The sequence below is a fragment of the Pelecanus crispus genome, chromosome 1 (assembly GCF_030463565.1).
Source record: "Pelecanus crispus isolate bPelCri1 chromosome 1, bPelCri1.pri, whole genome shotgun sequence".
Taxonomy (NCBI): Eukaryota; Metazoa; Chordata; class Aves; order Pelecaniformes; family Pelecanidae; genus Pelecanus; species Pelecanus crispus.
This window is the reverse complement of record NC_134643.1, coordinates 127,290,562-127,362,650: the sequence shown is the minus strand read 5'-3', so window position 1 is coordinate 127,362,650 and position 72,089 is coordinate 127,290,562. Positions and strand designations below refer to the sequence as shown.

The 72,089-nt window shown below is 42.9% G+C and overlaps 2 protein-coding genes across 8 annotated transcripts in view; one reads left to right on the top strand and one right to left on the bottom strand.

Moving 5' to 3' along the window:
- LOC104037011 (cystathionine beta-synthase) overlaps positions 1 to 7,082 on the top strand; it is a 24,700-nt gene extending 17,618 nt beyond the window's left edge. The window contains exons 11-16 of the mRNA XM_009490807.2: positions 791 to 896; positions 1,488 to 1,559; positions 2,829 to 2,963; positions 3,522 to 3,630; positions 4,372 to 4,456; positions 6,988 to 7,082. Coding sequence (XP_009489082.2) covers positions 791 to 896; positions 1,488 to 1,559; positions 2,829 to 2,963; positions 3,522 to 3,630; positions 4,372 to 4,456; positions 6,988 to 7,082 — 602 coding nt within the window. The remainder of the gene's footprint in view (positions 1 to 790; positions 897 to 1,487; positions 1,560 to 2,828; positions 2,964 to 3,521; positions 3,631 to 4,371; positions 4,457 to 6,987) is intronic.
- Positions 7,083 to 19,953: 12,871 nt separating this feature from the next.
- PKNOX1 (PBX/knotted 1 homeobox 1) lies at positions 19,954 to 70,950 on the bottom strand. 7 transcript variants are annotated; one of them, XM_075727882.1, is made up of 13 exons: positions 70,889 to 70,950; positions 58,713 to 58,796; positions 55,660 to 55,800; positions 53,958 to 54,059; positions 51,101 to 51,228; positions 49,785 to 49,956; positions 36,017 to 36,187; positions 34,481 to 34,580; positions 33,309 to 33,406; positions 31,225 to 31,353; positions 30,133 to 30,209; positions 28,363 to 28,535; positions 19,954 to 27,360 (listed from the first exon to the last, which is right to left on the bottom strand). In XM_075727882.1, the coding sequence occupies exons 4-13, from the start codon at positions 54,006 to 54,008 to the stop codon at positions 27,149 to 27,151; spliced, it is 1,311 nt and encodes a 436-aa protein (XP_075583997.1). In that variant the 5' UTR covers positions 54,009 to 54,059; positions 55,660 to 55,800; positions 58,713 to 58,796; positions 70,889 to 70,950; the 3' UTR covers positions 19,954 to 27,148. The 7 variants fall into 7 exon arrangements, with proteins under 7 accessions (XP_075583997.1, XP_075583996.1, XP_075583998.1 ...); XM_075727881.1 differs by lacking the exon at positions 55,660 to 55,800; XM_075727883.1 differs by lacking the exons at positions 55,660 to 55,800; positions 70,889 to 70,950 and adding an exon at positions 60,869 to 61,006.
- Between the last annotated feature and the right edge of the window lie 1,139 nt (positions 70,951 to 72,089).

The window sequence follows — 72,089 nt, the reverse complement described above, 5'->3', positions numbered from 1 at the left end:
CATGTTCCCTGAACTGCATTTTTCAGGGCCTTTCCCCATTTGTTTGAAAAATGTGACCCAGTGCTAATTAACCTGCTGTAAAATACGTGCTGCCTTGAATGCAGTGTGTAATTGGCACACAGATAGTGGAATGTGTTCGACTTCAGTACTCGAACTACCGGTGGAAGAATTGCCTCTGTAAAGCAGGGACCTGCTTTCCCTACGTGCAGCAAACCACATGCGTGCACACAGACACACGGAGTGCTTAAGTCTTCCCATCACGTTGGCCTGGTATTCCAAGCATGAATGTAATGTTTATGCTTTTTTCAGTTTTTACAATGCATTTAAAGCTAATCTTTGATAGTCAAATATGTCAGCCAGAAGCTCTAGATTTGGCATGGTCTTCTCCTTACCCAAAGGAAGGGTGGGTAGCGGTGGTATGAATGGCCCTGTACTGAACCTTTCCGCCCTTGGCCTTGCCCTCAGAGTCATGACAAGAAGAGGTTCATGAAGTTCATAAGGTGACTCCTACGTTGCCTCATAAGCCCATTGTGAAGAGCCACCATATGAACACATCCCTTCAGTCCCTACCTCTTCCTGACCCTAAAACCTAGGGGTGGGGCCGATTTTCCTCCCACTCCCAGTGTCTTGAGCTGCCCTGGTGTGTATGAGGTGCCACCTCTGCTACTGCTTGGTCTCAGTGCCCCTGCTAGCATTAGACAGGGCAGCACTGTGCCCTGCACACCAGGACTGTGGCCCTACACCCTGGGCAGCCCCAACGCTCGTCTCTCTCTTCTCGGTGCGCATCCAGGTGGCAGCTCAGGCAGCGCCATGTCCGTCGCCGTGCGGGCTGCCAAGGACCTGAAGGAAGGTCAGCGCTGCGTCGTCATCCTGCCCGACTCTGTCAGGAACTACATGTGAGTTTCTCACTTCCTCGCCTGCTTTCTGGCAGCGGGGTGGGAGCTCCCATAGCCTTCTCCCCACCCTCTCTGCACATGGCCCAGGTTGGGGCCATGGGGCCCTTCAGTGACACAAGCTTAGTTAGCACTGCTGAACCCAGGTGGTGCGAGTTGCTGGAGAGCCACCCCAATAAGTCTGATAGCATGGCACTCAGAGTGAGCCCAGAGCTGGGAGTCTCCCTCAAGCAACTCACAGGAAAAAAAAAAACCAAACCAGAGAGAAATAGCGTACTACCGTGGCAAGCACCAGGGGCTGGGTGTTGGGACACTTGGGTTTTATTTCCTCTTGTCACTGACTTACTGCACGGAGCAGGAATCAGTCAAGCTACAGTTTTTGAACTTGCATGCCTAAAGTTAGGAAGGCAAATAGCTGGCATGCTTCTAAGAGTTACTGAGCACCCACAGCTCCCGTTGACCTTAAAAGGGGCTAAGAGCAGCCAGCTGCAAAAATCATGGGAGCCCCGGGGCAGTGCTGCGGTCTAGTGCATGAAACAAAGCACGACTTCTTCTGGAAGGCTCACAGACTGACTCTTTGTTGGTGATTTCTAGGTCCAAATTTTTGAATGATAAGTGGATGATAAAACATGGTTTCCTAAATGACATCCAGGAGCACAAGCCTTGGTAAGACAACTTCCGCTGGTATAAACAGTGCTAAGGGAATCAGCTTTCTGAGTCTGGAAATTATTATCTTCAAAGGAAATATCTTTTAGTATTTAGAAAAAATGCAATTAAGTCCAGATCCCTCTGGGAAAGCTGTAATGTCAGCTCCTCTCTTTTGAGTGGTTAGATATTAGTTCTCCAATCAAACTCTATAAAGAAGCCATTTCTGTCTTGAAGCTGCCAATCCCCTCCCATGTGGCAGTCGTTGTCCAAGCCACCTAAACCTTGCCGAGCAGAATGGCCAAGGTGGACATCTAACTCCCCTCAAACGTCCTTTCTCTACTCCGCAGCTGATGTTCAAAGGAACATCGGGCTGGCGGGCAGGTGGGTCCCTCCTGTAGCAAGCACCCTTTCAAACAGCTCTGGAGGTCTTTACAGGCAGGGAACAATAAATTTTCACTTTCCAGAGCTGCGGGCCAGAAAAGATGACCAACTCAGCTGTCTCTTGCACAAGCTGTCTCTTGCACGCCATTGGGAAAGAGCCCCCTCAGAGCAGGGAATCACAAACTGCTGATGTCAGTTGACATGTGGCTGGGCAAATTCTGGTTGTTTAGAAAGCACCGAATCTCACTTTAAAGACAGCAGGTATTATTGATGTCATCTGTTCATTTGGGTTACTATAACCAAAGGTTATTGCAAAATATTTCCTAAAAACTTAGTACATTTCCAAGGCCTCTCATGCCTGGTTAGAATTGCTCTTGGCCCTTCCAGCCTTTAGCATTGTCCTGTCTTTTCTGCAAGGACAAAGGGCTGAGATGAATTGGGAGTTGCCTGTGGTCCCCAACAAACAAGCATAGCTTGTCCCTCGTAAGCCACATGAGCATCTCTGCCAGACTCTCTCCTGGAGGAGCTGCAAATGCTGCATTTTGAGGACCAAGGATACAAACCAAAGAAGTAAAACTGGTAGGCCTCCACTCCTGAGCTTGAAGTGAAGCCCTCAGTAGCTTCCTTGGATTCGGGGCAGCTCAGCACCTTGCCAACTGCTGGCCTCAGCCCTGCCTCTGGAGTTGTATGAACACCGGGCATAGGGAAAGCTTGGCTTCAACAAGACCTGGCCATGGTGGACTTGTAGCATTACTGCTTTGGGGATAGGAGTGGGGTGAGCTTTGCAGGCAGGCAGATTATCTCCACATGATTGGTCTCATCTCCACTGGCATTGCCTCCCTGAGCAAGGCCCACCACCGCACAGCAGAGAGTAACAGCTTGGTGCTGCCATTTGTCTTTCAACAGGTGGTGGAACATCAAGGTACAGAAACTGAATCTCTCAGCCCCTCTCATTCTCCTCCCAGAAGTCAGCTGTCAAAAGGCAATTGAGATCCTCCAGGAGAAGGGATACGACCAAGCTCCTGTTGTTGCTGAATCGGGGTAACTATTTTTACTCATTACAGAGATGGCCATTCACATAGGAAAAGCAGCCATGATGAAGCTAAAGTCCCATTTACCGATCCAGTGATGGGGCTCTCGTGTTGGATTCTGTGATGCATATTTTTAAAATATCATCTGCCTCCTTGTGAAGATTCATCATGAAAACTGACTGTAAATGACCTAGTTAAAGTCAAAGCCAAATCCAGTGCCCACCAGACTCAGCAGAGGCTGGATCAGTGCACTGCCAAGGGGAGGCCAGAGGAGGGGTGAGGGCTGGGTGAGAAACCCACACAAAAACGCAGCTGGAGAGCTCTCAAGTTTTCCTTCTCCTAGCTGCTAATCCTGGACTGCAATAGCAGACTTTAACTACTGTTAAACCAACAGCTTGGTGAGGACAAGGATCTTCTTGTCCTGCTCAGATGGGGAGAAAGCTGGTGCCTCCCACTGACAGCAGCAGAAATTTAGTCACTGACTTCAAGGGGAGCAGTTCAGCCCCTACAGAAAACGTGTGCCCTACCTCAGGTCTGACCCTTTGGAAAACTCCCTGTTCCCTTACAGACTTATTTTGGGAATGGTGACCCTCAGCAACACCCTCACCTCGGTGCTGGCTGGAAACGCACAGTTCTCAGACCCCGTTACGAAGGTCATCTACGACCAGTTCTCAAAGGTACCACTAAGGCTGTGGCTGGTGTCACCCACTGTCCAGGGACAGGGAGAGGTGCACCACCACCCTGAGGTGTGAGAGGAGCTGGGAGAGGAGGACAATGAAAAGACAGAGAGGTGAAGGTAGAGAGAGGTGGGGAGGGCGATGGAGACAACATGGAGATGAGAGTAAGGACAGGCACCTGCAAAAATGCTGCTGAGCCTGTGGGGTTCAGACACGGGAGCTTTCATGCCAGGAGCAAAGCATGTGAATGTCCACCCCCAATCTTATGTTATCAGAGGATTTCGTCCAGCTGGGGGATCAGCACCTTCTGAAATCAGAGCCCAGCCATTGCCAGGGCTCAACAGGGCTGGGGCAACAGGCACGGGCTCTGATGTGACACAGGGCAGGTCCTGTGGGTGTGCAGGGAAGGGATGTCTGGGTCAGATGGCCATCAGTGGTCCAGAGATGGAGTGAGGTAAATGGATGGTGTTTTAGGGGAGCTGGAGCCATGACCTCATGCTGGCCCATGGAGGCCCTTTGGGCTGGGGGGAGACAGCACTGTATTTCAGCTACAGCAAAGCCAGGTTTGCAGGTTACCCGCATCCCCTCCCATCTTCCCAAAACAGTGCAGGTGGGTGAGGCACACCTGATCCTGGTCCAGGTGGGTGCCACCCTGCCCACTCACGGCTACAGTCAGAGGGTCCGCACCACTGGCCTTTAAATGTGAAGTGAAACGTAAAACGTCTCTTTTGTCCTGTTTAGGTTGGCCTGGAGGACACCCTTGGGAAGCTTTCCTGCATCCTGGAGAACGACCATTTTGCTATCATTGTACACGAGCAAATGCAGTGTAGGTATCTGCAGAAGCACTGTACAGGCTTTGCACAACTGTTTGAGAGGGGAGAGGGAAATTCTCAAACTGAGCTTGGTAGATATCAACGCAGGTGCCCCACATGGGCAGCCCCTGAGCCTTTGCAGGAAGGATTTCTGCCCCCTGGCTCTGCAAAGCCCTGGAACTGCCAACTACTCATCCATTTCCTTTCCTGACACCACAGGGATGAAGGGAGGGCAGGAAAGCCTTAACCACATGAGCCTGGGACCAGCACACTACTGGGTGTGTGTCCTGCAGGAGCAGTTCGCAGATCCTGGACATGGGAGCTGTGCTGTCCCCCCATGCAGGGGTGACGCTGAAGCACCCATCAGCTCCATCCCCTCCCATCATCTCATGGTTTCCCACGGAAACCCACTTTTGGGGATGGGAAGGTATTCATTATGGGATTTCATTTAGTCCCCTCTGACAGCCAAGGTGGACTGTAGGCAGCAGCATGGGGCACAGTGCCTTCGCTGCACTACACAGCTGTAGGCTCAGGCTTCTAGTACTCGTTTAGTCTCTTGACCTTGAATTCAAATCACTGCCTTCCTGGTTGGGGGCAGCAGAGGAAACAAGGGGGAAGTTAGGGATCTCCATAGACTTGGTAGCCCAAAGGCAAGGTCGAAAGGAGCATTTTGGGCACATTAGATAAAGCTTAGGTGGAATTCAGGCATGTAAGTGCAAGGGAACAAACTACACAGTCTGCATCCCACTGCTTAAAGACCTTCTGCTGTGCATGCCCCAGAGGCTGTGCCATCTTCTCTGAACACCACTGTTCCCACTTGCCACTCCTGGAGATGCAGCCAAGAGACGCCCTTGTGCCTGTGTGCCCCGAGGGGACTGGGTAAATTGATCCGCTAAGGGGCCTCTTGCACTGGGTGCTATCAGACACCTACCCTGGACGTCCAGGGTAAGTTGAGAAAGCCGAAAACAAATGTGTTGGCCTGTGAGCAAGTCCTGGCGGCAGGGGCGCATGAGTTGGGAGTCAGGAGGCACAACGCATACTGATGTGTGCAGCCTGAGGCATCTGTGCATGAGCCTTATCTGGACCATGGCTGGGTGTAGGGTTGCTCTCCCAGTTCGGGAGCACCATTAGACTAGTCCAATACATCAGCCGCACCAGCAGCTTTGCTTTATTCTCAAGCCACTGTACAGCCACCCCTTCACCGGTGAAGCAAACCTGCTCAGTAGAGTCACGTGCAGTAGGACCACGTTAGCGTGAGGGCTGCTGACACAGTGATGGCAGCAGGGATCACACCTTGTTGCTCCTTTGACCAAAACAGGTATGGTGGCAGCTGCTGTTCTACAAATCTCACCTAAGACACCTTTCCAGTAAAATTATACCGTAAAACTTCTAGAAGCACAAATGTGGCCTTATCTCAGGGGAGCTGCTTTGTTTAAAATGTTAGCAACACAAAAAAAGCAGTCAGGAGACCCATGTTTAGGTCTTCTAAATTAGAGCTGAAGGGTGTAATTCTGCTGATTTGATGGGATTACACATTGAACATGCAAAGCATTCCTGTGGTGAGCAACACGCAATATTGCGCTGTATTGACTGCCAGCAAAGGGCTGCCTGCTGAACTCGGCAACCTCCGAAACCCACCGTGTGCAAACACCCCAACCCCTCTGCTTGTATCTCTGTGGCCTGCTGCCCCGAAGCCCCATCAGCTCTAAAGCTGACTTGCAAGTCCAGCCATGTTCCCACGAAACGCTGTAAACAAAAGTCTCTCGGTCGAAACTGCCTTTGATGCACAGTTCCAATTCTCTCACCAAAAATAACACTAGGCAGAATTTCCTTTCTCAGCTATGTAGTCATAAAACAACGAAAATCTATTTTGTATCACATTTCAATATAAATTAAATGGCATCTGCAAATTAAATGGTACACACCAAAAAATATCAGCCAGCTGTGTGCAGTGCCTCTTGCTCTGGTTTTTAAACAACACCCGTTTTCTTTTCCAGAGCTGCTGTTTTAATGCTGTCACAGTTACCCCTTATTTATTACTTTCTTCCCACACAGACCTTCAGAGCTTGCATTTTATCTCGTGTTTGGACTCTGGTGGCTAGTTTTATTTTTATTTAAGAAAACATTTATCAGATAGTTAAAGCAATTGGTGCAATGCTGTTTTATTAATGGTGGCATAGGACCTTATGAGAACAGAGCAGAAAATGTCTCACTGCTGCCCTTAAAGAGTCTCATTAGTTTGGCCTGAAAAGTTTTGTGGTGATAGAAGCGGGACTGGAGCAGAGGTTGGGTAAAAACAACTGGGAAATTAAGTTTCCTGCTCTGGTAAAGGGTGCATTATTTGCAGCTAAAACCTCCCTGACGTGATCCCAGTAACCTGACCGAGGCTGCATCAGTCATTTGTGTTGAGGCAGAGCAGAGACAGCTGCTGTCCCCATCAACATTTTCTCTTAATAAATGAACAGCAGCCTCTGGACAGCTGTGGGGTTTTTTTTTTCCTTCTTTTTTTTTTTTCCTGCTAAACTGGAATTTTCTGTGCTTACAGTCAATGGAAATGGCAGTTCCTTCATGAAGCAGATGGTGTTCGGTGTGGTCACAGCGATGGACCTCCTCACCTTTGTCAGCAGAAATGAGAAGTAGCAGCACAGCAGCTTGGCTGCCCCCACCTCCGCTCCTCCGGCAGGGCCAGCTGCTCCCCCGGAGCCTGAACCACCCGGCCAAGGGTGCTTTCTGGTCTAATCCAGCTGATAGTTTCTCAAAATGACTAGGTGAAAATTGTAATGTAATAACCATTTGTCCACTAAATGCCAACCAGAATATCACTAAAGAGAAGATAACTAAAGAAATTGCGTTTAATAGCCATGTGTGGTTACACCGAGCTTCCCAGGGCTGGAGAGGTAACGTGGCAGGTAGGGACGGGAAGGGGGTGGCAGTTACTGCCCAGATTTTAGCAGGTGGGGGTTTTGGTGAGTGTGCTAGCGGCGGGTACCTATGCACTGCCGGTGTCAGAGCTGCGCGAGTCGCCCTGGTCCCACCGGGGCTGCAGCCTGTCTCCGCCATGAGAAGCCCCAGCCTTCTTGAGGTCTGGGGGCGAGCCACATCACAGCTGCACCCTCCTGTGCCTCTCCACCCCTTGCAGGGAGGGCTGCAGGCACCCCCCAGGAGACCCTCCTTCTCACCCCCAGCTCCGTTTGGGGGCCAAGGAGGCGGCTTCTTCCTCCCCTCCCCAGGGGCGAGCGGGAGAGGCAGGGCCCCAGGGGAGCGATGAGGATGGGAGTGGGTGGGACGTGGCACCCTGGTATACGAAAAGCGGGGAGCTGGGCAGGCGCGGGCAGGAGGGATTGGAAGGGACAGCAGAGGGCTGTGGCGGGCAGGGGGGACGAGGTGCTGGGCTGGTGGGGAACGATTGCTCCTGTAGCAGCAACTGGCCTTTAGAAAGCACCTTCCTCACGTCTGGGGGAGCTGGTGGCACCAAGTGTCTCCCGTATGGTCCCACAGGAGGGGGCAGTGAACCAAACCCATCCAAGAAGACTAATTCTCGTTATATAGTAACTGGGAGAGGGGATACGGCTGCATCCCCGTGTCCTGTAACAGCCATCTCATGAATCTGCGTCCTGAGAGCTCGTTATCAAGGGGTAGAGGTGAAGGAGAGGCTGATCTTAATTTTCCTCTCAGGGTATTATGTTCCAGGAACTGATAGTGCAGGTCAGAAGACCTGTGTGCCATGGCTGCAAAAAAACATAAATGAAAGCAAATGTGAAAGGAGGGCTGTGGGACCCAACTGAAGCACCGCTGAAGCCCGGTTTGGGGCACTTGGTCCCAAAACACGTAAGAGCTCTGCAGTCTTTCCATATGTCTCGGGAGCTGCTCCAAGGGGAAAACAACCAAGTCTGATTTTGCCTAGTCCATACCTTCAATCTAATCTAGTTTGTGCGAGACTTTTACTAAATTATAGAATGCTGAAGTATTTATATTTAGGAAGAGTGTCTCCAGTGTCTTTTGTTTCCTGAGTGACACGTGCTTGAAGAAGATCTTCTGCAAGTTTTTGCTTGAGTAATAACCCTATTTGTCCAGAAAAAGTAAAAACTGATCAGATCAACCTCATTGTATTGTATTTATTTTAGCAACTCGGTTGCAAATTGAAGGATATTAGTCCTTGCATGTATTCCAAACTCAACATGAGTAAGTGTTAAAATACCCCATAACTCCATGAAAGGCAGAACTGAGTCTGACTCTGGACCACTTTGAAGCTTGGGACATGCCAGGCCTTTCCTGATGACCCTAATTGTAATATGTCCTCCTGTGCAGCAGGCCTGGCTGCAAGAGAAGGAGGGGAGAGCTGCCTCCACCCGACATCTCTCTTTGCAGGGAGCTCCCCTTCAGTGGGGGCTGAGACCCTCCCCTCCAACCCCCAGATCCTCCACCTCCTATGTGAGTACCCCAGTGGGACGGTTCTTGTCCCAAAAGCAGCTCATGAGTTTTAAGGTCAGGTGTGAGATGACTCCTTGGGCTGCTCCAGAGACATGGGCACCTTCGAGGGGGTGACCTGCCTGTGCCTGCAGACCGCTGCCACCCTGCCCCAGAACAAGCCCCTCTAAGTGCACATGGAAATAAGTCCCTGCACGCTGGGCAGGTCTCTCCCAGGGGGTTAGGGAAGCTTTAAGGTGCCTGGGTCGCACCTGAGAGCTTTGCAGCAGGAATGAGAGCTCCAGGCTGCTGCTGCATGTGCGTATGTGTGCAAAGAGCTTAAGACAGCTTTACTTTTGATCTAGCAGTAGCAAGGCTGTGGGGGACAAGCAATGCTAATGGGCGGTCCTCTCAAAAATTGCGTATGTTTATGCAGAAGATGTTCCGTTACTGTGAGTTTGAACAGAAACAAATACAATATTTGATGCGTTTGAACTGAATGTTTGCTTGCAGAGCAGGCTGCTGCCCGGCACGCTGAGCGTGCAGCATGTGGGGCTGTGCGCCCACCCGGGCATGCGAAATGTGGCAGCTCTGAAAAAACCACCAGCTGAAAACCCACCTGACGGGCTAACAGGACATAATGACAGCCCAGACAGTCCCCGCGGCCCTCAGGGCTTAGCCCAAACCCCAGCGCTGCCAGCAGCAGCAGCAGCAGCAGAGCAGCGCTGCGGGGCAGTGGCTGCCAGCTGCAGGCAGGCTATGGGACGGACCCCTGCGCTTCAGTGGAGGTGAAGTAACTGCTGAATAGTAACCACGAATATTTACAACGGCTGCTGTATGTTAACTATGAGTGTGGGAACTAATAAAGTTGGGCACAAGCTCCGGATGTTTCAGGATTGCTCCACCGGGGCTGGAGCCAGCCTCACTGAAGCACTCCCAAGGCCCCTGTCCCTGCTCCCAGCAGGCACATCTGATGGTGGCATTGCCCTGGCAGGGATGGCATCGTTGCATCTGTTGTAGTTTGCCATAGACCGTGACCCTGAGGATGCAAACACGCCCCACATCATGCACCAGGGCAGAGCTCTGCCCCACCGGCACCCCGGGGTGCTGGGATGGGCGTATGGGGTGGTAAGAGGGACTGGCTGCTGCTATCCTGCCCGCTGCATCTCTGCAGTGGAAAAGGCCGCAGCAAGCAGGGGAGGAGGTTTCATTTGCCTTGCCAGCAGAAATCCCCACAGGACCTGTAAAGACGCGCCCGTACACAGTGTTGGTGGCAGCAGCGGGACCAAGAGCGGAGCGTTGCACCCGCCGTCCCTTCTCCCCACGTCTCCAGGGCCGCCCCTCGGCAGTGACAACCCCTTCGAGATAACTGGTCTTTCAAGTTCGTTTCCCTTCCCTGGCCACTGAGGCCCTATCAATATTCTCATATCTGGTGAGAGACGGCTGCCCAACTGTGCTTGCCACAGCTCAGTGCTCTCGGGCTCTGCAGGGCACGGGGGTCCCACACGTCTGCCACAGGAATGGGGATTTTCAGGCTTAAGGAGCTGTGAGAGGGCAGTGGGAGGAGGGTGAGGGCCGGGCAGCATCCCGTCCCACTGCCCTGGGCACGGCACCCAGCTCCGCTGCCGGAGACAGACCCTGGTCCTGCAGCACCAGCGCACGCTCTTCCAACACCTCCTGCTCCGAGGGGTGTGCATGGGGGGGTGTGCACGTTCCTGAAACCCTTGCTGCTCTCCACAGTCCCATCTGCTGCAAGACATACCTGCTCTTCATCCCATTGCTCTCCAATGTTGGGGGGCACCTTTCCAACAAGTTCATCAGTATGTCAGGCTAAGACGTTTTCACAGCAGGGAGCAAATGGCCCCGGGGGAGCTCGGGCTGCCCGCCCCAGTCAGGGCACACGGGTTATGCCCGCACGTGAAACCCATGCAAACCTTCTCCGCTGGGGCACGTGGCCTTGGCTCCCTGAAGCTTAATCCAGAGGAAAACAGCCACGCAGGGCCTAAAGTGCTTTAAACGGTGTGTGTCAAGCGTGCGGCGTGGGAGGGCTGCCCTGTCCCGGGAAGCTGTGGGGAGACAGGGATAAAACAGGTGCCCCAAGAAGGTGCATGCCCACCTCCGGCTCCCGAGCGGGAGCATTGCAGCTCCGGAGCTGGCTACCCTCCACCTCTGCTGCCTTGCTAGAACTTTTAAATCATTTTGCTTTTCCTCTGGACACCAGCATCTGTGCCCCTGGCAGCCTGCGCAGCGCAGGGGGGATGCTGACTCTTCAGAAATCCTGGTTGAAGTGTGCAAAGAGGGGCGTGGGAAAAGATGACAGACCTGCAGACGGCTGGGAGATGCCGGATTAGTCTGCGGTCAGACAGACTAAACCAACACCACTAGCAAGATAAACATCTTGCTGACCCTGCCCAGCCACCTTTTGTGTTACAGAGGCTTCCCCGCCTCCCCCCGTCTCCCCCCACCAGTGTTTCGTCATGGAGCCACCAAGGGCGGCACATAAATAGAGGGCCCAGGCGGGCTGCAGGGCGAAGACCTGCGACGCCGCTCAGGGTCCTGCACCGCACCCCAGCACCCGTCCTGCCTGGCCGGCCACCCTGCAGGTAACCAGCCACCCTGCAGGTAACCAGCGCCGCGGCTGCGGCCAAGACCCGCAGGGACCTGGCGTGGGGCAGGAGGGGAGCGCCTCGGCCAACCCACAGCCTGGGTTTCCAAAACTAAGGGGGAGGATGAACGTTTTCACCAGGAAAAGTGGCCTGGCTTGAGCAGGAGGCTGTTATCGCTGCGGCTGCCCGATGACAAACTTGTGGGTTTGCTGGAAATCGGCTCTGTTGACGAAGCCCGATTTCATTGCTAGGTGGGATCAGAGGTTTCGGCAGTGAATGGGACTGCCGGGGTTAGACAGAGGTTTGGGTGAGCAAAACTTTTGACTTAATGGCATCTGAGAGCAGTGCCCTTGTCTGTCTGTGTGTGAAGCCCAGATGACCCAGGCGGCTGAAGGCGGGAGCAGCTGGCAGGGAGCTCTTGGCGTGGGGCTGCAGAAGGGAGGTCCCTGCCGAGCGGCAACCTTTCCACGGGGAGTGGGTCTGGGCTCCGTGCTGCTCGGCACAGCCATCAGCTGGGAACGATGATAAAGTAACCAGTAGATTAAAATGTGCAAAAGAAAGGAAGGGGCAGAACAGTAACTTACAGCAAAGATGAAGCAGTTACCCATAACTTAAACAAGCAAGAGTTTGCTTTAAAAACAGGAAAGCTTTAAAGTGGTTCTTTTTTCAAACTGAAGATAGATGGGGTTCACGCTTTCAAGTTTTTTCTTTATAGCTATGTGATTTTGAAATATTTTTGTTTAAAGAAATGTTAAGAAGTAACTGCAAGTAGTTGCCCATCTGCAAAAGTAGGAAACCGGGGCTATGAAATGCACAGCATGAAGGTAATGATATAATTGTAATGAAAGGTGGCATTGCGGCAACTGGAGAAGAGACCCAACCTGCAAGGACCCAGTGCAGGAGGGCAGCAAGCGTATTTAATACAGCAGCACATAAGGTCGCTCAGACAGGGGGAAGGGATCCAAAAGTGCGGGCTGCATTTAAGGGAATGTTGGGTCTTGAAAAGCTGGCGGTCTGAAAAAAGAGTCCTCAGCCTTAAAACGGAGAAGGGAGTCAGCATGAGCTGCCATCCTAGGAGGTGTAAGTGGAGGAGGAGGGAGCAGGCACAGGGAAGGGATTTCATGCCCATGAACGGCTCTCTGCTTGAAAATGGGCTGGCTGAAAAACTGAAGGCGGCAAAAAGCAGTCACACAGGAGTGCCCAACATCGGGAACATCTTCCTTATGAAGCAAAGGCTTCACAAGCTGAAACAAGGACGAGGTGCCCCCCTTGGCTTCCTGCAAGGGAGCGAGGTGGCTGGAAAAGGCAGGCAGCGACCTGCCAGGTAGCGAGCGGCACAGCGTGAGGGGCTGGGAGCGGACACCCAGACCCGGCCCGTGGAGACGCAGGGTCCCAGCTGCAGCGGCAGCCGCAGGATGAGCCACCGAAGCAGACGGTGCTTCTTTGAACTCTTCATGCATCCATGCCCGAACACCTCCCAGGAACAATTAGTCACTGAAATGTAAATTATTAGCATCAGTAGAGGGGAGAACAAGTGCCATTTGCTGGCCAGGGCAACCGTGCCAAAGCTCAGTGTGTGCTGCGATGTGGACTTTGCTAACTCGGTGCCCACGTTGCAGCTGTCTGAACACCTGGTGGGTGGAGGACATCTCGGTCGAGCCAGGATGAGCTTTCGAGCACAAGACTTTTTGTTTTGCAGCAAACCAGCCTGGTCCCAGCAAGCTGCAGATGACCAAAAGTACGGCTAACGGGCATGTCAGGGGGAGGCGGCTGCGTCCCACTCACTTTAAACCTCAGGGGTGGGGTCCAGACCTTGGGGGTTTGGAGTGCCCATGCCCAGCGTGACGCCTGCGCGTGTCTCCCCCTTTCTCTCCCCAGAGGCATGGCTCTCGCCAGCGCCCTTTGCCTGCCGCTCGCCTGCCTCCTGCTCTGCGGTGCGGCCCCGAAACCCATGTGCGACCCCAGCGCCTGCACACCGTGCTCCGAGAGGGACGTGGAGGAGCCGACCACCGCCACCGCCGGGAACTGCTGCCCGCCCTGTCCCCCACCCTGCACCTGCCCCCCCTACCTGGAGAGCGACTGTGAGATGCAAGGCTTCGCCAGCGGCCGCGTCCCCGCCGGCCGCTCCTTCTACATCGACTTTGCCCGCAAGCTGTGCACCTGCCGCCCCGGCGGGGACATCGCCTGCGCCCCACTGTGCCCCCGCCTGCCCCCCACCTGCCAGGCCGTGGGCAGCCCCGTGGCCGACGGCTGCCCCCGCTGCGTCTGCTACGACGAGGAGGAGATGGCCGTGCCCGCCGGCACCGTCACCGCCCGGGGCGCCCAGATTTGCACCTGCCCGCCCCAGGGGGGCCGGCTGCAGTGCAGCGGTGGCGAGAGCAAGGAGTGAACCTGTCCTCTCTGCCAGCCGAGGGCAGGGGGGCAGGGGAGCCTCTCTGGCAGCAGAAGGCTTTCTGCACCTTGGGGCATCCTCGTTGAAAAGCATGAAATGCTTCAGTCTGTCCTAGAGGACTTGGCGATGGATAGGGCTGCGCTGCAGAGCGCTGGAGAGATGCCGCATGGGATGTCATTTATAGGCCAGGGCAAAGCGTCTGTAGCGGGTGAGCTTGCTTTGTTGTAAGGTTTGTTCTGTGGCGGTGGGCTGCGAGAGGTTAGACTGCTGCCTGCATGCAACGGCGACAGTGCAGTTATTTATTTATTTGTAACACGATTGGGCTTTTGTACGTGTTTATGTTTATATAGTCCATTTATATAACTCGCTGGATAAACTTCCTCCCGGGAGCCAGGTTTTCGCTTCCTGTAATTCCATCAGATTCGAAGTGGTGGGACCAAAATCAGAAGATTGGCTGATGTTCCGCTCTCCAGGCTTTTTTTTGAGGTAGGAGGAGTAGGTGGGTTACCACATGGCTATGTTCGTAGGAAGAGGCAAGGCCATCTCGTGCATCCATCCTCCGGAGCAAAGCCACGAAGACCCACGTAAAGGAAGTTGGCAGTCGAGGGTCAATCCTTCACAGCCACCTCGACGAAGCAGTTACCCAGGGCTGACCCTGTTGTCAGCCCCCACTGTGTGCTGTTTCGGCAGGAATACCCCAAATTTTGTGTCGGTGACTGCGTCCTCCTCACTCATGCTCTCCCTTTACCGCTGCTGGAGACAGACATACGATATGGCAGAACCGCATCTTCTGAATGCTTTGACATATATAGATATATACATACATACATATATATGTAGGGAGACTGTAATAAAAAACAGGGCTTCATCACATTAACAAGCATTAATTTTGTTCTTTCAAGAGGATGAATAAAATCAATTTTACCAATAAATCTTTTGAAAACTTTACTGATGAGCGCACATACGCTTTCCTCATGCATTAGCTGGCGCTACTCGGGCCAGGCAAGCCTCTCTCCGGCCACCTTGGCCCCGGGCATACCTGGAAACTTAAAGGTGATCCCTGGCTTCTTTTCATATTCCTCTTTACTGCTCTGTTTGACTGCAAAAAACCAGTGAGCAGGTGCGATTCAGGTGAAAGCTAGAAAAAAGTTGGGGGAAGCAGGTGAATTTGCTTTTCAAGATGAAACGAGGGTCCCCGTCAATTGGCACCGTCAGGCTGACTCTGCCCGGGGGTCTGGTGAGCCTTGGCCAGAGACGCGAGAGCTCAGCACGTCTGCAAAACCGCTGCACCTCCAGGCTGGGCCCGGGGAGTAAGGGCATGCGAGTGGCCGCACTGTCCCCCCCCACGCAGCCACCCCACCGACGGCTCTCGGCTGGTAGCTGCAGGGTGGGAGCGGGCTGGGACCCCCAACCCGGAGTTTTCCCGAGGCTGGAGGGCTGCCGGGGACTAACAGGGCCACGCTGGTTCGGGGCCTTGCACCGAGCAGTTTGAGCGCACATGAAGGGGACAAGCTAGGGACGTGTTTTGTGTGGGGCTGGGGCAGCCGGGCTACCTCCCCACCCCAGTCCTGCACGGGCTGCTGCGGGGACTGGGAAGCAAGGGAGCGGGAGAGAAGGACGCCTTTAATGCGGAAAACATCCCCCCTGGGTGCCCAACCCGCGCCCGGCAGTTCCCCATCCCGTCCCTGCTGGCGGGACGACCTTTGTGGCCATCACCCAGCCCGCAGAGCCGACGTGCTCAGCAGTTTTGCCTTCTGCCTGTGTGATTTGCAGAAAACTGCAGTAAACCTGAGGGCCGGTCTGGGCGAGGAAGAGAGCTCGTGCAAACCGAGACGTGACGTGGCCTCGCAGAAGCCACCGCGCGCTCCCGCTCAACGTGGAAAAACCACAGGAGGCACCCAGTCGAGTCATCTGCGGGCAGTCAGCAATTTCTGCAGCGCTTGCTTTGCAGTTCAGAGTCGAGAAGCTTGTCGCTTACCACAAGTAAAACAAGGTTAGGAAACAACACCTCTTACTTTCCCTTGGTTTCCTGAGGTAGGTGTTATTACAGAAGGTAGACGGCGACTCCAGATGTAAACCGACATTGAGCCCGTGATAGCGAACACTCAGCTCTTCCACCACGGATGTTATTGCAGCTGAGCCGCGGGGAGGGGGTCAGAAATCGCCCTCCCCGAGCAGCGAGGGTGCCCACGCCTCCGTGTGCTCCGGGTCCAGCCGGCTGCCAGGGCTCCCCAGCTCTGGCACAAGCTGAGCCCCCGGCCTCATGCACCTCCCTGCCCTGTTCCCAGAGGATGTGTTCCTGGCACGGGGAAAGGGGTTTTACCCAGCGTCCCTTCCCCCTCCGCTCTTCTCCATTTGGTTGAAAAAAAAAAATCTCTTAGTTTTTAATAAGGTTAAAGCTCATTGTCAGCCTACAGATCAGACACCAGCGTGGACGAAGCAGGGAGAAAGCGGCTCCCGTCTGATCTGGTGTGGGGTAGTGGAAAACAGCACCTACACCAACCTACACCAACCATACTTGATATGTGAGCAACCTGTGCTGCTGCTGAAGCCAGCAGCGCAAGAAATTCCTTCAGTTACAGGTTTTAATTACATGCTCTCCAGGTACTTCCAAATAGCTGAATAAATTCACATCCTGTACGTGCTTGCAAGGTGTGAGCACTTCAGTCCACCGAGTTAGCTCTCTTTTGCATCTGCCCAGCGTTTAAGGAAATCAGGATGGGTTTGCAAGCGCAGCGATCGGTTTTGCAAGCGTAGCGATTGTTCGGAGGGAGTCACGAGTGATTTGGGCAGACTCCTTGTCGCCTGGGGAGGGTGGTGGTCAGCTGAGGCTGTTTATTCTTTGTCACGCATCTTATCTGTCCCACCGCTTCTCCCCCTTGCGTGACTGATAACCTTTAAACAGGAAAGAATGACCGACAGACAGCAATCCCCGAATAACATTGGTTTTGTGTGAATGCTCTTTATACAGGGTCAGCACAGCAACCATGAGGCGTTTTTCTTCAAACGTCTGTGCAAAAAAGTCCCCGCCGGCTCCTTCGCAAGCCGCCCGCTGGAGGTGGTGAACAGTTTCTTTGCTCTGCCACCATCTCTGATTTGAGGATAGCTTGCATCTCCTCTGCCTGGATGTCTGGCAGGATCTCTGTCTACATTTCATCACACTGAAATAAGTAGCTGCATTATGTTACTTTTTCCATGAACGGCACCAGCACAGGGAGAAGAGAAAAAAACCCTGTTCAAAGACGATGAGCTGTTCAGTTGTCAGAATTTATTCACTTAAGTTTAACGTCTCGTTTTTTAGCATGCTTTATTTGAACGGGTGTTGTCCTGGACTCTCCAATATTAATCACACATGTGCTTGTCTACATTTTGGACACAACATCGCTGGTATTGTTATTTGGATTTTTCCAGGTAAGATCTTCCCCATGGTCTGGGCACTGGCATAGTTTTGTGGCTACCCGTTTGCACGGTCACTGTAACTTTGCATCACAGCCAGGCACGTGTTTGCAGGTAAGGAGCCCTACATGTTTCTTCAGTGCAAAGCAGTATACAAACTCTTGTGCATCCCTAAACTAGTCCTGAAAAATTGAGTCAAAAGCTGAAATTTGCAACTCCTGAAAAGAACTCATTTTACCTATAGCACCATCAAGTCTGGGGGGGTTGTTTTCTTCAGTGTCCCATAACTTTGTAAAAGATCTTTACTGCTGCTTCATTAGTTGTGGAACTGACAGGGCCTTTCTTCACTGTATGATTGATTTAATCATTGATTTAAATAGAACCACGTTTCGGGCATCAGTCCTTTTAACATGCCCTCTCAGTTCCTGCCTCCTGAGGCTGTAAAGTATTAGGGTAAAAATTTCCTGAGTGAAAGCCCATTAGGAGGTGTCCTTTCAGCACAGTTACACCCAGTGCCAAGGAGTTAAAAGTGTTTGCCCAAGTCCTTCTCCTTTCCCAACACCCTGCCAGAAAAAGTGAATTCCTTCTGGGTGGCTCACCAAACAGCTTTAGCAACCCTGCCGCCCCGCTCCCCCAGCCTGCGCCTGTAAAGCCCAGCTTTAGGGGGACGGCTGTCTGGCTGGCTGTCTCGGTATCATGCTCTTAAATTATCAGAAATCCTGATCCTGTGGCAGGTTCTGCACTCGCAATTTCTGATCGGGATGAGAGCAGCATGAGAGAGGTTTCCTAGAAGATCCCCTAATTTCACTAAACCGTACCCACTCAGTGTTGGTAATGGACTGGCTACATCCCCCAGAAATACTTTTTCTTTTAACTTTGGAGGCACAGACAGAGGTAAAATTTGACACTATCTTTTGAATGTGTTCCTTATAGGAAATTTTAGGCATATACAGCTGCCCTGACGTGCCTGCTGGTGTGACAATGATGCAACATGCTAACCAGCAAACGGCACAAGGATGAGAACTGAACTCGCACATGCAGATGTGACTGCGTCAACATAAAAAGAAAAAATTTTATGAAGTAAAAGTTGACCTACACCAGGACACTGAGCTGAAGCAGGTTTTTTAAATGCAACTTCTCCCCACATCCCTTTGGTTCAATATCACAGTGAAAAATCATGGAGGTATTTTAGAAGAAACTGCAAACAATATTGCATGGTAATAAGAGAAGTCCTGACTGACAGTTTGGATTCTCTTAGCCAAAATTACAGGACAGCAAGCACGGGGCTGCACAAGAAGAGGTATTTTCTGGTCAGGAGTTTCACGGCAAACTCAATATATCCACACTGGATGCAGTATATATTTTGCTTCTGAAATTTAAAACAGAAATGGATTTTTCTGACCACTTATTAAGTGTAATTTCTTTAAATTAAGGATTTGCATGATTTAATAGGGAGGGTTTTTGCATGTTTCCCTAAGATGTGCATATTTTGTGATGCAGAGTATTAAAATATGCATTTCTATGCCCAAGACCTTTTACTGGAGCAAACACAAACATTATAAAAAAAAAAAAGCATGTACGTGAAAAAAATGACACACATTCATTTGGGAAAACAACGTACAAATTATTTTAGGCCTAAAGTGATTTAGCTTTAACGTTGTGCATCTAAGCTAGGACAGCTTTATTTTTAGTTGCCATTCTAACACGGCATTCATAGCAGCATCCACAACTCAGTTCTGTAAAGTTGTTGGACTTTTTCCAGCAAAGCTGGCTTTGAATCTTGGGAGTGATTTGCGGAGTCATTATTCAACACTATTCACAGTTGAAAAAGCTCAAGAGACACAGAAAAAGTCTAGGGCATGTAATCAAGGAGTAATTGTTGCCAGCTTTCAAAGAAAGGAAGGGGGGGAGGAAGAAAGGAGAAAAAAAAAAAAAACCAAACAGGAATACAAAAATGGTTGTTTGAAAGCAGAATGAAGAATCTTGGAGGAAAATTATTATTTCTGTAGCTGCTTGAAGTGTCACTGCATTTACAAGTGAGTCAGGTCCCCAGCATCTGAAAAGCTGAAAAGGCAGGGTGGGTATTACCTAACAAATGCCAACCCAGTTCCTCAAAATCTCTGGGTTTCATTTGATGCTGCTGCTGAAAGTTTTCAAGAGCTTTCAGGTCTCAATCCAGCTATAGTACTGAGTTAAGAAAGTTAATCAGAATCAGCTGTGCAAAATAGTCCTTTTGTGTATCAAAACCCAACCCAACCAACCACCCTCTTGCTCCAATATAAAAATACAGTGAGACACCAGTAACAGAAGTATTCTCTCTCCTTCTCCCCTTCCTGGCCTTAATTTGGATATATACTCCTAAGTATCTTAGAAAAATCAGTACCGGTGCAGTAATTGATTTTGCCTATGTAATCACACATACAGTCAAGTCCCCTTGTCTCTTCTGTGTGTTAGCCTCTGCTGAAAGTAAGCAGTCTGAATCCTGAAAGACCCAACAAGGTTAGAAACTGAGCCACAAAGAAATGCATAGTAAACATAATTTGATGAACATTTAGACCTTAAGGAGAGTCTCTGCCGTTTGTAGCTCATAGTGAAAGGTTGAGGGGGGTGACGACAGCAAAAATGGCATACAAGTTAATCACTAGTTTGTTAAGTATGATCTGCATAGTTTTCATGACTATTAAAAATCTAAGTTTAGAAATGCTTGGATCTTAACAAAAATGTCTCTAAATTAAATTTTATTACTGCATTCACATTTAGTATATCATCAATTTATATTTAGGATTCAGTGAACAAAAAGCGTGCTAGAAAAAATGGTCACGAGTTGGTCTAACAGCCTAATTCTGACTCGTGCTAGTAGTGACACAAAAGTCCAAAGACCAAGAGAGATGATAAATATACATAGGAGATATTCCCTGATTACTTCATAAACTCTAGATGCACGAGGAAGACAAACCAAACCCGACCTATGAAGGTGACATTGCTTTCAGATTTTAGCAGGGTATCTAAACGGTGCTTTATAATTTCATTTTGTTTTTTTAAATACACCACAGGCTTAATCATGCATGGCTTGCACACCCTGAACTTGCATGAATTTAAGTACAGATTTTGAATAAATAATGCAGTACCTAGTATGCGTCCCAGCCCTATCTGATACTTTTTGCCAAATCCTCATTTTACACTATTATTTTCCCTCATTTTAGCATTGAGGATATTGCTCTGTTTTTTTACAAAGAGGGGTATTTAGAGACAGCTCTAAGCTGCATACTAAAGGATTACTGTTTTGTAAACAGGTTCTCCACAAGGCAAACAGGCTCATTAGTTCCTTATGACTATGCTTCTAACTCCCGTAATGCCTTCTTGAAGAAGGGGATTCTTCTTTCAGAGGAATTTGAAACCAACGGACTAGGAATACACTATACTGGACATAATTTAGGTGAAATAATCTGCTTTACAGGGTTTTTTTTTTTTTTTTTTTGGTTGTTTGGTCAGTTGGCTTTTTATTCTCTTTAGATTAAGGAAAAAATTGCTCCCTGGCAGCAGTGGAGTTAAAACTATTTCCAGCAGTTATTCTCAGGAGTTATTCTCAGGCACTCTTTTAATGTCAAAGAAATGATCAAATACTCCTGTGTCTAGAACACATACTACTCGGTTAATCACAGATTAAGCCTTTAAAAACAAAATATGGTTCAAAATCCTTGGGGACATGTTCTGGCGTAAGTAAAAAGCTGTAAAAATTTGGCACGGCATCATGAGGCTGTACCAGCTCTAGCCAGCACAGTTGCACATGGGACCCCTTGAGCCAGGTGTACTGGGCTCGGGGCTGTACTGGGATCACACTTGGATGTCACCAAGCCAGATGCTGGCAAAGCGAGAATAGGAATAAATAATGCTTCGGTGCTAAGCAGAAGTACATCTTATCTTCAGAGCACCCACGTCTGCCTCTGTCTTTGCCGAGCAAGGCTCAGAGACACTGGATGAAATGAGTTTGAGTTTCTTGCTGGAGAGGAATTGCCATCTTGTAATAAAAAGGCTGCTCATTTCCTGAAGATTTCTGATCTAGTAGAACATGGTAATTTTACAAGTGCATTACAGTCTATCTGGTTGAACAAGTTAACACATGGGACTTACACAAGGGAAAGTCTTTTCAAATAAGTCGCTACTATATATGCTTGGAACCATTATTGAAAGTTTGACGTCCATGCCATTTTAATTAACAATTTCAAAACAACAACAACAAAACCCCAAAGTCACACACATTACGGACTATTTACCTGCTAATTCTTTCTTTCATCGAAGCTGCTCCTGCATTACAAAAGCGTAATAAAAATCCCCATACTGGTAAGAACTAGTAAACATTTTTCTTCATTTGCATAAACAAGAAAACCCAAACAAATAAAAAGGCCGAGGATTGTCCCTGGCCAAGAACTGGTTAACTAGTTTGAAACTATACTCAAGATTTCTTGAAAACATACTTGTCTTTCAGCCAAACAATACTGTTAAAGTTATGTGAATGCTTTGCTTTAAAAATGTGCTTTTTTAGTTTGCAAAGAACAGTAGTGTAAAAATAAATCATCCACAAAGCATATTCTGATTTTTAATTTTATCCCTTGATAGATCAGTTGTCTCCAAATCCCTTAACAACCAAGGAAGAAAAAAAAAAGTTACAGGGTTCACATTTTAAGGATTGTCGATTGTATAGACCAAATGTTGCTAACCCATGGAAAGATTTATGGGCAACTTCTGTCACGACCTGAAAACACTGGAATCTATTAACATGAAGTCAGTATCCTTGCATTAGTCTACAAGGTTGGTAAGGCATTTCACTGCTTTCTCACATCTTGCTTTTCTCTGGCAAAACCAGCTGTGATCACTCAGCAGGTCCTAAAGAACTGAGTCACAGAAAAGGAACAGATTTTATACTTCCAGGTGACAAGAATGAACAAGTAACATGATTTGGGCAATCACTTAAAAGCACATTAGTGCCAATTTCACTACACTTTACACTGGATGATCAAGTTACTTTAGGAGTTAAAAAAAACCTATTTGAAGGAGGTTAGCAAGTCGAGGGCAGGGGTGTGTGGGGGAGGGAATCCACACCGAGTTTGAGTTTGGCAAACCCAACCTCCTTTACTATTCAGCTACACTGAGCAGTAAAGAGCAAAGCGTATTCAGCACAAGGCTGATGATTTGATCATTTGCACACTACAAGTAAACCTGCATTTTCACGGATATGGTCTGTTTTTAGGAAGTGGTGAGAGCTGGAATTTATTATTAGGAAACCAAAACATTTCACTTAATTGTTTAACATGTGAGATTTTCATGAGGGAATGAAGGTTAGTTACATTTGCAATAGGATTTCAAAACTACATTTTGCCTTTTCAGCTCTAAAAACTAAGCTGAATATAAGGCTGAAAGGTTTAAAAGACTAATCAAAGTAACAGAAGTCAGAAAGACAGTAACAATACAGCACCTAAAAATGGGTAATTCACACATTTTTGACATTTATGTCTTGCATAGACAAATACTTTTTCATTTTTTTCTCCCAAGACGACTCAGCTTCAGAAAATAAATCTTAAATCAACTTTAATTACAATTAAATGCACGTGTTCCAATTTTTCAAAATACCAGGGTGTTTTGAGTTTTTGTTTGTTTAAGTGCTACAAGTCTAATGGTTTTACAAAACTACCATCCCTTGGAAAGGCTTTGTTTCATCCTGTGGGCTGCCAAGTTCATAAAGTCAGGAAGCTGAACTGCCTTCTCATTCTTTTTCCATGTGATTAGAGAAACAAATAGATATATTATTAATGCATTAAGTCTTTGCAGCCCTACTGCACTAGAATATCTGTAAACCTGCAGGAACTGGGAACTCCACTTCCTCAGTGCAGGTGTGCCTTCTGGCCGTATTTTGCACACCAAACCGCTATGTGGTGCACACCAAGTCAACACGAATTCCTGCCCTTCTAAGCCCTTTGTCCATACCCTGGTTTCCACTGGAAGAAAACCTAGGTATGCAGGCAAGATAAAGTTGGAGGGTTCTCCAAAAGGTTCCTAATAGCGATCAGGGACCAGAACAAGGAACCAATTCTCTTGCAGGTAAATGCAGCCCGGCATGCAGCCCTACCAAGTTTCCCCGAGGTCAGCAGGACTCCATTTTGACCCAATGTCCAGATCTAGGAAACTCTCTGCAGAGCCAGAGCCATGCCTGTCAATTCTAAATGTTTTCCAACATGATTATTTCTTTGGAACAGTCATTTAAAAATACATCCTGATCGATTTGGAATCGATTTACTAAAATGCAATGTTTCTACAGTTAAAAGAACAAGAGGAAATTGCCTTGCCTGTTACAGAAATCTTGGAAAAACTGGACTGAGAACCCTGTTTGGGGTTAATAAGCTAGATGATGTTGAAAAAAAATGTAGAAGTTTCAATAAACATAATTGCATAAGAATTACATTGATTTTAAAAACAAATACTTCTGTTGCATATGAACATGACTTTAATTAGGGGGGGTGGGGGTGGAAATTATACATGGGTTTAAAGTTAGGTCCCCTATTAAGACTTTTTAACTAATGTAAACATGTGCCTTTCCTGTATAGCGATGCTTTGCTTAAACAAGCAATCTTTCTTATACAGCAAAAAAAGGACACTACTATTTTTTTTTTTAAATTGTGAAAAGAACAAGCACTTCTGTGCAGTTCATACCCACTACAGAATTCTTATGACTTAAAAGACAAGGTTTGAGTTCCATATGTTAAGCAGTACCTTTGATTACATTGATAAAGCCTTTTCAGTTTTAGGAATTCATGTCCCTGTGTTTTTAGGTTTCTAATTTGACAGTAAAACTATTCCATGTTCCCCCTTTCACAGTAAATTCTGTCAACTTCACTTTCCAGGTATTGATAAACTAGCTGAAGACAAGGCTGCAAATGTTTCAGAAGAGTGAAACTTTGGCTGCACGTAAGGTGGGGGGAATAAAAAAGCTAACCAGATAACGGTTTCTTTCTGAAAAAACCCAACACTTTCAGAAGTTTGCAAACCCTGATGCCTGGTTGTTTCCAATTGAGTTCCAAATGGCACGTAAACTACATATTCCTGAACCCTCTTCCAGCCAGCTGTACAGATATTAAATTGTTTTAACACCGTCTCTTTTTTTAAGATCTCAGTTCTCATAGTTTTGAAGCATGGGCGAATGCCTGTTGACACATTATCTCCAAACCACAGAGGTTTTTTTGCCCATTTTGATTTACCCTTCCCTTCTCTGCTGGCTACTTGCTACCCCAACAGATCTGCCGGCTGAGCTGCTTCCTAGACTACCTCAAAGCAGGCTGGGGAAAGCTCTGCTGGTAGATCTGAGGCAGCAACAACTGGTCAGGGAGGGAAAGGAAAGGAGATAGTGGGAAATGGCCTGTTCCTCCAGCATAGGTTGATTTGGAAAAGCACATATTTGTCCATAGGTCTGTACACACTGAGAAGTAGACTATTCATCTGCCTACATGCTAGAAGTACAAGGATTAATGCACTATTAAATATGAACAAGGGTAGCTGAATAAAAGCCCCAAACAAACCAACAAATATAACCTACTATATAACGGAAACTGTGGGGGTGATGAAGCACTATGGAGTTAAATCAAAAACAACTAAAAAGAATACAGAATCCATCTCTCAGCTCTAGTCATCTCAGGTATCCTTTGTAGGAACAGTAGGTTGAATGTTTCCAAAGGAGCATGAATTTGTATGTTGTATCTGTCTTTTTAAATGTTTTGGGGTCAAACTGGATTTGACAATAGCCTTTGAGACAGTTATGCTATGTCAAAGCTTTCCTAATTAAATCTTTCATTATTCATTTACTTTGCTCTTTAACAAACATGGCACATTAGTGGCAAAGCAGAGACGTTAGAAGAAAACAGATTCTTTAGAAATTACCACTCCAGCTGGAGTAGATCATTACAGCATTTGAACTAAGCAGCAAGATCCTCAGCCAGGAATAAGCGAAAGCCACAGCAGAAACATCACTTGTGTTGAGTAAAACCCAACACCAATTCTTCAAAATAGCTACTAGTCACTGAAAACTAGTATTACTCTCCCTGTACGTATGCCAATGCTACTGACATTTCTTTCTGAAGTTTTTCTTCATACCAACTTATAATTACCTTGGAAGACAATCTTTAAAGACCAGCTTCCAATCATTTAAGCATGTCAAAAAGTACATGCATTAATCCTACTGAAATCAATGCGACCTAAGCACATGCCTGAGTGTTCTGTGAAGCAGAAATGAAGTATTCAATTAAATATTTGCATCTGTCAAAGGGCTTTGTTCAAATACAATGTCTAAAGATTCTAAAAACTAACATCTTTTTCCCCGTCACATTAGAAATGCAACTAGATTTGGTCTAAATGAGAAGGAAGTTCTGGCTTTGATCTAACCAAACATTGTGACAAATGGACAGGGGGAAAAGAGGACGTTGATCTTACCATGAGACTCTTGGAGTCTGTTATGTGTACTTAACAACGGGAAATACAAAGTCCCAAAAGTAAGTGTTCATGGATAGACAGACACAGACTCCAAACTTCGAGGGGAAAAAAAAAAAGAAAGAAATTAACTGTTACCACAAAAAAAGCATTTTCATCACTAGCTCTTAGTTTTTAAATGACACACAAGGATTTTCTACTCTAATAAAGCCTGCTGTATATTCTGGTAGTAACCTTCAGATCTGAAGAAATTTTATATAAATCCATAAGTTATATTTCTTTTTGTATTAGGGGAAAATATTTCAAATGCAATAAAATAGAAGAGTGATATCAGAATTCATGACTGTATAGTAGGCAACTTTTCATTTTTCAGATTCAGTTGTACAAACTACAAGCTGTTAAATTTCTCTAATAACTGGAAAAGTTGTGGGTATTTGAATTTACTTACCTGAATACTCATTTAGCAAATATCTCCAGATACAAGTCTAGATACAGAGTTAATGTAATGTGAATATTAGTTTACACATAATATAAATCAATGTTTGACAATATCAAAATCCCATCAAACAGTGGGCCCTTTTTATGCTATTATCAAATATAGTATATCACTGTGGGATAGCTGAGAATCATAGAATGCTAGTAGTGTAGGCTTGTTTATTAAATTTGGTCAGTTTTCAGACCTTCCAAATAGGAATACTAAACATTTATTCTTCCCCTCTGGAAATTCTTTTTTTTTTTTTTTTTTTTTTTCCTTCCCCCCTCCTCCTGCTTAATACAGTCGTCATCCCAATTCCTAGTGAATTTATAAAAATATTTTTTATCCAATAACCCCGGCAAGGTAAAAATAGGAGTTTTTATAGCAAATGATAAACAGGCTCACGGACTATGAGAGAAACTAAACTTATTTAAATTGCCATACATTCGCTACTGAATCACACATCAACTTTTTCTTTTTATGTGTGTTGCTGTCCACCTCAGACTAGCAGTTTTTAAGGTGCAGAAGCATCTTTCAAATATATGCATCTAACTTGATCATTAAGTTCCACACACTAGTGTCACATGCTTTAAATTTACATCACCTGCCCATCAAGAGCTGTGTTAAATAACAGCACTAATTGAAACTGCATAATTCTTTAGAAATTGCAGCACTTCCAATTCATAGAACAAAGGGGTGCTTATGTGGTTCTTTATATTACTAGATATAATTTTCTGAAATAAGGAAAAGAAATGAAAAAACACATTTGAAAGAAGTTGCTGCACCTGCAAAAACACTCTTTAAGCTTACTATGAAATACAAAAAAGTGCACCCTTCTATATCTACATATAAAACATATTAGAAATAAAACTTGTGTAAAATGTTTGCTGTGCAAACTATAAAAACAGTCAGTCAGTCCATTCTTTTTCCTAAACATTTTGTCACACTCTCTTGCTTCCTACTGCAGAGAATCGCTGTTATCCAAGACCAGCCCACTGATATTTGTTGTTGAGAGATCTCCTCCATCATCTTCACCGCTGTCTACAGACTCATCCTCACTCTGCCCTGCCATCATAACTTGCTGAACAGCCAAAGTAGCACCATCGGATGACAAAGACTGGAGACTGTCTACATTCATGTTGACTGGAGCTGTAATTGTTACAACAGCACCTGGAGAAGCACAATTGGAGTACTTTAGCATCTTTCTTGGTTTCTAATTTTATGTAACACATATTTACATATAACAGAGTTTGTTTCTAATCAACAGGAAGAAAACCTAAAGAACTAAATTAAAATAAAAGCTATATAAGTTGTCAAACACTTAAATATCAGGAAATGCCAGAATTAAGTTGGCCAGGAATCTTAAACTTAGCTGTGTTATGGATACCCATTACAGCAATTCTCCAATCAAGTCATCACAAGACCATTTCTGCAAAGTATTCCAGTTTAATTCATTGAAAAAAAAAAAAAAAAAAAAAAAGTGTTCCTAGAGATTCAAGGTGACTTAAATGGTTAAAGCTGTTGTCAGATCCAGTGGAGGCTGAGGGAAAAGTTGCTACAAACTAGAAAGGAATAAAGCAGCAGGCGGCAGGACAGGAAGGATGGTCCTGAGATTAAAGCAGTTATTTATCTTTCTTAAATTGAGCCTATTTATTTCATCTGATGCTAAGGAATTTACTTCAGTCAAAGTCTTTGGAGGCTCTATTACATTTCTCTGCTTCTCAGTGTTCAACTTGAAACACGAGGCATATATAGAATTCCAGATGCTCAGTCCCTCTAGCAGCAGTGAAAGGAATGTGAACAGCATGGGGAGTCATGAAACTGAAACTGCATTCCAATACTGCTAATCAAACAGAATGCTACTGACGTGTGTACGCATGAGAGAACTTAGTTGCGCATCTAACCTTTGTTCTGTTGCTTTATAAGTTTTGAAACAAAAGCAACAGTCTCTCAACATAAATTCCGATAGAATACCGCTCCCCCACGCCGCAAAACACAGAAAATTTTTAAAGAGGGAAAACCTGACACATTTCTGTTATGTTTTTCCAGATTAAAAACACATTTATACTGGAATATCAAGAAGTTCCCCTCCCCCCAAAGGCATCAAGCCCTTCATTTCCCTGTTATAGAAGAATCAACTTTATTATCTGTGGTTTAGACAGTTCTCCTTACCATCTGACATCGTGAGCTCATTAGATTGCTGTTGAGCAACGCCTGAGGCAATGGAGTCAGGCCAGAACCTCTGAACCGGTCGGTTCTGAGCCGTTTTCTTCTTTGTTTTTGGAGTTTCAGAACAACTGGAATCCAGCATCGGCTGAAGAATTCGCCTTCTAGCATTGATAAACCTAAACACAATCAAAGGCAAGAAGTACTTATGACCAGTTGGCTGTAAATTCTCTCTCAGATTCACAAAGTATGCAGCAAGAAAAAAAAATTAGGAATATAAAGTCATCTCCCTACCAGCTTGGCTTGACATTCTTTTTAATATGTAAAACTGCTCCTAGAACACTGGCATCCTTTGATTTTGGCAAACTAGTTAAGAAAGTACTTCTATCGTTTTGCTGCTAGCAGCATTTTTTCCCCCACCTCAGAAGGGGAAATTCTCCAGACAGCATGACAGATGTACATTTCAAGAGCTTATTAAAAACTAAGCACCAGAAAACTTGCTGACAGCACAGCTCAGAAAGCTGATACTCCTCTCATTAGAGTTCACCTGAAATCTAGCCCCTGCCTAACCTAGTTTGTTTGGTCTGGTTTCATTTACTTCCTTCAGCTCCCACATTACTTACTTTATAGACTCCCTGGCTTTCCAAGGTCCGGTTCCTGATCCAGAAGACAATAGCAAACACATTTTTCAGATCTTTCCCAATTCCTTTTCATTCCCTGATTTTCACTTGTTTACTTTAGCATGCTAATTGCTGCCCTTCCCCTTTCTGCTAGTGAACAAGAAAATACTTAAAGCACATCTCAATTGGCTACCAGCAGTTAACTGAATCAATTTCAATGTAGCTAGCTGTGGCAAGGAGCTGTGACTGAGGATAGCATCCCTTGCTAAATCTGACAAAACACATCCAGGACCCATCTTTACCTGCAATGGAAGGAAGTAGGGTGCACCTGGCAGGTCCACATGGTGTAATGCAACACTTTGCAGAGACACTAGTTGGATCCCAGTACCATATAGCTCCGTTACTACTGTGTCACACAGGCATAGTTACACTGTTCCACTTTTGGAACTAGTGTACTGCCACTGTCTTGAGTATTTCCCCACTGGACCCCTCTGCAGCTATGCAGCCAGTGTCATCTTTGAAATCTGAGGAAGATCCCTGTTGGACTTAGCTCCAATAATTTTAGCAACCAATACCACAAGCAGAATAGGATGCATGTCAGCACCGTCGCTCCTCTCTTCTGCAGGGGCAGGGGTATTCTCTTACACCTCTAGTGAAGATAAGACATGCTAAAACATGTTGAACCATGAACTAGAGTAGATGAGGTACTGACACTCTCCATTCAGACCTCACAGTTTGGCAGATAGCATCCTTTGATAAGAGCAGAATGAATATCTGTTAACAGTAACTTCTTAAACATGATTACCAGAGAACGCTTTTCAGAGCTTGAGGTCACTAAACACCTTGAAAACTTCAATTTCTTTACTTGCAGAAGCTTTGAGAGTACTTCCATCTCTTTTAGTAATAGAACAGAATGTAATTCCTTAGTGTTGCAAAGTTTTCTGCAGTCCTTATATAATTTAAATAGCACAAGTATTATTATACCTTACTATAAAAATGTTTGTGTATCAGTGCATAATTCTTGTATTTTTATATGCATTTTGTAACATATATAGAACAGTAAGTTCAACTTCAGATGTCCAAGTTCCACTCTTAACGATTTCTCTATGTTGTAAGCACGTGAGGATGACAACAGACATTAAATCTTTGCTCTTACCAGTTGTTAACCTGGAGTAGTGTCAGATTTGTTTGTGCTGCGATCTGTTTCTTCTCATCCTCTGTTGGATATGGATGCTAAACAGGACAAAAAAACCAAACAAAAAAGGCATAAGCTTGTTTCATCTCCTCATCAAAAATAAAGACTCCTTTATTACAACTGATTAAAGCTGCTAGATTAAGACCACCTGACTCATTAAATAACAAACTTCAGAAATCTCACAAACTTTTATAGATAAAAATCATTTAACAAAGAGTGCTTTACTATACAAAACTGATTTTATCCTTGAAAGTGTATATGATACCATTAAACTGCTGATGTATAATTCAGGGGAAAAAAAAATCTTCTCATGGCTGACAGTCTTTATTAAACAGCGTGATCCCTGGGCAACGCAGCATGTGACAAGATCCGATTAGTTATGCTGTCTAAAGGCAACATCATATGAAAGTACCGACAAGCATTTTCTAGTTAAATAAAGCTACTCTGAACTAAACAGATAAAGACAGTGTACATAACATAAGAAGCATACATACAGTTTCCCTGTATCGTTTGTCTCTTGTAAAATAGTTGTAAAAAAAAAAAAAAAAAAATCAATCAACTAAACATTGTGATATAACTTGAGACCCATTTATCCTTTCAGGATATGGATTTATACAAAGGAAAGACATCCTGTTGAAAGCACAGGTAGATAGTAACACACTTGGCACACACTAGAAGGATTGTTGGAAAGGAGATAAAGCCAGAAAATTTGAAATTCTCCTCTACAAAAAACCCCCACAAAACACAGATGGAACTATTTTTCCTTGTGCCATGAACCAGGGCGTAGAGAGCATTAAGTTCTCAACACAATGAAATGAAGAAAGATCCCTTTTAACAATGTTTATTGAGATCATGAGGTACAAATGTAACATACTTATTAAAATAATAATAAAATCAACTGACAACTACACCAAATGACTTCAGGGAAAACTGAACTGAGATTACACAAATGACAAGAGAATAAATTCACCTTTTTTATGAAGCAAAATCATAAGAGACCACATAAAAGACTTACATAAAAACCTGTGACTCCTGATCATGTTCAGTCCTTACCCCTATGTGCTGAAAAAGCCAAGATCTCATCACATTTGTAGCGTGCTTGGGAAGAACTCCTCTTTTATTTTTTGATGAGCCATCATCTTGATGCAAGATGCCTAGATCTTGGTTTAATTGCAACTGAAGCTGCACATATAATTTTAGAAGAAATAAGGCAGTTAACATAGTAATAGCAGTACTCTGTATCAATGTATGAATCTCATTTATAGGGAATGAAAAGAAATTAGGCTTGAGGCATGCTGATTATAAAAAGGTACTTTATTTGCTAGGGAAGACTTACAATAGCAGCTCTCCTACAACAGCATTCCAAAATGTCTTTATCCAGGGAAAATGCTGTATCAGATTTCTATAGTTTTCACACTCCATGTTAACTTCTGTTGTAAGAATTACAGCTGTTATCCGGCTGAGTATGTGATCTTGTGACAAAAGCCAAATGCTGATTTACTATAATTTAGAATAAAATCCACCTATGCAGTACATGTCAGGTTAATGATCCCCTGTACTAATCTACACTACCCTAGGGATTTGATTGCCTTGTCAGCCTATGTAGTCATTTGTACTCGTGAAGAGCAATTGGAAAACACAACGCTGAATATACTCACTGTGTGCAAACATAAACAACTCTGGAAGCTGTGAAATAGTACTGATTTAAGACTTAAATGAATGACTTAAAGTAAAATTAATTATTATGCTAGAGTTGCAAACAAAGATGCTAAAGGTCCTGCTAAATAAATGCATCTAAATTCTCAAAGAGCAAGAAGATATATACGGTAGAACCCTTAGTTCACTTTACAACACTCTTACTATTTTCCTAAAGGTTGATATTTATTTTTCACTTTTGCTTTCTTTTTCACTTCCTATGGATACATGAAATTGTTTCCACATCGGTTATCTGAACATTAGGGAATACGTTCTTAAATGCTTAGGCAGAGATAAAAAGAAACAGCATATAAATTGCATATGAGATTACATTTCAGACAATTATAATTGAAATAATTCTAAATCAGGTTTTTCAGACAATATGGAGCAATTTCTTCAAGCCAGTCATTATGTCTATGTCCTGTATGAAACAAGTTTTAAACGAGGTTTAAGCTATCAAATGACAACAAATACATATTTGGAGCATACTTTTATTTCCAAAATAATATTTTACATTCTAAATAATCTGCTTGTAGATGGAGGCTTTATAATGAACTTTCAATAACTCTCCCCCAGTATTCTTGCCCTACCTCCACAGCATTCTGAAACACTGAAAAAGAAGAATTTGAAGAAGGATTTCCTATGGGTTACAAGGAATACAGGTCCAAACCTATGTATAGGTGGGTTTGGAGATTCCTACTAACACCAAGAGTAGCCACAGATCTATATAGAAGATCAAGTCCTTTTTTTGGAGGGGTTTGTTTTTTTTTTTTTCCCCCATCGTTTTTCTTCAAAAACACTTCAGTCTAGGAAAGTAATTTTACACATTTCTTTCTGAAAGGTATCTGAGGACAGAACTACATGCGTTCTCGCACAGAATATGGGCAAGTACATAAATTCTGAAATACATAGGTTCACAGTACTAGTGTTTGCCATCATGATAAAAAGTCAAATTTCTGACAACAGCAGTGCAGCACCACGACAGAATATAGTAAATCTATCCAGCCATAAACCTAGTTCAACAATTAGAAAAGCTTTAATCATTGGAAAAGTGTCTGTTTAACTCCGAGGGGTTTTTGGTTTGGCTTGGCAGGGGGGTTGTTCGTTGGGTTTTGGGGTGGGGTTTTTTGTTTGGGTGGGTTTTTTTGTTTGTTTTTGTTTTTTAATCCACATACCTATGCTTTTCTGCCATGAGTAAAAAAAGATACTTAACAGGTAGGAACTATGATGACCTGTCATGACAAGGGAGACCTGTCTGGGATCTTATGCCATGTTATACAATTTGTAACTCCCATAGCAGTGCTTGCATTAGTTACTTTACTTACTATGTGTGTGTACACAGAACTCATTCTGACAGTGTGTCAAATTTAAATCAAAACTCTTAAAACCAGTGAGATCTATTTGAACCCAGAATACTATTCTGTGAAGCCCATGAAACAAACCTGAGAGTTCTGGATACGAATAGTCCCAGGTGACAGTGCTTGTGTCACTACTTGACCTTGCGGAGTGACCACAGTGACTGGCTGGTACACCGTCCCCCCTTAAAACGAAACAGCAACAAAGATTATCAGTTAGTAAAAGCCCTTCAAACATTATTCTCTTTAAACACACAAACACATCAGCACTGCAAACAATACAACAGTTTTCATAATATATCAACTATTCTCTTCTGGTAAGCATGTAAGATGTGCTCTTTTCTAACTAACATTTTTTCCATCCACAAAAATCTGTATGAAATTTGATTGTTTCCCTGTATTTTAGGCATTCTAAATCTATTTTCAAAGGAAAATGCCATGACCATCAGGCTATAAAATAGTTCATCATTTTGCTTTAACTGAGCTAACTCTTCAGCCAAAAAGGGTCACAACACCAAAACCAGATCTATGTGTGTGGACTGGTTAGGGCAGTCAGCTGGGTGACACCTAGATGTTTGGGTCAGCTAAGGTGACAGAATCTTGGTGAACACATAGGTGGTCCTGGGCACCAAAACCACAAAGCACATATTGTGCCTGAGGACAACCTCTCTGCAAGCACATGCTGTAGGAGCAGACTGCATTGCTTTGTTGCGTTTGTAGTCAAGGTTGTTTTTTTTTCCTTTCCCTGTTTGTTTGTTTTAAAACCTTGCTTAAAAGCAAGATAAAACATTTCAGTTCAACTGTCATCTCCATACAACAGCAGAACAACTTGGACATCAAGGATTTCACAGACTTGTAGGTGTGGTTCCATGTTCCATGGTGCATCAGACAGCTAGCAAGTGCAGTATTTTAGGTAATGCATGTTTTTGTCAAACAGAATTCTTTTTTTGAAGGGGGGGGGGGGGGGGGGGGAAGAGTAAAACACCCCAGTCTCTGAAATGTCTTTTAACAAAAGTAGCATTGCACAGAAAGACTCTTAATATTATATATACATAACCTCCACTCACATATGAATACTTGGTACACATATAAATTAAATGAACATTCAGAAACCAGTAAGGCACTTGACTGTATTATAACAACTTTTCAGGTATTAGAGTTAAAACACGTTTTTAAAAGTATTTGTATACTTTTTGTAACAACTATAAAAGAAACCAAAATGAAGAGCAAGGTGCCAGTTCTTCTTTACTGTGTCATACCTGCTACTGTTGCCATAGTTACATTTCCCTGCTGCAATGCTGATGCTGGCACCATAATCCCTTGGGGACTGAGTGTGCCTGCAATGGCACTTGGAATTTGCTAGAAAAATAAAACAATTAGTTGCTTGCATTTTTTTTTTAAAAGTGTTTTTTATTTTTTTAAGGAGATAAAGCACGCTTGTGTAATTCTGGCTCTAAAAATACATTTGGAGTTTAATCACAGGATCAGCTTCAAAGAGGAAGAGACTTCATTAGAGGTTCATCATTACCTACATTAACTTTCTCATTATCACCAACCATTACCTTTGAAAACACCCATGAAAGCAACTATTAGAAAAGACATAAAACTATCTCAAGAAATTTTAGGAGAGAAACGATTCTAGGTAAATACTGAGAGAAACAGTTTCCAAAGGCACAAGTGAAAAAGGACAGATGAAATGGACCCTTGATGCTCTTATTACATAAGCATCAAAGCTGTAGAATTTTAGTTATTACCTTGATTTCTTCATAGAATCATAGATTTCTTCAATTTCAAAGTAATGTATTAAGTATTCAAGATGCCCGATATGGTTTATTCTGCTCAGGATAGTTCTTACTCAACCCTGACCATGCAAACTCTTATGCATTCCTTAATATGCATGAACAATCTCTATTGTTACCAAATGCAAAATTCAGTCCCTCCTGTCTCAACAGACATACAAAACCCATCTTTTTTAAAAGTTGGTTTTGTCTGATTTTAGACTCTCCTCTCCACACTTCCAGACACCAAAACCTAAGTAAGGAGTCCAGACAGTGAAGTTTAAAAGTCATTGAGGCTTTTCAGAATACATAGCACCAGACACATTAGTAAGTCAGAGAAGGACCATCCCCTAAAACTAGATATCTAGTAGGTACTTGGATGGCAGGGCTCACTTTCCAGCATCTAACAGCCTAAGCATCAAACATAAAGTACAAAAACTGCTGTTAATTAATTGTTGTCAATTTACTACAAAAAAATGCAATTGGTTATTGCATTTAAGTAATGTCAACAATATATAAAGTGATGTTCACAGGTATAGAAATGGGTACCTATAACTACCCAGTCACCCCAGGTGACATGCAATGACATACATCTCAAATATTATATATATTATATGTGTAGATATAGTATTTTAATGAAGCAGACTTAGACTAAGGAGACCTTCTTAACAAGGAATTTTTTTTCTTCTCCTTTGTTTATTGTTTCCTAGCCTCCTTCCCACAAAAGAGCAAATCGAGGCTATTCCGAATATCTCCATTTGCTGAACTGAGGGAAAATCATAAAAGGAAGACAGACAAAAAAAGTGGCTCTATGTTCTGGCACATTTCAACAAATTTGTCCATCAGGCAGTGGCACACAGGTGTGCACATAAACATACAGCTCTTTCTACTCTTAATAACAGATTTTGAGAAAGTGAAAGAAACTGCAGAAACTCTGTTTGCAAACTAATAGAAGTGTAGTTATAACTTCCTACGGAAATCTATGCAAAAATACACTTAACTGTATTTGAAACGTACCTGAGATTGCACAGGTGAATAAGGACTTCCAGGCTCTCCACTTAATAGGGTTTCACTGTTCATTTTTGTCTTCAGGCAGGCAATGTAACGACTACAGAAATCCTTGCAGAGTTCGTTAACCTTTTCTAGCTCAAGCAGATGGATACGTAGAACTTGAATTGCTTTTACCATCTAGGGAGAGAATTGGAAAAAAATTTGGAAACAAAATAACTGTTAATTTAAAAAAATATTTAATGTGAGATTAAGTAAACACTACTTTCCAGTAACAAAGACTATCCAATTAAAGCAGAGTTACTAATTGCTAAGTGCTGACTATAGTTCTCAAGCTCTGACTGTTATGCTCCTGAAATGTGAAAGGAACACGTTTACATACAAAATCTGTATCCTTCCACTGCATAAGTTAACTACCATACAGGGGAAACAAAACACGACAACAATATAATCTTTGTATCTGTCACATGTGACACACTAGGAAGAGAGAGTATAGTTAAGGTGTACATGGAGCACAGAATGAGCCTGCATGTCCATGTGATCTTTTATGTCCATCATACAATTCTGGGTCATACACCACTGAAGACCAGAAGTGAAGCAAAGTAATTCCATCCACACATATCATTTGGAAAGCATGGTTGGAACAGCCTTGGTAAGCCAGTAGTCGTCTTGAGCTACCTATCAGAAATATCAGGTTCAATTCCATGTTACACCCTGACCCAAGAAGTGTACAGATGAATTTGAGGTACACTGAGAAGACCCTTCTGTGACTTTGTTTACATTTGTCACACAGATTGCTAGGGAGGGTGAAAGGTACGGGAAATGGCCTGCCATCTCACCTGTAACAAAAAACCAGTAGCTTTTATTTTTCTATAAAATTAGAATAAAGAGGTCCCAAAGTTTGTCACATTGTTCAACAAAGCTTAAAGTATTGAAACACTAGCTCAGTCCTAGAGCTTTGAACTTCCCCTGCAATTGTATGTCAAGGATTAACAACTCTGGGGTAAAATCTTCTAAGAACTTTCAGGTGAGGAGACTGTTTCTGAAATATAAACCATTAAATACAAAGCCCAAAACCCAATAAACAATCCACGTTTAAAGAAAAACTGAAGTACAGGAGATATGTACATGATGAGAATACTCATCACGCTTACTGCGAGAAAAAGGCTTTGTAAGCTTTGATAGCCAATGGTACTACATACTGCATAAAAATAGCTTAGGTGATTGTAAGGGTCATGGCAGAAGATCAAAAGCTAAAACCAAATCCAGATAGTTTAAATTTTCATGAAGCAGTAGGAAATCCAGGACATTCAAATATGTACATAACACATCGGCAAAGTCATGACTGTATTTTTTATACAGCGTGCCATCCCCAACATTTATTTGCTATACTAGATCTCCAAGAAAAATATCCTTTGGTTTCATGAAACTGAATAGATTATGATTTTGAAAGATAGTACAGAGCTTGATTTTAGCATTATTTGAAAAATTTGTCCTATATGAAGGGTCATTTACCTGGCCAGAGCACTGAATCCAAAGTGATAGCTTACTAAGTAATCCACTTAATTAATTCTAACCAAAGAAGCCAACTGGGAGCTGAAGTTGCCTTTGTGCAAGGCACATGAAGGAGATCAAGGCAGGCAAACTCCTGTGTGTACTCCCCTCTCTACCATGATGACTTTGGCTTTGATTGTGACAGATCTTTTCCCTGTTTTTTCAGGAGAAGGTATTCCAGTTGTAGGACACTCACCCAGTGTAGAAAATTGTATGTTAAAATAAACAAGGGGGAAAAAAATGAAGTGATAACAAAAAAGGAAATCTTATCCCTTCTCAGGACTAAAAAGAAAAAAAAATACATACATCTTTAAAAGCACAGCTGCAGAAAAATCTGAGTTGTAGACTTGAGACAGTTGATCCAAATTAAAATCTGGTAACTCTTACGACCTATGACACCAAAAGCCTTTGAAATAGTAAGTGCAATGGCCCAGCACTGAGGTATATAAAACAGCAGTCTTCTAAAACAGCCCTCAGCAGTGGTTGCTGTTTAAACTGTGTTTAAGTACCTTTAAACACAACCAAGTTAAGCTATGCAAATTTAACTAGATTTTAAACACAAAACAAAGGTCATCTATGTTTAAAGATATTCTGCTCCTTTCAGAATTAATGACTGTTCTGCAATACTGCAGTAGCCAGTAGTCTCTTTTCAGAGACAAGAAAGCTTAAATTATAAAGTTCTTCATGTGTGGCAGACCAACACAGAGCAAATATATTAGTGAATGCTTTAAACATTCAGCTAAAACTGAGGTAACAAAAATATGCCTTTGGGCACATACTTGACTGCATTAGTGATTAGTTTTGCTCAGTCAGGAGGGGTTTTTTTTTCTTAAACCATTACCCATATTTATATTACTTATTTATCAGCATTTGTTTGGAGGAAAAATAAAAAGTTCTTTCTTCAGCTTAGATTTAGTTTCAAATTGATGGTTGATACTTGAAGTGAAAATTGAATTAAAGCAAAAATTAACCATAAATCAAGAATTAGTAACACTATCCAGGTTTCTGTAGAGCCACACACAGTCACGCTACTCTTACAGGAAGCTGCGCTACTGTGGTTAGGAAGGCAAACAAAACTTTGTAAATATGCCATGCCTGTCACCAGGACTTACGTACTCATTTACAACTACACTAACTGTGGCCATATGGCTCCTGCTCTCTTGCAGCACGGGTGGACCAAACTTACAAGTTGTTGGCAGAAGTTCACTTTTTCCTTGAAATGAAAACAAAACAAAACAAAACCAAACCCCAAAACAAAAAAAAACCCAAACCCCAAGAACTCCTGATAAAATCACCCACGTTGAACAAAGGTAATACAAAGAAATATTTCCAGACAGATCACAGCAGCAGTAATATTTTACTCCTATGTTCTTAAAAGGCACACCTTAAAAATCTACAACCACCATGTTTTTGTTATTTAGTGCTACTGAGTAGACTATGCCACAGAACAATGAATTTTTATAACCCACTTGATTCAGCCTTTTCAGCTGCAGAAATAAACCTGGAGCATCATTTCAGAGAAATGCACAAAGACAGAAGTAACTGTGAGATATATGTATATTGATGAAACTGTTGCAAATAAAGATAATGGTAAACTATTAAGCAGAGAAAGAAAGATTATTGAAAAACTTCCAGTTCTTGCTAAAACTGCTATCCAGAGCATATTCACATATAAATATACCATATATTAAATCTGGAGACATCTTCAGCCCTAAAAATGCTTTAGATTGTGCCTGCATCCTGTCTTTTCAGTGCCTTGAGCACGTGGTGCAAAGGGCACAGAACACACTATGCACTGCCTTACTCATAATCCCCAGCTCATCTTGTTTATCTAAAACGTATACCCACAGGTTTTTTTACAGATTTCAGGGTACATAACATAAGCATATAGCAAATACATATGTGGACAACATGTATGAAAGAATCTCCATATACTGACAAATAATCTCACTCAAATGACTTCTTGTTTGCAAAAAAACTGGATTAAAATATGTACATTTACAGCTTACCTACCTTCCAGAGCAAATCCTTCTGGGGCAATTTGTCTTCAGGGGAAGAACACAAACTCTGGGAGAGGGGAGTATTTTGTTTTCATTTGTTTTGATTTGATAACCTCTCTCCCCTATACTGAGTCCCCAGCTATGAGACATCGCTAGCAAGTGTATGACTAGAGGTTTATGAGACAGTTCTGCATATTACAAGAGTAAGAACACTTTTCAGAAATGCAAAAGCATGGCTTGTTTACTCAAGAATATTCAAATGACATCAGCTGGCTTGACCACCACCACAACTTTTCCTGACACAACTAAAAATTCAATAGGATAGTCTTTGAGAAGGGGGTACTGAACCAAAAATCCTTACCCCAAATGAAACAAAAAACTCGGGGGTCTTCAAAAAAGGCAGTGTCCTGTTCAAATACAAAAGTGAGAGTATATTTAACACCCCATGTTCTGTATTGCTTCTAGACTTGATAAAGCCGTAAGTAACCTGCTCTGACTTCACAGCTGATCCTACTTTGTGCAGGAGGTTGGACTACAGACCTCTTGAGCTTGTAATCCAAGCTGATCCTGAATCACCCTATGGTCCTATGAATGTGGGGAAATTAAAAAAGCTACCCATATATGGGAAGAGTTTACTCTGAACAGAAGCTATACAAGAGGCAGGAACCATTCTGAGGCAACATGTTTCTGCAGTGGCTGGGCTAACAGTTCTATGTTCCTTACTGTTAAGTACTGAATGTCTTAAGACAATGTAATCTGTGAAAGCTCTAAAAGTTATCTGCAAACACTCATGCTGAACAACTTCTTAGACATGGAGGAACCTGTCCATGTAAGTCCTAAGCACAAAAGGATACTAATGGAGAATAAAGAGAAGTTGGTCCACTGGTTCATTCCAAGATCTGTTTTATCTGTGAAAATGAGACAGAGATGTCAAAGGGTAAGGGGCAAAGGGTAAGGAACTCCAATAGATGATAATCCATGTTATGGGGCTACAGCTCAGCATGTTTCCAGAAAGAAGCACATGCACTTGGGAACCTCTGCCTAGCAATACAGACCACCAAGATCTGGTTCTTAACAGCGAACACATCTCTTCTGGGACTGATGCTTGATACAAGGACTAAGGAGGATGCAAAGTAACAATCCAAAAAGACAAGGAGGAAGTTAAAGCTCTGGGAAAGAAAGCACACTTCCAGTCTAGTAAGTGATACATGAGCACAACTTTCAGCTTCCACGTCCTTCCCACAGGGACTAGGATTTGAAAAGTGGAGGTCTGCAGCACTTCTTGCAGCTAATCAACACTTACATCAAGTTCAGAGAAGATCAATGGAGACACAGACAGCATGCGTGACCAAGAATCAAAAAAAAGAGAACAAAACTGTTGAAAACCAGAAGATCCCTGTAGGAGACATTCCAAGATAGAAGATAATTCTGGCTCCAATAATATGCTGTGCCATGCATACCTCTAAGAGCTAAATATTTACTGCAAAAAATCATAAACTTGTACCTCTCTCTTTTACCTCCCCAAATAGTCTAACCCATGTAGTCAGAGCCAGTGAAGTTGGAAGGGAAAACTTTAAAAGTTCTGTTTGCGGCCAATAGTTCCTGAAGCATGTCACTACCACAGAAAAGCCACTTTCTTTGGGTATTTATTAGGGACAGACTAGAACTCTTGGGAGAGTTTCAGTCCAAAGACAACTACCTCTTCTGACTGGAACATGAATCTGCATGAAAAGTAAAGACATACCTTGAATGTCAAGACTTCCTAGATCTCAGGGCAAACTGTTAAAAATCCGTCCAGGAGCTAGCACTGAAGCTTCTCAGCTTTCTTTCAACTGAACTTACAATTGAACTTTGCATTCTCCTGTGGTACGCTCTTCCTTGGAAGGAAAAGAGGCATCTTATACACCTCTCAGACAAAGGAAGAGACATCAACTGAAACTTCACACTTCAAGGAAGCCATAGAATCATAGAATCGTTTAGGTTGGAGAAGACCTTTAAGATCATCCAGTCCAACCATTAACGTAACATTACCAAGTCCACCACTAAAACAATTAAGGGTAGAGAAGTAATTTCATGTTTCCTGGCTTGGTGGCTGGGTTATTTATAATGAAAGGAAAAACTAGAAATCATTAAGGTTGGAAAGGACCTCTAAGATCATCAGTCCAACCATCAACCCAACACCACCATGCCCACTAAACCATGTCCCAGAGTGCCACATGTACCCGTTTTTTGAACACCTCCAGGGATGGTGACTCCAGCACCTCTCTGGGAAGCCTGTTCCAATACTTGACTACTCTTTCCATGAAGACATTTTTCCTAATATCCAATCTAAACCTCCCCTGCCGCAGCTTGAGCCCATTTCCTCTCGTCCTATCGCTAGCTACTTGGGAGAAGAGTCCAATACCCACCTCGCTACAACCTCCTTTCAGGTAGTTGTAGAGAGCGATAAGGTCTCCCCTCAGCCTCCTCTTCTCCAGACTAAACACCCCCAGTTCCCACAGCCGCTCCTCATAAGGCCAGTGCTCCAGACCCTTCACCAGCTTCGTTGCCCTTCTCTGGACATGCTCCACCATCTCAATGTCCTTTTGTAGTGAGGGGCCCAAACCTGGACACAGTATTTGAGGTGCGGCCTCACCAGTGCCGAGTACAGGGGCACAATCACTTCCCTGTTCCTGCTGGCCACACTATTCCTGATACAAGCCAGGATGCTGTTGGCCTTCTTGGCCACCTGGGCACACTGCTGGCTCATGTTCAGCCGGCTGTCAGCCAGCACCCCCAGGCCCTTTTCCACCAGGCAGCTTTCCAGCCACTCTTCCCCAAGCCTGTAGCATTGCATGGGGTTCTTGTGACCCAAGTGCAGGACCCGGCACTTGGCCTCGTTAAACCTCATACAACTGGCCTCAGCCCATTGGTCCAGCCTGTCCAGATCCCTCTGCAGGGCCATCCTACCCTCGAGCAGATTGACACTCCCACCCAGTTTGGTGTCATCTGCAAACTAACTGAGGGCACACTCAACCCCCTCATCCAGATCGTTGATGAAGATGTTAAACAAGACTGGCCCCAAAACAGAGCCCTGGGGAACACCGCTCGTGACCGGTCGCCAACTGGACTTAACTCCATTCACCACAACTCTCTGAGCTCGGCCATCCAACCAGTTTTTTACCCAGCAAAGAGTATGCCCGTCCAAGCTATGAGCCACCAGCCTCCTTAAGGAGAATGCTATGGGAGACAGTGTCAAAGGCTTTGCTGATGTCCAGGTAGATGACATCCACAGCCTTTCCTTCATCCACTAGGCAGGTCACCAGGTCATAGAAGGAGGTTGGTCAAGCAGGACCTGCCTTTCATGAACCCATGCTGGCTGGGCCCAATCCCCTGGTTGACCTGCACATGCCTGTTGGGTGCACTCAGTATGAACCGCTCCATAATCTTTCCCAGCACCGAGGTCACATAACACAGTTTTGTGGGGTTTTTAGTGCTGCAGGTTTTGAACACAAACCATTGCTGACTCTATTACATGAATGCACATACAGAAAAAGAATAAGAACATACCAATAAATCAAATTTAAAAAAAAAAAGCTTAATCCAGGTCATTTCCCAGAGTACCTTAAAAATTCATTTAAGGAAAAAAAAAACCTTCCACAAGAAAGTGTCATATTTTCCACCTCTTTCCACTTCTTACAAGCTATTCTGAGAAATTCTCACCCTTCTGAATATGCTGAAGCCTAATACCAAAGGTCTGACCCGATCCAGAAGCAATCGATATTTATAGGAAAGTTCCCATCAATTTCACTGTAAATACCCTATTTTGACAATGTGTCTGATAAAGTCGAGTCTTGGGAAAGACACTGCAAAAGTAAAAAGCCTAGTAACACTATTTCTGTGTTGACCATAGCCCTTTGCCATGCCACTTCCAGATCACCAGCTGACGCTGCTGGAGTGGTTAACCGGAAAGAATGGAATCCCTCCATCTAGATAATAAAAAAAAAGATTGAAACTTGGTTTACAGGCCAGGCTTAGCAATATATCGATATCCTTAAAATTAAATTTCAGTAGATGCTACCTGTATTTCCCAGCGCTGAGATCCTTTATACCACTAATAGAGGAAACCACCAATTAATTTAGAATGGGAACCATAATACCAAAGTAACAAGGTAATCTAGACTATAGCTTACTAAGAGCTACTCAAGTTAGAGCAATCTTACACTACTCTTAATGAATTTCCTTTCTGGTCAAACTGATCTAATGCCTGTGCTGTCCAGGTTAACATTCTGTGGTCCTCTGGATGAAAACCAAACTTTTTCTTTGGAATATTCAAGGCATTTCAAGTCACTGTGCAACGTGAAACATCGCCAGGATTGTAAGATGCCCTACAATCAGTATTTGCGTCCCTTCACAATTTCTGTTATTTAGTCAATTAGCCTATAGGTAGCATGAAACCTGAAATAACAGCTCTGCTGTTTTGGAGCCATTAGTTTAAGCTCAGTCACAAAAATTGTGCAGTGTAGTTGAGTTCTACATGCCACTTCCAAAAGAAGTAAAAGGAAAAAAACTGAAACAGCTGAATTAGTGTCCAATTTCCTTACTGTAGGCAGGTCTGTGACTCTCTTCGGATAGACTTGAATTTGGCTCTTTGTAGTACTAAAATGTTCAATTCATCTCAGTTTAGCTCTGGCTCCAAGTTGAATGATTGCTACCAAGCAAGCATTTACAACTTCTTTGACTCTGCTGCGGTCAGATAAGAGCACAGGTGGAAAGCAGGTAGTTGTCTGGCCTACCTGCTCCAACCTTCTGGCTTGTTCTAATTAGCAGTCTTCACGAGCTCCTCCTTTCAAGTGAATGGTTGATTTACCATTGGAGTTAAAAAGGGAGGGACAGCAAGTACAGAAGACGTAACAAAGGTGCACAATACTAGAATCCCTCTCTACTAAAAAGAGATTTTTAATCCCTGTAAAAATGTATATATTTGTGTGACACAAGGCAGAAAAAACTGCCCAGCTACAGTCTTCTCTGTGCAAGCACCAATATTTCAAGCTGAAGAGACTGAAAACCATACTAGCTATTTCACAACTTGACAGAAACTCTTCTGCTCTTCAGCTCACTGCCCCTGACAAAATGAACAGCCTGTCAGAATGTCAGCTGTTCAGAGTCCCCAGCTTTCAGGACATGCAGAGGACAAGTCACACTCAGATTTCATTTGGTGTCTAGTAATAGAAAGTCATAGCTAACAATACAACTACAGAACAGGAGTTCAATGCCAAAGACTTTTGATTTTGCAATGCAGTTCCAGTTTAAGATAGTACTGACCTCAGCAGGCTCGGAATACAAGATGTAAACAAATACTTCCTCATCCATCTCAAGCAAAATCAGCCAGATTTGTGCAGCCCATCAAGGTGAATACCACATAAACTAAGAGACCTTGTCACCACTAAAATCACAAACAGGTCAATCGGCAGGAAGGACTATTGGAACACAGCAGACCCATCTACAACCAAAGTAAGCTAGATCTGAGAGAATGTTTGTGTACAACCACAAGCATGTGAGGCAGGCCAAGGCATGCAGGATCTTCAGGAAACCGATCTTTGAAGGCTCATGGAAACCACAGAATAGTTGAAGTTGGAAGGGAACTCTGGAGATTGTTTAATCCAACCCCCCTGCTCAAAGAAGGTCAACAAGGGCAGGTTGCTCAGGGCCACGTCCAGTTGGGTTTTGACTATCTCCAAGGACAGAGACTCCACAACCTCTCTGGGCAACTTGCTCTTACTTGGAAGAGCATTCAATCACCTTTACAGTAAAAATGTTTTTTTTTTTCTTATGATTTAATGGAACTGCCTGTGTTTCAATTTATGTCCATTTCCTCTTGCCCTTTCACTGGGCACCACTGAGAAGAGCCAGAGAGTATGTCTTCTTTATTCCCCCATTAGATATTTAGATACATTGATAATATCCCCCCAAACCTTCACTGCTGCAGACTAAACAGTCCCAGCTCACTGAGCCTCTCTTCATGTGAGAGATGCTCTAGTTCCCTAATCATCTTTCTGGTCCTTTGCTGGACTCACTCCAATATGTCTATGTCTAGTAGTGGGGAGCCCAGAACTGTACCCAGCACTCCAGATGTGTCTCACCAGTGCCAAGCAGAGGGAAAGGATCACGTCTCCTGACCTGCTGAAAATGCTCTTCCTAATGCAGACCAAGTATGCTAAATTTCTTTGCCACAAGGATGCATTGCTGTCTTGTATTTGGTTTGGTGTCCACCAGGACTGTCAGGTCCTTTTCTGCAAAGCTGCTTTCCAGCTGTTTGGCCCCCCAGAGCGTACCAGTGCATGGTGTTACTCCTCCCTAGGTACAGGACTTGGCATTTCCGTTTGCTGAACTCCAAGAGATTCCTGTTTGCCTATTTCTCCAAAAGCAACAACGTACCTGTCCTGGTTTTGGCTGGGATAGAGTTAAGTTTCTTCCCAGTAGCTGGCATAGTGCTGTGTTTTTGCTTTAGTATGAAAATAATGCTGATAACACACTGATAGTTTAGTTGTTGCTAAGTACTGCTTATGCTAGTCAAGGACTTTTCAGCTGCCCATGCTCTGCCAGGGGCACAAGAAAGTGGGAGGGGGCACAGCCAGGACAGCTGACCCAAACTGACCAAAGGGCTATTCCATACCATATGACATCATGCTCAGTATATAAACTGGGGGGAGTTGGCTGGGGGGCAGTGATCACTGCTCGGGAACTGGTTGGGTATCAGTGGGCGGGTGGTGAGCAATTGCATTGTGCATCACTTGCTTTGTATATTATTATTAGTATTATCATTATAGTGTTATTATTATTATTACTATTTTAATTTATTTTATTTCAATTTTAAACTGTTCTTATTTCAACCCAGGATTCTTCTCACTCTTACTCTTCAGATTCTCTCCCCCATCCCACCAGGGCAGGGGGAGTGAGCGAGCGGCTGCGTGGTGCTTGGTTGCTGGCTGGGGCTAAACCATGACAGTACCTCTGAATGGTAGCACAGCCATGTGGTCATCACCCGCTCCTCCCAGTTTTGCAACATCTGCAAACTTGCTGAGGGTACGCTCTGTCCCATCATCCAGGTCATTAATGAAGACGCTAAACAGTATTGTTTCCAGTATCAATCCCTGGAGTACATCGCTAATGACTAGCCTTCAACTGGACTTCACGCTGCTGATCGCAATCCTTTGAGCCCAGCAGTTCACCCAGTTTTCAGTCCATCTCACTGCTTATTTATCTAGACCATATTTTATCAGTTTGTCTACGAGAACATTATAGGAGACAATGTCAAAAGCCTTACTAAAGTCAAGATAAACCACATCCATTGCTCTTTGCTCATCCACTGAGCCAGAACTACTACATTCCAACTATTAGATTTCAGATGTGCTTCCGAAAGAAATTGGGATTAGAGAGATAAGGGAAAACCGTATATTTGTCTTGAATTCAGAGAGTTACAGATGAAGAAAATAACCTGAGGCTTAGCAAGTCAGTAGACCTGCTTCATGCAGAACAGAACTAACTCTCATTTTTGAGTAAAGTATTGGAGGCAAGTACATTCAAAAAAGTCTTTGAAGAAAGAGCCATGGAAAATTTTATTGGTGTCTTCAAATTCACAGCTGATATGCAAGCAGCACTCTGGAGGTGTCACTGATAGCAGTAACAAAAACCCAAACATATTACAGAGTGAAAGAGATAAAGAAAGAAGTAGTTCCTAAATTATAAGCATTCCTGGTAGTCAACTTTCTAGATACCTAGGTCAAACCACAAGATCCTGAAGCTGGCACATTATTTGGGGAATTCTATGTGCAATTCATTCTTTAACAACCAAAGGTCCCACAAGATTTTGCACGTGTGTAGCATCCATGATGAACTGCAGTTTTTAGCCTGGATTTAGCCTTCCTCAGAAACTAATGGCTCTTTAAAATATTTATCTCCTTCTCCCTCAGTAATGCATTCCCCCCCCCCAAATTTGCCCGAATGCTTTCCTGTTCAAGGAAGATCCAAAAAGATGGTACCAGTGGCCCTCAATCTCCAAGGATTTTTTGCACCCCAATGGAACAGCCATACTCTTCACAGACAGACCATCTCATCATAACCATTCTGAAGTACTTATTTCCGCTTACAAATGTAAGGCAATCATTATATTGTGCTACAAGTATTTAATAAATGCAATACTACACCACTCACATTTCAAATAAGAAAAAAATAAAAAGCAAAGCACCCCACACCACTGCTGCTCACACTAGGGCAGTAACTAAAGAGCAGAATTATCATTTATTTCCCCTTGCCATTATTTTTCGTCTTTCATGTTCTATTTTTAATTCCTACAGTGACAACAGTCATTCTGCTACAGGGTTTATTCATGGAACCGTTTTAGCAGGTACATCAATGCTTATTTCTACTTAGAAAACTAAGTCACTGTCTGTATCAATAAATATGTCTAAGGTGAGCTGCATCAAAATTTGCCCACAAAGATCTAATGATTAAGATATTAAATTGAGATTTTGGGGGTTCAATTCTGCTCTAGTTGTAACTTTGGTCAAAGCGGCCAATGCCAGTTCTTCAGTTCTACATTTATAAACTGAGAACTTTTACGCTAATACTGAGACTATCATTATGTATCATATTATGCATCCTCCTTTAGCCACTTTCCATCATTCTGAAGGGCTCTGTGTTAGAAGATGACCCAAAACAAAAACCTTATTTGAGCCTCAAAAAGTTTCCAAACTGAAAAGAAAAGCTTCTGTAAGACAAACAGCTTCACAGCCAAAGCTATAAGAGAACTTTTCGAAAGCACTCTTGGAGGTGGATTAGTGCAAAGTGAATTGTGTTAACTTGATCCATCTTTGAAGAAGATTTAATCTAAGGTGACTTTATATTTACATAGACTAAGATCATTGACACAATGGATCAAGATATTTCAATCCTGGGCACTGTAACCTACAGTTAAAAGGATATAGCAAGTAGCTGAGAAGGTAACTTGTTATGCCTCTTTAGCTAGAGCTGTAAAAGCTTGCCTCACTGTAGAACATACTGTCTTCTGCCTTCTTCACTCTCACACTGGTCTAATTATACATACTCTTGTAGCTTTATTTTCCATGACACTATTTAAATACTATCTTCCCAGAACTTAAGTACACTGACAATTGGTCAGAAAGTGCTTGGAAAGAAATCAAGTTATGCAAAATGACTATTTAGGCTGCTGGCAAAAGCAGCCAAAATTGACCCCTTTTTTGTGACAGTATGTGCCCCTCCTAACATGCTGTCCACTGCAACACTCCTGCCAATTCTAAACAGAATCTCAGATTTATTTCTTGTTTAAGTCTTGGTTTTGTTTAAGAGTTTTATCCAGGTACATTACCTTAGCCTCCCACACAAGGTATTATTTGCCCATATAAATCTTTCTAGATATCAGCTTTAAAACATTACCATTCCTGTTGTTTACAATGTCCCATCAATTTAGTTTTGTTTGTGAATGTCAATATTTTAAGTAGCCTTTTCTCCTATGAGGTAGGCTCAAGGATGAAGACTTGTTTTATTACATATCCCCCTAGAGGAACAGGTTTCCAAAAAAAAAGAAAGAAGACACATGACTAAAGAGATGAAGGCTAGGAGACAGTTTAGAAACTAACATGCCAAGAGGTGTTCTCTAGAGATGTGATCCAAGAGGGAGACTAAGGGACTGGGGAAATCACAGCTTCATCACAGGAAGGACTTTTAGAAAGCCTAAAGGAGACAATGACACTTAAGAAAAAATTTGTATATGTTAAAGAGTTTCTAAGCTCATCTTATAACAACTCTTCTCCCATATTAACTAGATGAGCCCTGATTAAAAGAAATTGGAAAAAAACTTACATCAATTACATGTTTTTGATAAATGTGTACTATACACTTGACACTCAAACTGATTTGCACAGTCAACCTGGCTATGTTTCTGTTCGTCTCTAACACACTCATTTCAGCCAGTTTAGAATCGGAAACAACTGTTAAGGGCCCAATGTAATTTTACAGATAAGAGGTAAAAAAGGGGCCAGAAGAAATTTAAAAAGGGGTCAGAAGAAATTAAAAAAGGAACGTTGCTCAGCGTTAACATAAAGAAGAATCTCTTGTAGGAAGAAAAATGTGAGGAGAAAGTATAAGAACCAATTGAGATCAGAAATTCGGAAGAGGCAAATGTGATGACTGTTTCAGGAATAAAAGAAACAGCTTATACTTACCAAATTATCAGTTTCTGGATCTTCACAGAAAAAGGGTTTTCCTTCTTTCTCCTGCTTCCTCACAAAATTTTCAATATCTACATCAAAACTAGCAGAAGTTGTGCCTTCTGAGCCTTGTGTAGATTGTTCACATTTTTCAAATAATAGTGCTAACAAGGGAAACAGTGGGTGCCTAGAATAAAAGTTAAAATACATTAATAAGTATTTTCACTTATACGTACATCACTGAAAAATAAGACATCTAGCTCATATAAGGTAACAGTCACGTAAGAAACAGAAAGACAAGTCTTGGAAGAGACTGCATATAACACCACTGGTTACAGCAAAACATGATGAAAGTTTGGGGTTTTTTTATTTTGATTTACCACACATTCTAGAAGTAAGTAAAGCAGTAAAATATGTGTATTTAAATAAAAAGAACAATCACAAGATAAAAAGCTATGACATACTATTTAACTCACTGTAATTGAGTGGCAAGAGATACATTAATACAGTGCATTAGAAACAAGGATTAGGATTTACAAATAGGATGAATGCAGATTTAAATTACGAAATAAAGTCTGATAAAATTAATTTATTCTTCAATGTGGGCCTTATTTGTACATCACAAATAACTTTACAGAACTGAGAATAATATGCAGGCTGTACTCAGAGGCCTCCTATGAAATCATGCTCGGAGCAGAAGATGATTTTGTTACCACAAGTCTGTAAATGAGCGGATACATCTTTCTGCTTCAGGTTTTTGGTTTGTATTTTTTTTTACCTGCAAACTAGTAATAACTGTGTCTTTAAAAAGCACTTAAAGTGAAAGAACACTTAACCTCATCAAAACTGAGCATACTGCTTAGCACAGCACTTAACACTGGAAAAATCTCAAATTAGCATGTTTATACATCAACATTTAATCCAGTTTGAGCTAATTACTGGGCAATAGATTGTTATCCCTAAAGAAAAGGGAGTAACGATCAACCTAATTACAATAAAAATAAAACCTCACATTAAAAACTACAGTATAACAAATAGTGACCGTAGTTCAACAGTCTGAGTAGCTTGCTAAATTTCACTTGTGCTTTAAAGGCAGCCAACTTTAGAATATCTTTTAAAACTATGCTGAAATTTAAGAATCCCACAATAAAGGCAAATTTTTTTTCTTGGCTGAAGACTGACAGTGAAGCTAATTTGATCTCATTCTTTCCCTGCAAACTACTGAGACAGTTAGCCAAGAGATCATCTGATTTGAAACTACTTATTATTAATAAAAAAAAAAATTCTCTATTCTTTACCATTCAAAAGACAGAACACGAGTCCATTACTACCTGTAAATGGCCTGCTTGTCTGCATCCATTGGAGTTTGAGATTCTACAGGGGCAGGACTCACCCCTCCTGCATCAGTTTCAGAGCAGTTGGGATCTTGTTCAGTTTTTAACTCTGTTACTACTTGCATCTGTAGAAAAAAAAGAGTAAGTTATAAGTAAATCTGTATGCTTGATGTAAAATAAGTGTACTGTTTTCTAAGGAAATAGCAATGCAAAGGGCTACTAAATTGCCAGAAGGTTGGTATGACTTGGCAGTTACACAAAAAGCCATAGCAGTAACAAAACCCTTCTTTAAATCCTTGACACTTTTTGGTGGGTAGTGTAAAGGTCACTTCAAGTTTCAGCACTCAGCTTTAAAATAGGAATGACAGATATTAGTAAATTGTTAAAGCATTTTGTCTCTGAAGTGGCTATTTTTGGAATAGGCTAGAGTACATTGCTCCAAAAAATTTATGGGAATGTCTGCATGAAAAGCCTTTAGGATAAAAACAACAGAAAGGAAAGTTTCTACTCTCATGTTTTCTTTCTTATTTCTTAGGGCACGTTGTATCAGTATACCAAAGAAAAGAGATCCTGAAGTTTTTCCTGTCCATTAAAATGCACATTTTCTTAGGAAGAACTGAAATATTCTGTGTCCCTCCAATCTTTCAATTATCAGGAGCATAACCTCCCCTGACCTTCACTGCTCAAATTTACATACTGTAATAACAAATTATTTTAGGAATATCAAGCTACTGGAGAAAACAGTAGTAACTGCTTCTACAAATCCATTTAACACACAGTTACACATCTACCACCACCGAAAAAACAACATAGAGCCACAGCTTCTACTGAGCACCTCCTAAATTGCACTAGGTGGCTGGTAATGCCTTTGAGGTGCCTTGAAGGTGTTGGAAGTCGTTTTCCCATCACCTCCAGCTAAATAGCTTTCAGACTAAAAGATCTTACAGGAACCTGACCTCTGAAAGTCATAGTTTCCACCCCCCAACCCAAACTCCTTGGTTTTCTCCCCTTTCAGCATTTGGAACAACTGTACAAAGACAAGAAATCACTGCAATCTTTTTTTTTTCTGTTTTTACCCTAAGAAGTTTTATCTCAAGTAGAGGACAGACACTGTTCTAGATATCACCAGGCAGCCAGAATTGACACCCACAGAAAGGAAGTGTACCGAATGCCATACTCTGACCTCTTTTCCCCTGAGGTATATGTATCACATCACTCACAGGAACCCTCCGAGAGGAGAGCTGGCCTCCAGAAACTATTAGAGAACCTGACTCTGACAGAATTTAATCTATTTCCATACAACATAAATGAAACAAATTTATACTATTCCCAATAAGAAGTCTGGAAGAACCAAAAGGTTTCTGCTTTATTACCTGTTGGGGCCAAGCCACCTCCTAGCAAAATCAGAAACTGAGAAAATGCCAGCACATCCTACCCAACAGAGCAGCCTGCCTTGCAAAAAGCTTCCTCAGCAAGCACAGATGATTTTTAAGCCAGAATGCTGGCAAAAAAAGATGCAACTAATGGACTCATTTCTTGGCTAATGACAAGAAGGAGGAGCAAAACAGAAAGGGGATGACTCATATAAGCGATTATAAATGTTGAGCCATACATCTGCAGAGTTTGAAGGGAGAGAGCATGTTTAGTTAGGGCTCTATCTCACCAGAAAAAGGAAATAGCTCACTTAAAACTGCAAGCTATATTCTGTGGGCCATTTCCAAATGACAAAAGCAGCAGGCATCCAAATTACCTGTCTATCTTGGTCACCGAGAGCTTAAAATACAAAACCAGAAAGAAAATGCTCTCTCCCAATCCGTTCTTTACAAAAACACGTATTACTTTCACTGACGTGTTACAGGATGGCATGTATTTTCTGGGGGAATAAAGTAAAAGATGTAAGGAAGGTGAAAGGAGAGGGAGAAATTAGAATTGCAATAAAAGAAGCAAACAACAACAGCAAAAATCAATAATCCCAGATTGCATTCAGATAAACTTTTTTTTTTTATAAGAGATGGGAAAAGTTGCTGTTTTTCTTCTGAATGTTCGCCACTGTTGCCATCTGCTGACAGAAGTACGTGTATTTACTGCTTAGGGCTGACACATAGTAACGTAAAAATGGGTCTTCAGAGTACAGGCCACCGTCATGACTTGTCTCTAGTTAACAGTACTTTAATTTAGCAATTCAAATTGTTGCAATATACAGCCTGTTGTACAAAAAAGAAACATCATGAGCAGACGTATCTGAGTATGTTTCATTATTCTAGCTGTTTGTTAACAGAAGTAAAAAAACTGGAAGCCCACTGACCAGCTTTCTAATTAGCAATTCTAATCAATAACCACATTAAAGTGAATTCAAGTATTTTACCAGTTTTCAGCCTGCAGGGTAATTGCATCAACTTAAATGTAGTCAAAGTAGCATATAACTCTAGGCAACTAAATTTAACCTTCTCTTGCTCAAGACCAACAAGTCTATGACTGTGTAAATGTCATCTATCTATTGTCACCGCAGACACATAAGAACACTGAAGTATCATATACGCAAAATATTACAGATGCCCATTTGACTTTCCTAAAACTAGGAACATTACAGCACACAAATCATCTAGAGCAGATTCAGAAGAAAACCCCTTATCTAACCATTCTTCCAGAAGTTAAGCAAAGTCATGCAAAGATTAGCTAAGCCTTTAATAAATATCCAAGTATTAAAGAATAGCAGCTTTTCACTTTAAAGATCTTGTTTTACAAACAAGAACAGACATTTAAACAATGCCAAAGCAGACATTAAGGAAAGAGACACTACCTTTTTTCTCTTGCTAAGTGTATTTAGTTCACAGAGAAAGAAAAACACACCTACCTGTTGTCCATCTTGATAGTTGTCTATACTTAATGTCTGTGTTGCCATCATGGTTAATAAAACGTTAATTATGTCAAATCATCATAAGTATGAACAAATATTCTTTAAAAAAAAAAAAAGTCAGTTACAAAAGTGACCACTTAGAATCCAGTTCTAAAAGATGAAAAAAAGGCAAAGATTTACGCACACCTCCCCCCAAAAAATAAGCAAGTTTGACAATGACAGTTATGTGCATTTTCTCAAAAAAAAAAAAAAAAAAAAAATCAAGTTGGAAAATGCAACAGGTTTCATCAGCAAAAAGTTCATTGTATCATTTTATATTTTAACGTAAGATTTTTAATAAGAGGCTGAGGTTCTTTTACGTTCACAAACTTGAAGTAAACTTTTTATTTTTGCACTACTTAGCTAACTTATTCTAAGGTAATACATAAAATCTAGAAAAGAGCAAAGATTTATGTTTCTGTGTTTTGTAAAGGCTAACAACACACTGAGCACTACTGTAACTGAAATAATTATAGTCTACAACCAATAAACCAAATGCAAAAAGTGTTAAGGTATACCCTGTTTATTTATAGGTACGACTCCCATATTCTAAAGTTATGGCCTGAAATTACTTTTAGAAACCAAAGTCTCAAATCACTTCTGACATCAGGACTCTACCATTCAAGTCATTTAAGGCTCAACAAAGAATGAAACAATATCTTAACAACTTTTAAACAATTGGGCCTATGTGATATAGTTTCAAAAGTGACCTAAGGATTCAGAAGTCTCGTTTTCACAGACATTGATACTTTGGGAAATATTAATTTTAGTAGGATTATAACACAAGTAAATTTATGTATGTTATCCCCTCTAAGCATTAGCTGGAGTTTGGTGCCCAGATGCGTTAAACATTTTTTTAAAGTTAGACATTTGAGGGTGGGGGGTAGGGAAATTCAGCATAGCACCACCACCAGGTAGTTTATCCATCAAATTACTAATTTACATTTCATTTCCTTGTCAGATTAGGAGCCATTACAACTGAAATCACAGAAGTCATTAAGCTATTATCATTAAATATTACCATAGGACTCAATTTTCCTTCACACACAGGAGTCCTAATGCTTAGCTACTATAAAAAAAGTATTCATATTAGAAGAGAAGATGGAGCTCATGTCTTGAAAAAGATTACATCCAGCTATTAATTCCAGGTTTTCTGCTCTCTTCCACTTATGTCAGTATCAGAGAATTAAGTAGTAGAATTTTCACCAGTTTAAGATCTGAAACAAAAACTTTTTTCCTTGTAATGTGTTCAATCACTACTAATTTTTCAACTATCTTTAAATCTGCCCTTCACCATTGCATACTACTACAGTATATGACCATTATGAAGAGCAATTTTTCAATTTCTGGATACTTTCCCGTACAGATTATAATAGTCTCAAGTAAATGTTTCATTTAGGAAATACAGGACAAATTTCAAGATTCCCTTCTTTGTTTACTTCACAATTTCAGGCACAGAGACAAACCTAACTCCTCAGGACAAACCTCAAGCCCTACTTTGCATCAAGCTCTATTCAAAGTGTGATTCCTAAGCATTACTAAAATTTCTTTTTCCTTTCTTTTTTTTTTTTTTTTAACCCAGCTTTAAAGACCAGAGAAGTTCACCAGGATGACATAAGCATGACTTCCTTTACAAACAAGGTTATTGACTTTCACTCACTCATGCTTAAATGGAGCTGTTACTCTTTGGGAGTCTGTGCCATTTTACACACACAAAAGCATCTTGGGAACCACAAATATGAGCAGACAGATCTTGGTTCTGGCATTGGGTCACATGCTTGCAGAGCTGAACAAGTTTTATCTGTAGACAACATGCACATACCATCCTAAGTAGCTTGTGGAATACTAACTAAAAGGTATGCTACAGTTTGGGAACTCCTATGCTAAAGTATAAGAATAAGAATACAATTTACAGAGGAAAAGAGTAAAGACTGCATTTAGAGGTCTTCTAATAGCCTTAATGAAATTATTTTCTGGTTCTAGTTTGTCCTTCTGTCTTTACAGAACATCAGTACCTCCTTCTTGGAAACTCCAAAAATATTACTGATTTCTCCACCAAAATAAGAAAAAGAATGGGAACAACATAAATGCAATCACTGATAGAAGTACTTCAGATTTTTAATTTTTTTAGAATAGCTATAAGTCATTAATGTTAAAGTTAAATCAGCATTCACCACAATAGCAAAGTGAGGTATCTTTCAAAATACTTTAAGGGGACATATTCTTAAACATCAGCCCTGTAAGCATTTGTCTTACGTTTAAACATTTATTTTCTTTCAAAAATGGTAGCTTACAACTGGGGCGTTAGTGTCTTTATGTATTTATAGAGTGAAAGGGCACATACAAAATGCTGCTTTTCTTCCTTCTCAAAAGGCACACATTTAATTTCTGACTGCCACATCCAAAGCACAGACCAAACTACCCTCAAAATAAAAGTAGAACAGTTGAACAGATCAACAAAGAGTAAACACTATTCCGTGATTGTTTTAGAAGCTGAAGAAGTTCCTCACAAAATGCTGTTAAAGAAATTGTTTGGCTGTGGGAGAAAGATGAATTTCTTAGTCAGGAAGGAGGAAGAAAGAAGAAGTAAAACAGTCATAGAAGAGGAAGGATGTCTTAGAGTTAAGCAAGGATGTGAGATCATATTAGTGACACAAAGAACATCATGGTGAGGGAAGCAGCAAAGATAACACATGTAAGCTGGTGAAGACAACAGGACATGGCAAGAGTTTCTGGAGAATCAGACAAGCTGGACCAACCCTTCCTTCCAGATTTCCCTAAGAAGAGACATTCCACATCTGGGAATCCCTCAGGCCACATGAAGGAAGAAAGAGGTGCACCGCTTTGAGCTGCATCCATCAATTATTTCATCAGGGACTTTTGCCCTATTCTCTCCCATGGGAGCAGCTGGAAAGAATTCTACACGGGTGTATCCTGTATTTCCCATAAGAGCTTCCCCTCTGACTTATAATTACAGTAGAAGAAGACTAAGCTATTAGGCAAGATAGCAACTGATGAGATTTAGTGAAGACAACTATTGCAAATCAAGAAGAACAAATTGAGCTAATCACACACTTAAATTGAGGCAATTAGCTGAGGAATTACTTTGGTTCACTAAAGAGAAACATGTTCTCATTACCCAGTAGTGGTAAGAGACAAACTATGTTAAACTTTAAGAAAAATAACCAAAAAGGTATTTACACATTTGGCTTTTATAACCTAATTTAGGATACAGCATCCAGTTCTAGTCAGCAGATACACAGCCTAAGCAGATGTTCGTTCTGCAAACAACGATGCTAGACAAAGCTGGTATCGCTCCCAGATGTTTATCACTGCCACCCTGCCAGAGCTAATTACTTCCACAGCTCTACCACTGAGCCCACAGAACACGTGAATGATTTCTGATCCTTTTTACTAGTCAGCTAGGCTAGTTCAACCCGCTGTTAAAGGTGGCTATGATGTAAGCCAGCTGACTTTGTCTGAAGCACATTGCTGTGCACTCATACAACCCCTGCTCTTGGCTGACCTATTAGTGTGGTAATTTCTGTCTCATGTGTGGCGATTATCAACTCACAGCAGGACCATCTTTAACCAGCACCACTATACCCAATCCTATATGGCCTAAGGTATCTGAAGTGGGCCTAAAAACACATGACTTCTGGACAACTTAGCTTTAAAAATGCCAATTATTCTTTGTTAAAGAAATCAAGAGTAGAGGGAAAACTGTGCATTTGTGTTATATTCAAAGAGTTACAAATAAAAAAAAAACCACCCCACCCTAGGCTGAGAGAGTCAGCCAGTCTGCTTCATGCAGAACAGAATTAACTCTCATTCTATTTATTTTGAAAACAAAGTGGGAGGAAAACCCAAGGAAATGTTTAAGGTCATGTAAACTGGAAGCTGATGCATGAACTGCGATCAGAAACTCCATTGATGTCTGTGGTGAAAGGGAATTCATAAAAGCATTGTGTTCTGCAAAACAAAGCGAAAGAAAAAAAATTCAAGCCTTTAATGAAAATAAGTATGAAGGTAAAACATAGAGTAGAAAGGAAGCTAAATTAAGATGGGTAATCATAATTAGAAACATGGAGCCTTTATGCAAGTTAAGGACTATCTAAGAGAAGAGATTAAAGGTGAGCCGAAACATGCACACAAAGTGATCACTTAACATACATCACCCCTCACTTGCTCTACTTACTCCTTCATAATTAAGAGCAAAGGGACCACCCAGTAACGTTAACATAAGGTGCAAGTAAGCTGTTGGAGTTCAGTAATATCATTTTTAACATATACAAGCTACAACAGATGTTTGTAAGAGATATAAATAGTTATGCTTCAGGGCATAAACCAACCACTAACTGTCTTAGGGTTGTGAAGAAACTACCCAACAGACTTGTTAACAAGTAATCATTCCTTCTAATTTTCCCCTATACATGTTCCTTTGAAGTCCTTCAGAGAGAAATGGATGATTGGCAGATTTAGCATGGCCATTTGTTCATTCTTATTTAACCTCAGTCCTGGCAACTTGGCTCTATAACATAGATCCTTATATTCACATACAAAGTTAAAAAGAAACAAAAATCAAAACAGCAAGCCTGTTTGACACATGAAAAGCATCTAGAACTGGCTTCACAAAACACATAATGATATTTGCTTCCAGGGCACACTGCTTTCTAAAGGACATAAAATATTGGCCATAAGAAAACTGCTCACCCCTTTCCTTCAATGGGTTGAAGACAACATTATTTTGTTCCAGCACAATGAATCCCACTGATGTACAATGTAGAGGACAGAAACCTAAAAACCAACATAGACATATTCAGCAGGAGACAACAACATAGAACATACTTTCTGAGACAATATGATTAAAGAAAGTATTTCGGTTTATTACGTGGTTCCCCCTCAAGTTTATTTAAACTGACAGGATTTTTTTTGCACGTTTTGCAAATTTTTTTTTGCATTTTCAATAATCTCTAATCACACCCACTATCCCATGCTATTATTTGAACTCTCCCTCATCTTACTCCATTCATTCTCCATATTTGTCTTTGCGATACCTCTAACAGAAGGTTACATTTGGACTGCTAAATCACTTGCTGTTCAACCTTTGTATTTTACTCTCTGGCTCAGTGCCTGTCTGCTTAGACTACACAAGACACATCCCAAAAATAAAACTACAAAATGCAAATGGGAATAACTCATCAGTGTTGTAAAAATTAAGCATGAAACCAAGAAAGGTGAAAGACTTTTTTTTTTTAAATTTAAATCTCCTTCATGATCATGCTTTGATTTTACCATGGAATGTATTCTAATGATGGCTATGATCAAGTAACCTACTACATGATAAAAACTAACAGACTATAGGGAGGGGCACGAGCTACTGTTAGGATCACGTGTTCTGTGAAGGCAGGTTCTGCTACAAGATTATTCAGCAATTTTAAAAAGCTTTCAAAACATCACAAATATAATTAAAGTAATTTTAGTGAATTTAATAGCACCTGTTTGATATATTAAGGCTACTTTTAAAAAGTAGTAATGATTGCAAAAGCAAAGTAGCTTTTGTAGCATATGAAAATGTTTTTAGAAAACACAATGGCTGAAAAGCATTAAAACAAGCCTGCAAAACTATCTCAGGGGAAGTTCCAGACACAAATGTCGCACAAAGGCCATCTGAAATTATATGATGGCTAAAACACACAGCTGAGATCTTAATCAGATTATCACTATTTCTCACATTGACAGAGTTTCTGTGTTCCCAGTTTTGCCACACTGCATAAGAACTGGAATGAAGTAACTCCAACATTTGTGAAAACGAGATGAAGTTGGTATTTGGATTTGAGAACCAAAATTTATCCATGCGTAGTGTAGAAGTAATGTTTTTCAGACAAGTTCACAGAAAAACAAAATGCTAAGGGCCACTCTGGTTCATGAAACCGAGCTCTAAAAGAGCAGGGAAGATACTCTGAGGAGTTAGAAGGCTTCAGGAGGTATAAGCTTCAGTCATTGGTTAGAGATGAAACACCGAGCTGGTGTCATGGTTTAACCCCAGCCAGGAACTCAGCACCACCCAGCCGCTTGCTCACTTTCCCCCCGGTGGGATGGGGGAGAGAATGGGAAGGGTAAAAATGAGAAAACTCATGGGTTGAGATAAAGACAGTTTAATAGGCAAAGCAAAAACCACGCACGTAAGCAAAGCAAGACAAGGAATCCATTCACTCCTTCCCATGGCAGGCAGGTGTTCAGCCATCCCCAGGAAAGCAGGGCTCCATCATGCGTAATGGTTACTTGGGAAGACAAACACCATCACTCCAAACATCTCCCTCTTCTGTCTTCTTCCCCCAGCTTTACATGCTGAGCATGACGTCATACAGTATGGAATATCCCTTTGGTCAGTTGGGGTCAGCTGTCCCAGCTGTGTCCCCTCCCAACTTCTCATGCACCCCCAGCCTCCTCACTGGTGGGGTGGTATGAGGAGCAGAAGAGGCCTTGACTCTGTGTAGGCACTGCTCAGCAATAACTACAACATCCCTGTATTATCAACACTGTTTTCAGCACAAATCCAAAATGTAGCCCCATACTAGCTACTATGAAGAAAATTAGCTCTATCCCAGCCAAAACCAGTACAGCTAGGAGTTTCAGTCCAAACTGATACAGCTGATCTTGAAGCCTCAAGGGGCAGATGACACATTAAAAGTTCTTACCACTTTCTCTTAAACTGTCAAAGACCTATATCCACAAAGAATGGACTTCTCTCATTTCTGTAGCTTCTTAATTCTGTTCTGAGAAGACTGCATACCCTCTTATTCCCTTCTTCGCACGCTATTTACCTTCTACAATTTTGGTACTCATTTTCACCCACCTCAACTTACTGGGCTATTTTCCAGTAGAGGACTTCTCACTATTCATAGCATCTTCTGAATGTAGGTCACTACCAGATAAATTGGGATCATCTATTCCTTGTCTCTGCTCAGACATAAAGGAGGACTTCTTCACCATTGCAAATCTGAAAAAACTGCTCCCTTCATTCAGAAACGAGTGCAGCAAAGAACCAATTGTGCCACTGCTGCCAGATCTGGTCACTCAAAAATATTTCATACATGAAGAAAAAAGTAGCCCTTGCCTGCAAAGCCTTCTGCTGAAACTCTGGAAATAGGCAAGTTTCTAGACAGCATATAAGATATTGAGGGCAGAAAGAAACAGGTACTGAAGAAACGCAGGCCCAGGTGAAAGACGCTGCAGAGGAAAAGATTTGGCTGAGAAGGAACCAGAGGACATTGCAGTCATATTGCCTTCTTCCAAGAGACACTTCACAGCAGTTAAGACTAGAGTCTACCCTAAAACATATCAGACAAGAAAAAACGAGAGACCTGAGCTTGCATGTTATGTCCTCTCGCATATCCCAGTGGGGGCAGGAACAGGGAGCAGATACACCTGTTGAAGGACGGAGACAATACCAAGGCACTGCGGAGCCTAAACTTGGAATTGCTGTTGCCAGTTCGTTTTTTTTCCTTTTTCCTCTTGCAGACAAGCTTTAAAGTTATATTACCATAATAAAGAAGATACTTATCTATGGAACAAAAACCAAGGGCAACTTGCTTCATCACTTAAAAAGCGTATCATGATTGAAGTTTCTACTGAAAAGTAAAATATGACCTTAGTTCATTCAACTGTAGAAGCCGCCTCTGTTCAGTCATTCTCTCATTTTGCATGTCAGCTAGTAAGAAACAAAGACCTGTGCATACATTCACATATAAAAATATTAGCAGACATTAAGATCAAGATACATTTATATTTTTATAGATTCAAATAATAATAATGAGGCAATATGTAGAGTATATATGACAACATGCCATCAGGGATTCATTCTGCCTTTGCTGCAGTGGCTACCTATCTCCAACCTGCCTACGAAGAGACATTCAGTAAAATTAAGACAAATCAATACGGAGTTGATGCATACAAGTTAATTAAAACTGTGCTCAGAAAGATGTACTCCTCATTCAGCAGCAAGGTGGCTTCCATTTCCTCTACCTTACGTACTTACAAAGTATAGTCATTATTTAGAATATTACACTTTTAGAAAGATGATGCTCCTGCTCAGGAATATAATACCACTCTCAGGGAGTTGCACCATGCAGATACAGCTAAACAGTTACTACACAACAGCTATGCTGTCAATTTCCTTGTGAGACAAGCCCTAAAAAGCCACAAAACCAATTTTCAGCTTCAGTAAAAGGAGATTTACTTCACGTCACTTTTTTCCCCTTTATTGTTCGGTGGTGTAATAAAGTTATTTATATATTAACCTTGATGAATGAGATTACATTAAAAAAAGAATGCATGTTATACTTTAAGAAACTGAAAATTAAAAATAAATTAAAGTCTACCACTAAGGTTAAATTTCTTCAGAAATACAGTACACCACACTACAAGCTATCATCAACCTTTCTTTGCCTGTAGGATTTTGAACATATATACTATGTAACACTGACTTTATTCAGCAAGACCTCTCCAACACTACATATACTGCTTTGTTGTCCCATTAATCTTTCATAGCATCCTCTTTTCATAACATCCCATTTCAGAACTTAACAAGCCATACTAAGTATTTATATCACAGACTATCTTCCAAGCATCACCACACAGTGTCACACAGCATGACAAACAACAAACCATCTCATGAAAAGATTTGCGTCCCTTTAGCAATTCACTCTTTGTGTAAACTCTGCTTTCGGTATTTTAAAGTAATTCTGGCAATTCTCCTATTTGCAGGTACGAAATATGAAAAAAGTATTATAAAAAATGTGCCACTTTACAAGCTAAAATTGTACATGCAGTAACTGATAAAATGGGCATTAAGGATGCACAAGATAATACAAATTTCTCAAGGCACAATAACAAGAGCAGAATTAAGGGCATCTGGGTCTTTTGAAGAACTTCACCTCCTTAATTCTGCATACACCCTTTGTGTTTAGACCAGCATACTTCTTGGGAAGCATGCATAATCACAATTCATGTAATGGTCAATTTACCATAGTGCTTCTTAACAACAAGGAAGAGAAAGATGAGAAATCCTATCTGATCTAGTCATAAAATAACGTCTCCTCGGTATGCTTAGGCATCCTGCCTCCAAGTAGCTCTTGGCATTGCAGAAGGAAATCCTCAGGTTGCTCTCCTACCTTCCGCAAAATGAAAACCTCATTCTTCTAGCTATTAAGAGATTCTCAAATTCAAGAAACTTCCTGCAGCATCTCAGTTTCTCCTACCCATTTCACACTGCAATTTGACCCTGCTTTATTAGCTCCATAAAGTAACAGTAAAGAATTAAGGGGACTAAACAGAAGTGTTGGAAAAAGGAACCCAAAACTTGGTGGAAAGGAAACCTCCCTTCTTGAATTGCTCCAAGACTCCTGAGGGATTAGAGTATGAGGGAGCAAAAATATTTCCCATCACTCCCTCACTCATCCCCAATATTCACATAGTAAATGAAGATTCCTTCAGGGTTTTTTCTTCTATATTCTTAACACTGCAAACGGAAGGAGTTTTTATGGTTCTTGCTTGTGAATCCTAGCCTACACATCATGATTCCTCACACATATCTCCTTGTCACAGGACAGAAAACTATTTCCCCCCCCCTCAGTATTTACCCAATGTGCTGCCATTGTAACATTTTAGACCCAAAAATCAAGAAGACAGTGTAGTGCTACCATGGTAGGAGAGCTGCATTAGAAAGACTACCAAAACCCCCTTACATACCAGAGAATGTGTATCAGCAATTCCACAGCTGGAACTGTTTCTAGTACAACTTTCCTACTTAATGATATCTAATTACTTTCTCAAACACAATTTCATTAAAAAAAAAAAACCAAACCAAACCAAAACACCCAAACAAAAAAACCCAGAACTCCACCCTCCACGTTTCCCCAACATTCCCCACATGGATAAAAAACAGGTTTGCCCGTGTGCTAGACACGATTCCAGCTCCTTTGCCACTGAAGCCTTTGGAACATCCACACAAGTGTGTGGTGGATCTCTTACTTCTGGAGACACTTATTTTATCATATCCTTCCAGGAGAATTAAACAAAAGCAATGGGAAATCCTGTTTTAATCATGATTTGTATCAGCACCCAATAAACTATGACTGAAATGAATCTCATGTTTTGTGTTTATACTTTGCGGTTTCATAAAGACGACACAGAATAACCACCAATCTCACCATGCCTTTATTGCTATTGAATACTCGACAATGTTAGCAAGCAGTTTATGTAAGCATATGCAAGTTTTCCAACATTTTTATTAGAAAACCATAAGTTTCTAATGATTCTTGCTATGAAATACTGAATTCCTGATGCTACTGAAGTACACTTAAAGGATGAAGAAGAGTTTTATTTAACTAGTAACTGCATTTAAAATGGACTTATGATGTTGAATGCATAAGAAAATCGCCTCTACACATTTTTGGCATTTAAACACTTCATCAAAACTAAATGTTCCACTGTCAGTTATTTCATTTTCATGTCCTTTATGATTTCAGAAATAATGAGCCTGTCAATGAACCAAGCATTAACTTGGGCTAGCTGAATAAAGTGACACAAAATCCTGGTCCTGCAAGTCTCTGTCAAATCCGGTTCCAATCGTCAGTCACTTTTGCAGAATCTTCCCTCTTTTGACTCTAACATTTGGTTGAACATGAACAACTTTGTTTTGCTGCTAGCTGTAGGCCCTAAAATGAAGTGTTATTTTCTTTTAAAAACGGTAATTAAATAAAAATTCTTCCTTTCCTGCTCCACTTTGTCCACAACTCTTCAGTAATGGTGAACCAGAAGCAATCAGTTCAACCAGTTTTTGCAAGGAAGATGTGCTGTGTTCTAGCCTCTCCTCTTCCTGCTGCCAACGCTCTTCATACTCCCTTACTTTCCTATCCGTGTTCTTTCTGCGCTTCAGCCTCGCCCTACCCTTCCACACCAACGTACAGCTTGTCCTCCTTCTCACCTCCTGCCTTCTCTTGTTCCCCCCACTTCCATTTGTAATTTTGCTAGTACCATCCTTTTCAGGTTCCTGGGCTTGCTGCATTTCCACCAAGCTTCAGTCTCTGGTCCCCACCTCTCCCCAAACACCAGTCCATCCCTCCATGAGTATGACTGCTGCCTAAGCATTCTGGGGTTGGGGGAGAAACACAGGTAAAGACAGACTATTTAGGATTAAACTTACCCATCACCTACTGCTGTGAGATGCATCATGCTTAACTACTTGGTCCAGATGATGACTGCACAGTCACATGACATGCAAGGACCAACAGACAGGAAGATACTTGTGTTACATGGAATATTCAGATAGTTTAGTTAATCAATTTTGCACAAACCGATTTTTCAAGAGCTCATGATTTGCTGAAGTTTCTCAAGGAACAGCCATACGCTCTGCGTGAATGTTTATGCTCTCTTCCCCTCTCTCCTCTGCAACGCTAAATTCCAGAACTGAAGTGTTGATCTGCACTTAAATAAGTCAAACAAGCATTTCCCCCCGCTTTAAATTAACACATTTATTTTCCCTTAAAAAAGTCATTTTCAAAATGCTGAGTCATTTTCGCTTAAAGTTTCCGGAATAACCCTGCTCAAACATACTCATCTGGCAAATTTCAGTATGACTAAGAAGCTACTGAAAACAACACCTCAAACAAACAAAAAAAACCACCACAGGTAACCTTACTCCTGGCATCGCTACTATCATGGCCTTTAACACATATAAATTAAGTGATCACAGATTGGCCTGGAAGTCCAAGTTCTTTAGTTATAAAACCTACAGCATAGCACACACATTTGCATTCCCATATTCTCTAGGCATGTTAAACACATATAATCCTCCAATTTCTGTTTCATAGTTGCCTCTGTTTCCTTTGAATAAGAAGACTTGGACTTTATTTTTCAGTAATAAGTATTGTAACATCCTTTTCCCTTTGTTTTGTTTGCTATGTAATTTGAAAAAAGCTAAGCAGGATGTGAAGTATAGCCACATTGCCTAGCTTCCTCCGTCCTCAAGAAAAAACCCAGGCAATTCCAAAAGCTCACATATAAAATACAAATTGGAATTTGGTGGTTTAAAAAAAATTGATTCCTCTTTTAGTACACCAGCAGTAAGCTACCAAATTCTACCTTTTTGCCTGAATTTACTGTCAGCTGCAGAAGATGACAGTTACAGACCCATAGGTATAGCAGGCTAAGGGACAGTACATGATTATCACAGTCCGTTAGCTCCCATTTTCAAAAATCACCTTTTGACAGTCTAAGTACTTAAACGGCCTCCCTGCTTAACAGCAAATAGCTCTTTTTACTAATATGTAGAAAAAAAATGAGAAGAACGTGGCCTGGAGTAGTTGCTGTATTAAAAACAAACAAGCACGTTCATATGAAGGGTGATAAGCAAGCGTGTGATGACAAGCAGACCTAAATTTTATTTCCACTTCTAACACCAACTTCCTTTTTGTCCTTCAGTAACATATACAACTTGGTATCCCCACGCTCCTGGCAGGGGAAACAACTGACTGCCCTTTACCAACTTCATAAAAGCATGCCAGTGCTCCATTAACAATGAGGATTGGTATTTCCAGATTCTTGGTGTTGTCATTTTATTCTCTACCACACTCCTAGTTCCATTTGATGATACCCATGGTCTACAGTTACAACATAAAACAATCTTACTGAACAAAGTGAAGAACCTGCTAACAAAAACGAATACTTCAGCATTCAATTATCTTGGGGAGAGCTATAACGTCTGGGTAGAATACTCTGGTAACATCTGGCAGCAAGCAAGCATAGGAAAGAACGCTATCAGCAGCTTTTTTCCTTGCTCTTGGAATCCTCTTGCTTAGAAGCGCAATAAGTTGTTTTACATTTTGCACAGCATTGAGCTGTAGTAAAATAACACCCCCCCTCCCCAGAGACTTATCATTTGTAAACCTACAGACACTTTTAACAAGTGAGACTGAAGCAACCAGCTGCTGCAAGAGAGAAGTAACATTTGTGGAATTTTAAATTTCACACACACACAAAAAATTCAGTCTTACTTTCACCAAAATAAAAATATTAATCTGCTTTATTGTAAGCTTTCACATGTGTGCCAGTTTTGCAGAGGTAACATTTGGCTCCCAGACCACTACATAATATTCTGAAGTACAACTTGGACTACATGTCTCTTCATTCAGGACATTAACAGAGCCATTAGAACGAGCAGTTCCACTATGACAGTAGTGGTTCTGTGGATCATTCAGCCTTGGCCATTAGTACAGGACTTATAACAGCAAAAGAGTTATTCTTTTAGAAGTGTTTAGGAGCAATTCCATTTCCTGGAAACTTGCTGTGGTAGCAATCAGAATTATTATGACTTTATTACAGCACTGCATTTACAGTATAGGGAAAGGTATGAGAAAAATACGGTTGGAAAGGAAAATCCTGAAAAAGAAAGTACAGCTTCTAGAAGACATACCCATTTTATAAGACTGAAGTGTTTAGAACAAACACATATATTTAATTCATTCTAAACGCCTTTCAGTTGTGCTAACGGAAAACTGCCAGGACTTAGTTTTAAAATGTTATTTTTAAGTTTAAAAGATAAACCGAATCTTTAAAATTGCATCTAGATTAAGAAAGAGAACAAATCAAGGCTGTAAATTAGATTAATGTTAGACTAACTTTTTACAAGCCAAAGTGAAATTTCCAAATACAAAATAAAACCCAACCAACCGTAACAACAACATACACAAACTTCAAAGAACTCTCAGTTTTCCTATTAGCACATAGGAAACTGTAACAAGATAAATTCCAGTCCAGCAAAGCAACTTTTAACTACATGATAATAAGACCCACTTCAGATATGGGACAGGTATTACTATTCAACTTATGTAGAGAAGGATACACAGGCACAGATTTAAGAAAAAAAATGCACGCCCCAAAATCACTCAGAAGATCCATGAGAACGAACTGGATCAGTCTTCAAAGTCTCAGTGCAGTGCAATACCCTCTACACTACCTATCTTTACCCTGCAAACGAAGTAAATGGAGCTATGCCTTTCACCCCTTAACTGAAGCTTACGTTCAGAAAACAGTGAAACCTACACTGATGTTTTCCTGTGGATACTTTAATCATAAGATGACAAGAAAATATGTAAAGCAGTAACAGTCAACAGTAAAAATATACTATACACTTCAGAAAATAAACTGAAGATAGAACATACATGGAAAAAAAGAAATCAGAATTACTTGTTTTGGCTAGATTAAAAACAATGACATACCAAGAAGTGTGAAACTGTTTCTTCAGACTGAACAGATGTGAAATGTTTTGGGTTTTTTTCCCCTCACAAGTTTTTGAAAACTTAAATGTAATGATTATATATGGCTACACACAGACTCAGAAAAGGATAATTCTGCATTTTTATTTTACAGAGCCATTCAGAAAATGCACTCAAAATGCATTTGCTGTTGCTTGATACTCTAGCAATGACAAGGTCTGGAAACACACAGAAGGATTTCCGATACAATCACAGCAATTTGTTTCCCGGTTCAGTATAATCAATAAAATTTGTACATGCAGCTAACAAGGACTAACCAGGACTCATTCTTAAACAGGACTTCAGCGCTTACCCAGCTGCAGAAGCTATATCACTTTAACTACACATATATAACTAAAGGGATATAACCCCATAGCACAGGCAGACCGTAAACAGTTTATATCCCATAGCGGAAAGGGAACAACCTGTAAGTGTATTCACAGTACGGAGAATAGCGAGGTGCACACATTTCTTAAGCTATAGTTGTTACAATTCCTCTAATTAAACAATCTCCACCAGTGGGACTTTATGCAGAGCATGCTCTAGAATAAAGTTATGAACAGTATTACAAACTAACTGTATGTGCATGTTTTTGTGAAGACTAAGAAATAATTCTTTAGCTTTTTTAAAAAAACAATTAGATGAGACATTTGGCATACACTGAAAACAATCTACACCCTCCTGCTATCCTCCATAGGATGCTGGCCCAAGCATTTTTCAACATCCACAGACCAGAACATATTGTCCATGCTCCCTATTCTTGTGATCTGTTTAATGGAATGCACACATCATATTCCGAATAGGGGTAAAACCAAAAATTAATCTTGCCTGGACAACTCTTAACTGCGCGTGACAAAAAAAAAAAACAAAACCAAACCATTTCATTGCATGGCATAAAAATTCACTTATAAGGGTATCATACCAGATCTAGAATCTCATTCTCCCTCCCAAAACCATACTAGACATTTTACTTAGATTAACTGACAAAAAGGGGCCACAAACTGCAGCAGCAGATTAAAAAAAAAAAAACAAAAAAACCCACCCACGACTGTGCCTCTAAAATTAAATTATATGTTCCCATTTAGGAAAACAAAAAATATTTAAGAAATAATAAAAAGAGATAGTGATAAGCTATACACAGAAGTATCACACAGACGTGTTAACTACTACAGTGTTAACTGATGAACTCTGGGGCCATACAGCTGGCGTTGTGGGAACGAGGGAAAGCGATCGACTACTCCACGGAGACCCGGGACATGTGGCTAATTGAGGCAATATTTCAGGATAAAACCAGCACTTGATTTATTATTGTTTACACACATCATAAGCAGGGCCTCTGGGCAATGTCAAATTTCAGCTCCTAACTGCGGCCGTGTAAACACTCAGGAAGCCTCGGTCTAGGTGTCAAGAAGCCTCTACTCGTCACCGAGCCAAGAGACAATGAGGTCATATCAAATACAAAAAAAAAAAAAAAAAAAAGAGGAAGAAACCACCTCACGCCACACTGCCCCAAGTGCCAGCCGCTAACAGAATCTGCTTTCTATGAATAAGAGGGGAGGCGGGGGGGGAGCTCAGCCACAGACGCGCCAGCCCCCGCTCTCCCGGGGGCCGGGCCGGGCTCCGCCGGACCGCGCCGCCCTCGAAGCGGCAGCAGGGCCGGGGGCTGGGGGGTCACCCCCACCCCCGCCGGCACCCCACGGCGCCGGCCCGGGGGACAGGCGCGGCCGCAGCGGCCCGACAGCCGCCCGCAGACCCCTCCTCCCCCCGCCCCGGGCCGCACCCGGCCGGGTGCCGGGGCAGGTGCGGAGGGGAGGCAGCTGCCGCGGCGGTTTGATCTCCGCCACAGCCGAGGGCTCCCCGGGCCGGGCCGGCGGGGCCTGGCGCGGCAGCGAGGGGAGGCGGGGGCGAGGAGGACCCCGGAGAGCCCCTGCCGGGCGCTCCGCTCTGCCTTGCCCCGCTTGGCGCACCCCCCCCTCCCCGCCCTCCCCCAAGATCAGGCCTGCCAACAGGGCGCTGGCCCTTTAAGTAGCGCGTCGCCTCCCCCCTCCCCGTCGCCCCCTCCTCCTCCTCCTCCTCCTCTTCCTCCCCCCCCCCGGCTCCGGCCGCCGCCTCCCCTCCGCGCGGCGCCGAGCGGCGGCCCCGCGCTCCCACTCTCGCCCCGGTCTCCCCTCCCCGCGCGCGCGCGCGCCTGCGCGCCCCCGCCGGCGCGCGCCCACAAGAGACAACGGTTACACGGCGGCCGTTCCAGAATTTTCCTCGCTCGCCCCCCCCCCCCCCCCCTCCTTCCCCCTCCTTTCCCTTCCCTTCCCCTCCCCGCCACCGCCCCTCTAACCCCCCTCTGGGCGAGTTGCGGAGTGCGGGTGCCCCCTCCCCGCTGTTCCGCGTGCCGGGCTCGCCTCCCCCCCCCCCCCTCCCCCCCCCCCTCGCGCTCCTTCCCTAACCACCACCCCCCCCCCACCCCCCTCCCGGTCTGCTGGTACGCCTGGGCCCGGCCGGCGGCGGCGGCGGCGGGCGCGCCGTGATGGATGGCTGGCTGGCTGGCTGGGAGCGGGTTTGAGTGACAGCGCTTACCTGGGTGCCAATCTTCGTCACACTGACAAGCGGCTGCAGCAATCGGGACCCGCACCGCCGCGACACGCGTCACCGCGCACACACGCACCCGGCCAATCGCCGGCCGCGCCGCCCGAGACGACACCACGCCGCGCATCACGCCTCATCAATATTCACCGCGGGGGGCGGGGCGCGCGCCGGCGTAGGGAGGTGGCGCGCGGCCGCCCCGCCCCGCCGCTGTGGCGGCGGGGCGGGGCGGCCGCGCGCCACCTCCCTGCGCCCGGCGCGCCTCCCGCCTCGCGCTCATGAATATGGACGAAAGGGGCGGGGAAACCCGAGCGGGGCTGGCCACGCCCCTCCCCCGGGTCGGGGGGGGGGGGGGTGATGCTGGGGGTGAAACCACCTCCTGGGGAGGTGGGGGGGGTGGTGGTGGGGGGGGTGGGAAGCAGGGACATACCAAGTGCCTCCGCCACAGGGGGCGAGGGCGGCAGCCGTGAGGCGGGGGCCGCTTCTCGCCTGCCCCTCCTCACCCCGGGGCCCGCTGCCCTCCCTTGTCAGGCGCCCCCGGGGAGGGTGGCGGGGGGTCAACCCCGCGCCCCCGAGAAGTCTGGGAGCCTCGGTGGAGGCGGCCGGGGGTCTCGCTGGAGGCCTCCCCCAGAGCCGTAGAGGCCTGCGTCCCAGAAACGCGGCGGGGAGACTTCTCGGGGGGGGGGGGGGGTTGGGCACACACACACTTCTCCTCAGCACCGTGTGTGGGGCAGCTGCTTGGCGAAACTGCTCGGCAGATCCTTTGCCGTGCTCTGACCCTTCCTCCCCCAAACCTGCCCCCGTCTTCCTCCCAAACCCCGGCCCCGCTGCAGGCTCTGAGCCCTGCACTGACCCCACACTGCACCCGGCGCGTCCCCAGGACGCCAGGATCCTGCCCTGAGGTCCTGCCACAATCCGAAATGAAGGTGCTGGCTTACAGATGTCTGCCTTTTGCCGAAACTCGGCTTCCTTCCTCCACCTGGAAGAAAACGGCACTATCGCAGCTCTGCCCTCCTGTTCTACCGCTGTCAAACATGCCCCGTTTCCCTAAGCTGTTCTTGAGTAAGGAGCAGGAGAAGCCGGGGAAAGGTGGTTTTCGGACAGATGCGTGCCTTGTGGCTTAGCCATCTTGCTGTTGGGATGTTTAAAAAAGTTCCTCCCTGGTAGATTCTCTGTTGCGCAAAAGGGCTTGAAT

Coding starts and splice junctions, on each gene's coding strand:
- PKNOX1 (XM_075727882.1), bottom strand. CDS start 54,008: ATGATGGCAACACAGACATTAAGTATAGACAACTATCAAGATGGACAA. Junction 31,354..33,308: donor TTCGTATCCAGAACTCTCAG/GTTTGTTTCATG, acceptor TTATATGTGCAG/CTTCAGTTGCAATTAAACCA. Junction 27,361..28,362: donor TGAGCTCACGATGTCAGATG/GTAAGGAGAACT, acceptor GTGCTTCTCCAG/GTGCTGTTGTAACAATTACA.